The sequence below is a fragment of the Lytechinus pictus genome, chromosome 1 (genome assembly GCF_037042905.1).
Source record: "Lytechinus pictus isolate F3 Inbred chromosome 1, Lp3.0, whole genome shotgun sequence".
NCBI lineage: Eukaryota > Metazoa > Echinodermata > Echinoidea > Temnopleuroida > Toxopneustidae > Lytechinus > Lytechinus pictus.
Window position 1 is genome coordinate 17668144 of NC_087245.1, and position 67272 is coordinate 17735415.

The 67272-nt window shown below is 36.8% G+C and overlaps 4 protein-coding genes across 4 annotated transcripts in view; all 4 read left to right on the top strand.

Annotated features, from left to right (window-relative positions):
- LOC135155616 (microfibril-associated glycoprotein 4-like) overlaps positions 1-11278 on the top strand; it is an 11935-nt gene extending 657 nt beyond the window's left edge. Inside the window, exons 3-6 of the mRNA XM_064105173.1 lie at positions 439-618; positions 3314-3693; positions 4028-4239; positions 9293-11278. Of these exons, the coding sequence (XP_063961243.1) occupies positions 439-618; positions 3314-3693; positions 4028-4239; positions 9293-9557 (1037 nt within the window). The 3' untranslated portion in view covers positions 9558-11278. The remainder of the gene's footprint in view (positions 1-438; positions 619-3313; positions 3694-4027; positions 4240-9292) is intronic.
- An 11843-nt stretch (positions 11279-23121) lies between these two features.
- LOC135155618 (angiopoietin-related protein 7-like) lies at positions 23122-35355 on the top strand. The gene is made up of 8 exons (XM_064105178.1): positions 23122-23253; positions 23669-23738; positions 24205-24384; positions 25923-26075; positions 26499-26660; positions 27660-28039; positions 28374-28585; positions 33352-35355. The coding sequence occupies exons 1-8, from the start codon at positions 23230-23232 to the stop codon at positions 33605-33607; spliced, it is 1437 nt and encodes a 478-aa protein (XP_063961248.1). The 5' UTR covers positions 23122-23229; the 3' UTR covers positions 33608-35355.
- Positions 35356-39757: 4402 nt separating this feature from the next.
- Positions 39758-51937, top strand: LOC135155619 (angiopoietin-related protein 7-like). Its single transcript, XM_064105185.1, has 8 exons — positions 39758-39889; positions 40464-40533; positions 41006-41185; positions 42122-42274; positions 42695-42856; positions 43280-43659; positions 43995-44206; positions 49932-51937. Exons 1-8 carry the CDS (start codon positions 39866-39868, stop codon positions 50194-50196), a joined length of 1446 nt encoding a protein of 481 aa, XP_063961255.1. The 5' UTR covers positions 39758-39865; the 3' UTR covers positions 50197-51937.
- Positions 51938-56092: 4155 nt separating this feature from the next.
- LOC135154051 (microfibril-associated glycoprotein 4-like) lies at positions 56093-65266 on the top strand. The gene is made up of 6 exons (XM_064099114.1): positions 56093-56108; positions 56934-56984; positions 58607-58759; positions 59183-59631; positions 59961-60172; positions 65002-65266. The coding sequence occupies exons 1-6, from the start codon at positions 56093-56095 to the stop codon at positions 65264-65266; spliced, it is 1146 nt and encodes a 381-aa protein (XP_063955184.1).
- Positions 65267-67272: the final 2006 nt, after the last annotated feature.

A 67272-nucleotide genomic window follows, 5' to 3' on the forward strand; every position in this document is an offset into this window, starting at 1 on the left:
TTTTTATTTGTATTGATTATCATGATTACAAACAAAACATCTCATAATTACTGTAGACAAAAAGAAAAACAACAGAAAAAATAACTAAAATAATAATCAGAATAACAATATCAATAAGAATATAAAGTGACCCGGTTTTTAATCATACACTTCTTATAATATTTTTGCGATACATAAATCGCGGTATAATCTGTGAAGAGAATGTAATGTTGGATTGTAACATAGCCAATCCTTACTATCTTTTCAACAGTAAAGTAAATTGTGGAGAAAACACTCGGAATGATCACGAATGTTTTATAGATCCCGTGATCCCACTTTTATTTTTTGTAACTTCCAGTTTAGTTCATACTTCAGTACTTTACATATTTAAAATAAATATTAGGGGAAACGCATAAACGATCAAAATTACCGTCTTGTCGATTTTTTTTTACAATACAGTTGCTGAATTAAAAGAGCTTTGCGACCCAGACCCTGTATTATGTAAGAACATCACTCTATCTGGAGGGAGATCGATTCAACTCATTCCAAGATTAGCATCACCATCAAACGATCCTGAACCAGTTCTGGTAAAACTCCCATCTTGGCGCCATTTTGTCTGTGTTTTACCGAAAAGAAATGGTGAGTGCATAAAAACGATCTTCTACAGATATTTTAGACATAATAGGCCTATGTCCCCTTATATCATAAGATTTCGCAAAAATATTTTCTAGGCTATTTGGATTACTGTTGCTCATTTCACCTTTCTTTAGATGGGTATTATGACCGGTTCCCTCGAGCCATTTGGCGCATCTACCTCCCGGATCTTCCTGTTCCTATAATATGCTAAAGAGATACTGTAACCGGCGTGTGGTCTATCGTGTTTAAATATTTCTGGAGGAGCTGCATCTGTTACAGGTGCTCTTCGAATTGTTATTTTTGTGTGACATTGTAGAGTTTTGCTTCTGACCAAATTGCTTTGTTGCACCAAATATGCAAAAGTCTATACATGTTATTCATTGGCAGCGGAACGGTTTTGAAAGGGGGTGGGGCTGAACATACATAAAATCGCAATCATGGTCATTTTTGCGTTTTTGTACAAAGTTTTAGGAAAAGTGGGGCTGAAGCCCCTAGCACCCCCCCCCCCCCCCCCCCCGTTCAGTGAGCCATGTTAATATGTAAATGTGGAAGGGTCTGGTTATTTACAGACTTCATTATTAAAGGAGAATGAAACTCTTGGAGCAAGTTAGCTTTTGTGAAAGCAGAAAAATCAAAGAATAAGATCAACAAAACTTTGAGTAAAATAGGACTAGCAATAAAAGGGTTATGAGCATTTGAATGTCGAGATCACTAATGCTATGGAGATCCTCCCATTGGCAATGCGACCAAGATCTGTGATGTCACACACGTACAACTCTCCCATTCGGACACTGAAAATATACCCCAAAACATCTCTTTTTGCTCATTCTAATCATATGACAAACGATTCATCAATGATATAATGTTGTAAAACCTCTGTACTTGTCATCTCATAAAGAAAACACCTAACCTTGTGATAGACTCTATAAAAGTGAGAATATAAGTGAAATAAGTACTAAAGTAATGTGGGAGTTGTACGTGTGTGATATCACAGATCTTGGTCGCATTGCCGATGGGAGGATCTACATGGCACTAGTGATCTCAATATTCAAATGCTCATAACTTTCTTATTATTCATTCAATCTTCCTCAAACTTTTAACAATATGTTTCTTTGATTTTTCTCTTTGATATGGATTCAGCTAGTTTCAAGGGTTTCATTCTCCTTTAACTTGTCCCCTTGTTTGTCCTTCATTTCGGATCGTGCTTTCCTACTATCTTTTGCAAAGAGCGATTTTGTACGATTCGTATTGACTGCATCCTATGCAGTCTGCTTCCTTTTCTTGAACCATGGACCGTGTTTATCAGTGTTTCGTAAATATCTTATCGAGAATAGTACTTCTATACAATGTGCCTTTACACTATCTTCTATAGGCCGGCCAGACCGGATTCGTTAATGTTTTTGTTCTCTTCCATCATCATGATCATGTGTCCATGTTTCTACTACAGGAAGTTCTGTCCCAACACAATCACCATCCGTAAATAGTTTTTTAATTAGCATTATTATATCGTCTTTGTATTATTATGTCAATATCGTAGAGAATCCTACGGATACATCACCACCACTAGAAACTCTCGATGGAGGAAGTTCGACAACCTCGCCAGAAATTTCATCCAGTGGATCAACTGAAGCTTCGTCAGAACAAGCAATGTCAGGCTCAGTAACTACTCCATCAGAACCTACGACCAATGGTAAAACAAGCCCCCAGCCCCCCTTCTCGGTTCCGTGCCCATAATAATCTGTAAAAGCTCCATGGTTAAAGTGATAGGGTCTGATAATACTTCCATAATGATTTTCCTCGTTTGTCCTTTATGTCGGATCATGCATTCCTCCTAACCTTTTTGCAGTTAGGTATCGCGATTTTGTACGATTCTTATTGACCCAATCCTGTGCAGTCTTCTTCCTTTTCTTGAACCATGGATCATGTTTTTCATTGTTCCTTTAATGTCTCATCGAGAATAGTACTGCTATCAATGTTTCTTCTAGACCAGACCGGTTTTGCTAATGTTTTTGCTCTCTTCCATTCATCTATGATCTTCCATGTTTCTCCTACACGAAGTTCTTTCCTAACACAATCACCATCGGTAATTGGTTTTTATGTCAATATCGTATAGATACTCCCATGGATGCATCACCGCCCCAAGAAACTCCTGGTGGAGGAAGTTCGACAACTTCACCAGAACTTTCTTCCAGTGGATCAACTGAAGCTTCGTCAGAACAAGCAATGACCCCAATGACAGGCTCTTCAACTACTCCATCAGAACCTACGACCAATGGTAAATCAAGCCCCCAGCCCCCCTTCTCGGTTCCGTGCCCATAATAATCTGTAATAGCTCCATGGTTAAAGTGATAGGGTCTGATAACACTTCCATAATGATTTTCCTCGTTTGTCCTTTATGTCGGATCATGCATTCCTCCTAACCTTTTTGCAGTTAGGTATCGCGATTTTGCACGATTCTTATTGACCCAATCCTGTGCAGTCTTCTTCCTTTTCTTGAACCATGGATCATGTTTTTCATTGTTCCTTTAATGTCTCATCGAGAATAGTACTGCTATCAATGTTTCTTCTAGACCAGACCGGTTTTGCTATTGTTTTTGCTCTCTTCCTTTCATCTATGATCTTCCATGTTTCTCCTACACGAAGTTCTGTCCTAACACAATCACCATCGGTAATTGTTTTTTATGTCAATATCGTATAGATACTCCCATGGATGCATCACCACCCCAAAAGACTCCTGGTGGAGGAAGTTCGACAACTTCACCAGAACTTTCATCCAGTGGATCAACTGAAGCTTCGTCAGAACAAGCAATGACCCCAATGACAGGCTCTTCAACTACTCCATCAGAACATACGACAGACGATGCAGCGACAACTTTGTCACACCCTACAACAATTCCTTCTACGGAGGCTTTACCTGAAACCACAACAAAAGGAACCTCAGGTGTGAATTCGTGTAAGACGCTCTATTCAATGGGGCATCAAACAAGTGGTGTCTATGCCATCTCTCCTAGCGGTGTGGGTCTGACCGATGTCTACTGCGATATGACCACCGATAGCGGAGGGTGGACAATCTTCCAGGTACGTTCCGCCAGGTTCTCGGTGTGAAATGAATCTATCCGATGTTTATGTTTTATTAAGATGGTCAATATTTTTGCTTAATCGCATCTTTTTTTCGTTTCTCTTTTCTTTTCTTTTTTTAAAAGAACTTTTGCTCTATCCACCATTTCATTCTGGCCTCTTCATCATGTTAATATAGGCCAAATAAGTAGAATTTTGTAGACTTGCTCGCTTCGCCCGCTCACAATTTTTCTGAAATATTCCAACGTATCTAAACTCAACCTTCTCTTGCACGCTCACTATTCGATAATTTTTTTCACATATCACATCCTTCACAATAATAATATGCATACAGAAACGTTATGACGGATCTGTGGATTTTTACCGCAATTATACCGAGTATGTTCGTGGATTTGGTGACGTCGAGGGCGAATACTGGTTGGGATTAGACCAACTCTACTTACTTGCTAAAGATGGAGTCGAACTCAGAATCGATATGGTTGATTACGATAACAATCCATTCTACGCTCATTATGGCAGTTTTAGCATTGGAAGTACCAACACCAAGTAAGGTTCTTACAATTTTCCTTCGCTATAATTATAGAGAGAGCGTATGGAAAACGTTACATTTTGGAAAAGCTGTCAAAATTACGCTTATTAATGAAGTATCATTGTGTAATATCTCTAAAATCTTCTCTATTAGATGACACCACGAGATATTTTGTACATGCTTGAGCGCAAAACGACATGTTTTATCAGGGTGACGAGAATGGCTTGCACCATAATGAAGGAATGGGCAGTCAAATCAAATGATTTGCTCGAGTTATTAAGATCTTTTCACATACTATTTATTCTTGATTAGTACAGGATAGAAGAGGCATAACCTTGTTTTTACATATATATTATATTTTTTGATGGTTTCTTGTCAATTTTAGAGTGCTGATTACGAATCTGAATGATGCCACTCGTGTAACCTTGAGCATTTCCCGCAAATTGGCAAAATCCAATATGGCCGCCAAAATATGCAAATTACCCATGAAAATCATAAAAATTGCCTGCACATTGGCAACAAAATGCATGAAATTGTGTGGCAGGAGTGAAATACTCGCTGAATAAATAATTTTTGACAAAATATATATTTTCTGGATCATAATGGCCGCCATAGGCCTCTGTATACTCTATTATGTACACCATGAATAGGGAAAACTAATTTTCACAAAAAATGAGCGCTAAACTGCAAGAAATCGTGATCTATGAACGAAGTTCTGTATGCAAATCGTCATTACTAACGAGATATATCATTTATTATATCATGTATGGGAACATTTCTGTATTTTGATATTTAAAATAGCCGCCACTGGCCAAAACAGTATTATGTACAATGGCAAAGGGGGCCAAAAGAATCACAAGAGTGAGCACTAAAATGCATATTATTAAGATAAACGAGTGGAATACTGACTAAAAACATAATTGTTAGCGAAATTTATCATTTAATATGCCATGTATGTGATAAATGTTGTATTTTGATATTCAAAATTGCTGCCTAAGACCCTAACAGTATTATGTACAATGAGAAAGAGGACCAAAGAAATTACAAGAGGTGGCACTAAAATGCATATGTATGTGATAAAGTTACGTAATACTGTCTAAAAAAACCATAATGAATATTCGTAGTACACGTAAATGGAGTAGATCTCCAACGAAATATAGTTTGTGTTAAATACTATATTTTGACTTTCAAAATGGCCGCCATAGACATTGACTGTATTATGTATAATGCGAACTGGGAAACTAATATTCACAGGAGTGAGCACCATAAATGTACGTTATAGTGATCCGTGAGTAAAATATTGCCTGAAAGCATAATTTCTAACAAGATATATCATTTATTCTGCCAGTTAGGTGACAAATACTGTATTTTAAAAGTAAAAATGGCTACTACAGGCCCTTACGGTATATTATGTACCATGTAAATGGAAAAAAATGATTTCAACATAATTTGGCTTTGCTTGACTAAATGGTGTTGTATGAGTGAAATATTGTCTGAAAACATCATTTATAACAAAAATATATCATATCTTGTGTAATTTAGGTGATAAATATTGTATTTAAACATTCAAAATGGCCGTCATATGCCCTTTTGTGAAAATTATCTGTCGTCATTCAAATTGACGATAAGGGCCTATGATAGCTATTTTCAATTTCAAAATGCAGCATTTTCAACTTAATTACACAAGATATGATATATCTCGGCAGAAACCATGGTTTTAGGCAATATTTCACCCTTACATCACAATTATATGCAATATCTATAGTCAAGCAAAGCCAAATTCTGTCAAAATTATATGTCACATGTTCCTATGTACATAATACTTTTAGGACCTATGGCAGCCATTTTGGATTTCAAAGTATACAGCATTTATTACCTCCATGACCAATATGTGATGTATGTAGTTAGAAATCATGTTTAAGACAATATTTTTAATCGTACATAACAGTTACATGCATTTTATGATTCTCACTCTTGTGAAAATTAGTTTGGTTAGGGCTTGTAGCGGCTATTTTGAATGTCAAAATACAGTATTTATCACCTACATGGCAGAAGAAATGCTATAATTCCTTCAAAATTATGTTTTCAAATAATATTTTACTCATACAACAGGATTATATGGATTTCATAGTCAAGCAAACCCAAATTCTTACAAAATTATATGTCCCCATTTACATTCTAGATAATACTGTTAGGGCCTTTATGGGCCAATTTTGAATTTCACAATACAGCATTTATCTCATGCATGACAAAAGAAATGATATGCCTCGCTAGAAAACATGTTTTCAGACAAAATTTTACTCGTAGATCACAATTACATGTATTTTATGTTTCTTACTCTTGTGAAAAATAGTTTCTCCATTTGCATTGTACATAATGAATATAGGGCCCATGGCGGCCATTTTGAATGTCAAATTATAGCATTTATCACATACATGGCATGATGAATAATATCTTTTGTTAACAATTATGTTTTTAGTCAGTATTCCACACGTTTATCTTAATAATATGCATTTTAGTGCTCACTCTTGTGATTTTTTTGGCCCCCATTGCCATTGTACATACTACTGTTTGGGCCAGTGGCAGCTATTTTAAATAATAAAATACAGCAATTTTCCCATACATGACATAATATATATATCTCGTTAGTAATGGTGATTTGCATACTGTACTTCGTTCATATATCACGATTTCTTGCGGTTTAGTGCTCATTTTTGTGAAAATGAGTTTTCCCTATTCATGTTGTACATAATAGAGTTTACAAAGGGCTATGGCGGCCATTTTGAATATCCAGAAAATAGATATTTTGTCGAAAATTATTTTTTCAGAGAGTATTTCACTCCTGCCACAAAATGTCATGCATTTATCGCCAATAAGCGGGCAATTTTGTGACTTTTATGGGTAATTCAAATATTTTGGCGGCCATATTGGATTTTGCCAATTTGTGGAAAATGCTCAAGGTTACGCGAGTGACATCATTCAGATTCATAATCAGCACCCTCGAATTGACAAGCAACCATAAAAAAATATTGTATATATGAAAAAACAAGGTTCGTCAATTTTCTATGGGGCCAATCCTGGACTAAATCATGCTTAAAACAGTGGACAATAGAAATTTAAAAAATCTATTTTGGGTATTCACGTACGTGATTTTGACAGCTTTTTCAAAATGAAACGTTTATCGTTCATCAAATTTTGATTTTTGTTTATATTGCTTATATAATTCTACATTACACATTACTACCGAACCAACAGCAACGGTAATTATCATTTCCCTAATCATCCCCGGGTAATTTGTGCCTTTTCACTCCCGGTTCACCCCCCCCCCCCCCCCCCCCCTCCGCTCGTAATCGCGATATCTGCGCGATGGCGGAAAATGACGGTTGCATCTTAGCAAACTTTCACTAAATCTATATTATCTTGTCCCATACACAAATTAACTATCTTTATTTGTGCTATGGAAGTAGAATTTGGGGGTAAATCTATCGATAAAGCCATCGAAAAACTTTTTTTTCAGAGACTCTTTGTATCTAGGATTGTTATAAATATGCATACACATAAAATGTTTTCTTAAGTGGGTCTTTTTATCGTTGTGTTTTTCCTGTTTATTTATTTTTTTTAACTATGTTTTTTCATGGAATTTTTCGTCGATACTTGAAAGTGCTATTTAAATCGAATGTTACAAGGGCCGCGAAACCGAAGGGGGGGGCGGGTGGCGCTTCATCTCTCCCAGTATTTAACCATTTTCACAAAGAGTGAAAATGACCAACGATTTTATGCATGCCCCCCCCCCCTCGCTTTCCATATCGTTCTGCAGCCCCTCTGTTAAAAGATACAGTTACTAATTTTGACTAGAAACAGAGTTTACATTGGATTTGTGCATGAAATTACCTTTTTTAAGCAAATTTGGGCCTAACAATAACCATGAGCAGATGACCAATAAACCGTGAATTACGATAATTTAAGGGGTACTCCAGGCTGAAAATGATATGATTTGAAAAAGATAAAGAAAAAATAGACAAACAAAACACTGAAGAATTGTTTGAAAATGGACAAGGAATAACAAAGTTATGACATTATATAGATTTGCATTATTTATTTCATATTTTCATACATGTGTGTGTGATATATCTTTATCATGATAAAATAAGTTGCAGCCATGAATATCTCATATATTATATCAATTGTCTATCCTTTTATATTTTGTTCTTAAAGAAAAAAATGAATAAACATACTTTCATGTAAAAAAATACAAATGAACAAGTGGGGATATGATATTATCGGTCTACTCATGAAGACATGTTTAGAACTGTTTATTACGGTGAAACAGTTCTAAACATGTCTTCATGAGTAGACCGATAATATCATATCCCCACTTGTTCTTTTGTATTTTTTTACATGAAAGTATGTTTATTCATTTTTTTCTTTAAGAACAAAATATAAAAGGATAGACAATTGATATAATATATGAGATATTCATGACTGAAACGTATTTTATCATGATAAAGATATATCACACACACATGTATGAAAATATGAAATAAATATGATTTCATGTAACAACATAAAAAGGTAAAGTGGGGAGGTGACATCATCAGCCCACCTACTGAATATTCATGCAACGTTCATATAACTGTTTCACAATATTGCTGAATTTTACTATAGGCAAATATACTTAGATATAATAATTTTCAACCCGGAGTAACCCTTTATTCTGATGTTGATTACATTTTCAATGTAATGCTTGTTTAAATTTATTTTAAAGTAAATGAATAGAGATATTAATGAATTAATTGAAAAAAAATAGATAAAATATAATGACGTGACAAAAAATTTATGAATTACAAAATAATATTTATGCACGGAGCATTTTTCAACTTAGGGGCCCTACGAAAATAAGAAGTAAAAATGAAAGTGCTGATACTTAGATCCTCGGGTGCGATACGTCAGACATATTTTCATTATATTTTCTCTTCAATCGCAATCTTGAATTTACATGACTGTTTTAAGGTTCTATATAGTCTTAGACTAAATTCAATTTAATGTATGTATTTACTATCTTCAACAAAGCTACCGAATCGGGTTTTCATCATATACCGGTACTGCAGGAGAAGGGCTAGATGCAGCCAACGGACAGGACTTCTCAACCTATGACAATGACCATGATGACACCAGGGCTAATTGTGCTTCTCTGTACAAAGGGGGGTGGTGGTATAACGACTGTTATACAGCCAACTTGAATGGGATACACGGACTCCAAACTGGTTTGACAGCGATTATTTGGGATTTCTCTGACTCAAAATACATGAGAGCTACAGAAATGAAGTTAAGATGATCGGATTGATCCATGTTGTTGTCATTCCTTTCTACCTAATTTTTTAAGTTCTTATACAATAGTTATTTTAAAGCACAATGTAGTCCAAGTGATTGTGTATATTAGAGAATCACTTGAAAAACAGGAATAAGCAATTTAAACATATTTCATGTAATGATCTATATCTATAATGGATTTCATGTCAACATGGTAACACGAACATGGGCCTCATGTTTCGGAGGGGGGGGGGATGGGCTGCTCACGTATAATGGTAGAACCGGTACGTGGCTCTTAAGACCCCTTTTCACTCATTGACCAACCCGTTCTCCCTCGCTCCTTCATATCCTAACTAAGCCCTTTATTTTATTCGTCAGTTCTCGATGACCACATTTCATTGTAAATTCCACCCACCCCCCCCCAAAAAAAAAAATGCAGAACTTCAGTTCTTAAGAGTATGGCATCTGATTTTCTGGCCAAACATCCGTATCCTTTCCAATCCGAGTGGGGGGGGGTGCCTCTCACTGAAAAACCAGTCCAGAATGATAGTCCTTTCTCAAGAGCTTTCAAGACACTGGACCCTGGTTCCTTTCACACCTTAAGGGCGCCACCTATTGCTGTCCTTTACCAGGAAACGAAACAAAACTGTTTATTCATATTTATTTATCAAAACCTAATAGACAATCATTATTCGGAGTTGTTAAAACTCATATTAGTGAAAAGTGCGTAAGTTTCAATATTTTACATCAATTCCAGACAATAACAGACTGTCATGAAAATTGCATTTTTCTCGTGACAATTTTATTTTCACTTTACAAAATCCCAGCCATGGCGTAATTTCCTTCAGCAAGAAATGTATCCACATTGTGCTGCACTCAACCCAGGTGAGGTGAATGGGTACCCGGTAGGAAGAAATTCCTTGAATGCTTGAGCAGCCCAGCTAAAGCCAGGGTAATAATAATAGCAGGGCCCGCTGGGAGAACAGTTTTCAGAACTGAAGTGGCTTCCCTGGGTCAATATACCTATATAACTATATTATTATAAAATACGTACCTTTTGAATTTATCTTTGATACAACCGATGTAGAAGAGGCTTGGCTATTATAGTATGACGTATAAATTTATATGTCTCTCTCTCACTTACACACCCTCCCTGCATGATTTTCTATTATTCATGCCATGTAAGTAGACTTAAGTTTTTGACGAAATACTGTTATGTTTTTGTTTATCTGCTTATATTCCTCAGATTGTATATTTGTTTTGCATTACCTAGTATTTTTGTTTTGAACAAAATATTGGCGAATGCCAGTGATGCTCTAATAGTAAATTCAGTTCAATTCATGTTAGCAGTAAACAAACATACTCCAAGGAAGAACAAAACGAGTTCGGTCTAAAGTCTGTCCTTGGATGAACGGCGAGTTAATTAGTGAGATGAATAGACGAAATAAGTTTCATAAAATGATATTAAAGTATAAGTGCTCAGAATATACTGACAATGGACAAAACATCGAGAATTACCGTTTACCCTTTCAAGCCACTTTAAATTTTAATGTGGAAGTGTGTGGACAATTGTAAAATGTTGATTTAAAACTTGTCAAATTTTGAGGATTTTCACATTTTTGAACTGTCTTACTGTTATACCATATTTTGCCCAATTTCTGGATATATTAATGTTTTGATATATATTTCTTCATGTGTTAATTTAATATCCACATTTTGTGATCAAATAAAATTGGAAATATTCGCAATTATCTATTTTCAACAAAACTCACTTTCTAGTTTTCCCATGAAACTGGCGGCATCACAGGTCGCCAACAAAGGCTACATTGCACCTGTGTATTCTTTTGTACTTCTTTAGAAATCGAAAGGTACATGAATTAATTTGCATTTCGTTGACACTCCATCTTTTTTACCTCCATGGAATTATCGACCAATTTCTCTCCTTAGTTATAATTTTTATCGAAGATTCAAGAGAGAGCTGTAGTTGCGTAACTATGGGGGGGGCAGAGATAACGGAGGAAAAAGAAGAGAATTGAGGAAGGAAGAAAGAGAGACATTGTGACAGACATTGTGGGAAATGAAAGAAGGGGAATGTAAATAATATTATTTTGATAATTTGATGAAAAATAATGTGCATAGGGTCTATGTGCTCATCACTCCTGGTGCTAATATTTACGGAAGCTTAAAAGTGCCACCGAGATGACGAGATAATTCCTCGTCTTCTCGACTTTTTGGGTCCGATAAAGCGAGACGGTGAAATTCCAAATCTCGTCTTCTCGACTTCTCGGATACGAGAAGATGAGAAAGCGAGATTCCAAATCTCGTCTTCTCGACTTCTCGGGTATGTGAAGATGAGAAAGCGAGATTCCAAATCTCGTCTTCCCGTCTTCTCGTGTATGTGAAGGTGAGAAAGTGAGATTCCGAATCTTGTCTTCTCGACTTCTCGGGTATGTGAAGGTGAGAAAGCGAGATTCCAAATCTCGTCTTCCCGTCTTCTCGGGTATGTGAAGGTGAGAAAGCGAGATTCCGAATCTCGTCTTCTCGACTTCTAGGGTATGAGAAGGTGAGAAAGCGAGATTCTAAATCTCGTCTTCTCCACTTCTCGGGTATGTGAAGATGAGAAAGCGAGATTCCGAATCTCGTCTTCTCGACTTCTAGGGTATGAGAAGGTGAGAAAGCGAGATTCTAAATCTCGTATTCTCGACTTCTCGGGTATGAGAAGATGTGAAAGCGAGATTTCAAATGTCGTCTTCTCGACTTCTCGGGTATGAGAAGGTGAGAAGGCGAGATTCCAAATGTCGTCTTCTCGACTTCTAGGGTATGAGAAGGTGAGAAAGCGAGATTCTAAATCTCGTATTCTCGACTTCTCGGGTATGAGAAGATGAGAAAGCGAGATTTCAAATGTCGTCTTCTCGACTTCTCGGGTATGAGAAGGTGAGAAGGCGAGATTCCAAATCTCGTCTTCTCGACTTTTTCGGTATTAAAATGTACGGAAGCTTGAGAGTGCCACAATGGTAGTCTGTCGTCATCCTGAGCCATTGTTTGTCTATATATAGGCACAGAACACGGGTTAAAGCCCGATAGACCGCGGGTCCGATAGACCGCGGGTCCGATAGTCCGCGGGTCTGATAGACCGCGGGTCCGATAGACCGTGGGTCCGATAGTCCGCGGGTCCGATAGACCGCGGTTCGATAGACTGCGGGTCCAATAGACCGCGGGTCCGATAGTCCGCGGGTCCGATAGACCGCGGGTCCGATAGTGCGCGGTGTGTGTAAAATTATGATCAGGATATAGTGAGATCCAATTAAGAGGTCAAAAGGCCAATGATACGAGTCCATGGGGTTCTATAACGATGACCCTAAGGACAATCTACTTCAAGGAAAATATTATCCCCATATTTTTATCGTCAGGGACTGCTACCCACCCCCCCCCCCCGGAAATTTACCCTCTATAGACGCCATACGGAGCCTCTAAAATGCCATCGACTAGACGACATGGCTAGATACTTTATCTTGCCATGTCGACTAAATAAGCTTATTATGTCCGCATGGCGCGATACGTTATTCTGCCACTTATAAAAAGTTATATGTCAACATGGCGAGATATTTTATCTTGCCAAGTCGACTTAAATAAGTTACATGTCAACATAGCGATATATCGGGATTCTCGCCGGGACTTGTACACTTCATATCTCGCCATGTGGACATATCGACTTGACAAGATAGAATATACCGCTATGTCGAAATAATAAGCGTATTAATGACTTAGGCGGCGGAAGCGGTGGGGGGGGGGACCTTTCCCCCCTAAATTTGAGGTGAGGGACGATCCCCCCTAGATTTTTAGTTGAGAACCTTTTTTTGCTTGTCAATTTGTTTTCTACGTCCCCTCCCCCCCCCCCTACATTGAGGTGGACCCCCCTAAAATCTTTTTGCCCCCCCCCCCTAATTTTGGTTGATAACCTTTTTTTTCTTGTCAAAAAATGTTGGTGGTCCTTCTTATAAATTTTGGTTGATTTGCTTGTCAAATTTGTTATCTGTGTCCATCCCAAAATTTCAGGTGGACCCCCCTAAATTGTTTTGCCTTCCGCCGCCAATGATTGATTAAGACATGGCAAGATAAAGTACCACGCCATGTCGTCACGTTGATGGCATTTTCAAGGATCCGTACTAGGGGTAATTATCCGGGGTAATTGTCTGGAGGGTAAATTTCCGGGGGGGGGGTATCAGTCCCCGGCGGTAAAAATATAAGGATAATATTTTCCTTGAAGTAGTTGTCAGGGGTTGATTGCCCTAATTGGGTTATTGTTATAGAACTCAGGCGCGGATCCAGGATTTCGTGGGGAGGGGTAGACGTCAAAGAAAATCTGAGATTTCATTCTTAAAAACAAATTGAGGTATCTCACAAGGCCTAAATAAATAATGAGAACGCGAAGCGCGATCTTTTTTTTTTTTTTTTTTAATAGATTTTTCATGTATTATATCCTGAAAGCCTAAGTCAGGGGCGGACCCAGCTTCCGCCAATAGGTTGAGGGGCCATTTTTTCACCCATATTTTCAAATCATATTATCAAAATTGATTTTTTTTCTTTCTTTGAAGGGGTTGTCCCAGTGCCGTAATGAGCCAACAATTTCGAGGGGGCTCGATATGGTGTATCGCATAAAATTAATAAGAAGTTGCCAGTGAGCGAAGCGAGCAATCAAATATGCTGAAATTTTTATCACAAAAATACAAGGTTGTGGTAGATTTTGACATAATATTTGGAAAATAATATTATAATTTATCCTAATTCCTTTCCTTTTCTCTCTATTTTTTCTCAGTTTTGATTCTGTCTTTTATTTATTTATTTTTTTTTTTTGGGGGGGGCAAAACGCCCTTTTCCTAACAGTCATTTCCTAGCTTTACTTTATAAGCAACATAAATGTGTAATAATCTCTTAAGCCCTATGTAATCTAAAAATGAAATTTCATGTATTTTGTCCTGAAAATTGAACATTTTGGGCAATGTTTGTGAACCTGAACAGGACGCGTATGTAACTAGATAATTACCACGAGCGCGAAGCGCGAGCAGAAATGTTAAATATTCGTTCTGGCCTGGTCAAATAGGGTCCTGTTAAGGATGTTTTGCAGTTAGCCATTAAGACGATACATATTTCAACGATTAAATAATGCAAGCGCGAAGCGCGAGCTGAACATTTTTTATATTCCAACCTAAAAAGATTAGATTTCAAATCCCCCAATGGGACATTCGATTCATGTTTGTCAATCATGAAAAAGGATGGATAATTTTTGGTATCTTCCTGCAATAATAATGCGAGCGCAAAGCGCGAGCAGAAAATTTTTGATATTCTGATTCCAAACTGGATAATTTTAGCACGTTTTGAATAAGATCAAGCTTTGTATCTCAAAAACATGCGCGCGCGTGTTTTAGAGTTAGACAGAATCCTGGCAATCTGAATACATTTCATTTTTCATCATAAAAATCAATAATGCAAGCGCAGAGCCCGAGCTGAAAATAATATTTGAAATTCCGATATTAAAAGGGTCAATTTAAGCATTGTTTACAGCACTGTGTATATAGGGAAATTTGATAGCACTATATAACTAATGCGAGCGCGAAGCGCGAGCTGATATTTTATTATTTATTTGACCCAGGATCGAGACATTTTAGGCCTAAGGACATTTTGTCATCATGAAGGATGACTATCTTCTATTTCTTTTCCTAAAACTTATTGATATTTATTTCTGAAAAAGGGACAATTATGAATTCATACAAATTTTATTTCATATTTATTAATCTGTTAGGCCTAATGAGTGTGTGAAATTTGTTGACAGTTCATGAGGCCTGAAAACTGGATATTTTAAGTATTTTTGTAATCATGAATAGGATTCATTAGTTGATATATTTTTAGCAAATAATGCGAGCGCAAATTGCGATCCGGATTTTTTTAATAGAATTAATATATAGGTATACATAACTCACCAATCAAAATGCGAGCGCACAGCGCTAGCTCATAGGCCTTTATTATTTTTTTTACAATCGAGACACCTGAAAAGGTATATTTAGAGAATCTTATATGAAATATAAAAAGACAATAGGTAGACCTACTTGGCAAATAGTGCGAGCGCACAAAATGTTGCAAATGTTGATTCAAACCATAAAACGGACATTTTCCAGAGCACTTAAAAACATAAATTGGTAAATAAAACAAAATAATGAAAGATCGATGTCCGAGCTGAATTATGTTTTGTACATTAATATCCAAACTTGATATTTTAAACTACATATCAGCCTATTGAGCAAGATATGTATCTCATCGAACAGGCAATGCGAGCGCGATGCGCGAGCGAAACTTTAATATAGTGACATTGAATATTAAAAACAAATTGTTTTCCAAGTCTTCTCCTGACCTTATTTTATTCACTCGTCTTCCTCCTTTTATGTTTCGTCTTCTTTTTTCTCCTTTCTTTCCCCCTTTTTTTTTCTTTCCCCGTTTTTCACAATTTATTTGCTCTGTCAATAGGGGGGAGGTTGCCCTCGGGCGGCCTCGATCCGCCTATGTTAGTAGTTGTTATGATGAACACGATGCATATCTATTAAGAAATGAATGCGACCGCGAAGCGCTAGCTGAAAACTTTTATAATGATGAAATGAAAAATACATTTTCAGTTGTCAGGTTAGAATATCAAATATTTTCAGCTTGTGCTGCTCGTTCGCATAAAAAACTGTAAGGTCGGGATGCGTATATGACTAAACAATTTATTGATGCCAGCGCGAAGCGCGAGCTCAATTTTGTATATACTGACTTAGGAAGGACTAAGGTATAATTCCTATTCTTGAAGCAGAGGATGCATACCTCATTAATCAATTATTGCGAGCGCGTAGCGCGAGCTGAATTTGATAATAACTTTTTTTTGTGACCCTGAACAGGGTATCTATCTCGCTAAACAGACTTAAAACTCGAAAACATTGTTTTTTCTGTGATCGTAAAAACGGGATATTTTAATTCAGCCGCATTAATTTAAGTTTTTTGGGCAGGACATATATTTTACTATAAACAGGCAATACGAGCAATGTTGCGCCCCCGGTCGAAAATTAATTTGCATGAAGCCCTCTAAGTTCAAGGTCAATTTGGCGCCCTCGGTTGAACATAAACTTGGCGCCCCCATGTGAAATATAACTTTGCCCTCCCTCCCCCTCTCTGAAACATGTATTTGTCGCATTATGGTCAAAATTCAAATTAGCGCTCCCCTAGTTCGAACATCAATTCGGTGCCCCGCTAGATCGAACATCAATTCGGCGCCCCATAGTTCGAACGTCATTTTGGCGCCATCAAATCGACGTCCAGGGGAGCGTTTCATTAAAGGACTTGTCGGACGTTTTATCTGACAAGTCCCCTTTTATCCGACAGTTACCATAGAAACAGTGACTCTCAAAATAAAAATTAAGGAAAGATATCAGATCTGACAATTTGTCGGACAAAAATGTTGATGAAACGCTCCCCAGGTCAACATCTCCCTCTTCCGTTTCGCATCTCCCTTTCTTTCTTTTTTCTTTCTCTTATCCTCATTCCCCTTCCTTCCTTTCTCTTTCTTTCTCTCTTTCGTTCCCCCTCTTCTTTCCCCCCTTTTCTTCTCTTTTCCCCCATCTTTTCTTTCCCCCTTTTCTTCTCTTTTTCTGTCTTTTCTTTCCCTCTTTTCCTCTCTCTTTTCTCGTTTTTCCTCTCTTCCTCCCTTACTCTCTCTTTTTTTCTTCTCTTTTCCTCTCTTCCTCTCTCTCTCTCTTTTCTTATCTTTCTTCCCATCTTCCTCTCTCTTTAAATATTATTCTCTTCCTTCCTCTTTTTTTCTTCTTCTTTTCCCCCTTTTCGTTATTCTTTTCTTTTTCTTTCCTTTCCCCCTTTTTTCTCTTTTAATTTTTTTCTTCTCTCCCTCCCCTTCCTCCCTCTCCCTCTTTCTTCTCTTTCTTTCCCCTCCTCCTCTCTCTCTCTCTCTCTTTTCTTATCTTTCTTCCCATCTTCCTCTATTTAAAAATTCTTCTCTTTCTTCTTTTTTTTTTCTTCCTTTTCCTCCTTTTCCTTTCTCCTTTCTTTTCTTCTCTTCTTTTTCCCTCCTCTTTTTTTCCTCTTCTTTCCCCTTTTCTTCTCCCTTTTTTCCTTTGTCTTTCCTTTCCCCTTTTTCTTCTCTTCTTCTCTTACTTTCTCCTTCTTACTCTCTCTTCTATTCTCTTCTTTTCCCATCTTCCTCTCTCTTTTTTTATTCTCTCTCTTTTCCCCTCTTCCCCCTCTTTTTTTGAGCTGGGGTGGGGGGGGGGGGGGTGAGGCAGTTCCCCCTCCGCCAACCATGGATCCGCACCTGATAGAACCCCATGGCCTCGTATCATTTGACATTTGGACCTCTCGATGACATTTGATATATCTGATCATAATTTTACACACACTGCGGACTATCGGACCCGCGGTCTATCGGACCCGCGGACTATCGGACCCGCGGTCTATAGGACCCGCGGTCTAACGGACCCGCGGTCTATCGGACCCGCGGTCTAACGGACCCGCGGTCTATCGGGATGTCCCCAGAACACGAGCCCTCTCGCCTCTGTAAAAAATGGCTCCTCGTTGACCGCGCTGTCCTGTCTTTTCGCCTTTTTACGGAAGCTTAAGAGTGCCACCGAGATGACGAGATAATTCATCGTCTTCTCGACTTTTTTGGTCCGAGAAGGCGAGAAGGCGTGATCCGGCATCTCGTCTTCTAAGCCTTTTTTGGTCCAATAAGGCGAGAAGGTGAAATTCCAAATCACGTTTTCCCGACTTCTCGGGTACGAGAAGGGGAAAAGGCGACATTTGGAATCTCGTCTTACCGACTTCTCGGGTACGAGAAGGGGAGAAGGCGACATTCCAATTCTCGTCTTCCCGACTTCTCGGGTACGAAAAGGGGAGAAGGCGACATTCCGAATATCGTCTTCCCGACTTCTCGGGTACGAGAAAATGAGAAGGCGAGATTTGGAATCTCGTCTTCCGACTTCTCGGGTACGAGAAGGTGAGAAGGCGAGATTTGGAATCTCGCTTTCTCATCTGCTCATACCCGAGAAGTCGAGAAGACGAGGTTTGGAATCTCGCTTTCTCACCTTCACATACCCGAGAAGTCGAGAAGACGAGATTTGGAATCTCGCTTTCTAATTTCCTCATACCCGAGAAGTCGAGAAGACGAGGTTTGGAATTTCGCTTTCTCACCTTCACATACCCGAGAAGTCGAGAAGACGATATTTGGAATCTCGCTTTCTCATCTTCACATACCCGAGAAGTCGAGAAGACGAGATTTAGAATCTCGCTTTCTCATCTTCGCATACCCGAGAAGTGGAGAAGACGAGATTCCAAATGTCGCCTTCTCATCTGCTCATACCCGATAAGTCGAGGAGACGAGATTTAGAATCTCGCTTTCTCATCTTCACATACCCGAGAAGTCGGGAAGACGAGATTTGGAATCTCGCTTTATCGCCTTCTCGTATCCGAGAAGTCGAGAAGACGAGATTTGGAATTTCACCGTCTCGCCTTATAGGACAAAAAAAGGCTGAGAAGACGAGATACCGGATCACGCCTTCTCGCTTTATCGGACCCAAAAAGTCGAGAAGACGAGGAATTATCTCGTCATCTCGGTGGCACTTTTAAACATCCGTAAATATTGCCTGATTAGATACATAATCCCGTTCAAGAGGATTAAATGGAGCCATGCATTTTCAAGTCATACACCAAATATTTTTCCTCGAGCGCTCGCCTGGCCTAATTCGCTTTGTGAATTAGGATATCCCTCGCTTCGCTCGGGAAGCAGCCGCCAGGGCCTCGACAAGCATGACAAGAGGCTACGTCAGTGGCTGTTCAGACAGCAGCATCAAATGCAGCACCATCAACCGGAAAAATTATACAGTAAAAATTATTTCTACAGGAGCACCTCAAGGCTCAGTCCTTGGGCCGCTGCTATTTACCATCTTTATTAACGATCTACCAATACAAGTCGAGACGTTTTCTCATGTACTGTTGTAATGTTTGGTCTAATCGATTTCTAAACAATAACGAAATACTTAATCAACTGCACAAGCGAGCAGCGTATAGGGCTATTATATCCGGTTTCTCTTGGATGACCCCATCAAAACAGGTATTTTATCAACTTACAACCAGCACAACAAAATGTTGATTTGATTTGAATAAAAAGAGAAAAATCCAAAAAGCATAACACTTAAAATTTCATCAGAATCGGTTGTAAAATGAGAAAGTTATGACATTTTAAAGTTTTGCTTAATTTCAAATTTTCTCCTCATCGTCAAGTGAAATAACGATTAATTCTTCCCTGAACCCGTGGAATTAACATCGTATAGATGTGCATGGACGTCATTGGACGAAGCGGGTATTGGACGAAACTGGGTCGACGGACGAACTGACTGACAATTTGGTCGAAATGATTATGTCGGGGCACTGTGGGCAATGGTAATGGACCTGAATCAGCAAAGCCCCCCCCCCCCCCAAAAAAAAAAAAAAAAAAAAAAAAAACGAAAGAAGGAAGGAAAGAAAAATGGGCTAAGGTAATCAATTTCAATGGGGTTTTATTGACCAAATGTCGTATATTCCCTGGAATATTTCTGTCATCTGACAGAAGAAAAAAAAAGACACCTTTGTTTCAAGACTCGTGAAATTTACAAACATTTTTAGGTGTAAGTCATGAATATTCATATATTCCCATGTCCCACTTTTTAAATACATTTTTTAGTTATTTATCTGCATCTTCACTTCGTTATTGCGTTGTTTTAAGTTATACTAATTCATAGGCGGATCCAGGGGGACCAAGGGGCCCAGGCCCTCCCAATTGGCGGAGCAACAAAAAAAGAAAAAAAAAGGAAAGAAAGAAAAAAGGGAAAAGAGAGGAGAAAAAAGGAGAGGAGGAAGACGAGTGAATGAAAAAAAAGATTAAAATGAGGGGAAGACTTGGAAAATAAAAAGAATATTTCATGTCACTAGGTCTATATAAAATTTTCGCTCGCGCTTCGCGGTCAAACTGTTAGGTGATTTACATAACTTGTTCAACGTGGAGCTTAAATATCAATTTCACCTCGGAAATCAAACTTTCATTATTTTGTGTGATTTACAAATTGATTTTTATAAAGTGCTCTGTACAAATATTTTGATTTATCAGGTACTTATTATTTTCGTGTATTCCATACAATTTTCAAAATATCCCTTTTCAGGTCTGATTGTCAAAACGTATCAGCTAGCGCTGCTCGATCGCCTTTTGATTGGCGAGTTATGTATGTGTCAATTTTGATTACGCAACAAACTACTTAAAATCCTTTGTTCATGACTGCATGAATTTCTACTCTTGATTTGCACTCACATTAATTCCGCGCCCTCATTATGCATTGATAAATAAGATATCAATTTAATAATTAAATTGTCCCTTTTGTTTCATCTCGCGCTTGGCAAGAGGAATAGAAAGATAGTCATCATTTTTGTATGATGACATGTCCTAAGGATGTCCCGGTCCTATGTCAAAACTCAAAATAATAATAATGAAAAATATCAGCTCTTTATTAAGTGCAATCTATATCCACCTCACAATTTTCCTACAAAGTGCTTGAAATAATGAGCTGAATTTGACCCTTTTTAGATCGGAATATCAAATATTTTATGCTCGCGCTTCGCGCTCGCTTTGATTTCCATGATAATATGTACTTTTAGAATGCCTAGATTGTAGGATTAAATCTGAAACAGGCGCGCGTGCATCTGCTCGCGCTTTGTCCTCGCATTATTAATGTAGGAAGATCCCCTTATTACTCATCCTTTTCATGACAATGCATAATAGAGTGTCCCGTTTTTAGGTCTAAATCTCGATTTTTTCCGCTCGCGCTTCGCGCTCGCATCAATTGTTTAGTTATCACGATTACAAATATTGATTAAAATTTTCCATTCTTTACGTACTAGAAATGTCAAAAATTTTCAGCTCGCGCTCGCATTATATTGATTGTTGAAATATTTAACGTCTTCATGGCTAAGTGCTAGCAGTCCTTAACAGGTAGGGCCTACCTTTTCGATCAGTTCAAAACTCTGCTCACGCTTTGCGCTCGCATTATTAATGTAAGGAAGATCCCCAATTACTCATCCTTTTCATTATTTAAAAAACATGAATAGAGTGTCTCGTTTTTAGGTCTAAATCTCGAAATTTTCGGCTTGCTCTTCACCCTCGCATCAATTGTTAAGTTATATACCTGTTCTGTTTAAATTACAAAAAGTGCATAGAATTTCCAATCTTTAGGTAAAAGTGTCAAAAAATTTCAGCTCGCGCCTGACGCTCGCATTATTTGATTGTTGAAAATTATGTAACGTCTTCATGGCTAACTGCAAGCAGTAGGTAGGGCGTAGGCCTACCTTTTCGATTAGTTCAAAACGTGTATTAAAAATTTCTGCTCGCGCTTCTCGTTCGTAGTAGAGTTGCATACACATCTTTTTCAGGATAACAAACATTGCCTACAATGTCCAAATTTTAGGGAAAAATACATAAAATAAAAAAGATTGCTCGCTTCGCGCTCGCATTATATAAATTATGATTATGATATTATATATTTATGTTGATTTATAAGAGTAATGCTAAGAAGCAACTATTAGAACCACCCCTTCAAAGAAACAAACAAAAATCATGTTCGAGCGGCCGATCGGGGAAAATATGGCTGAAAAAAAATTCCGCCCACCCCCCCCCCTATTGGCGAAGGCTGGATCCGCCCCTGCTAATTGTCTTGTTATTGTATTTGTATATCATAAAAGCCAAGTCCACCCCAGCAATCAAGAAGTGGATTTGGAGAAAATGGAGAAAAATCAAACTACTATAATTATAACGCTGCATCATGAGACGGCTATTCTGATTGGAGGTTTACTAGGCATTTAATTAATTAAAGTTCTCATCGAGGAAAAGTTTTTCATCACGGTCAAATGTTATTAATGCTTGATCGAGAGCTCGATAACTCTCTAAACTATTGTGGTGGCAGCATACTATTTTCAAAAGGTTATTTTGATAGGGTCTCGCATTACAATAGAGACGGGCACATTACCTCAATAGGCAAATCCTTGTTGGGCCTATTTAAAGCGACACATTTTGCAAATTGCATGTCTTTTCTCTAAACAACCTCTAAATGTAAACTGAAACTAATCAAACTAATTACTCTGTCAGAGTTGTATAAAGGGCTTATCCCATTCATCAAAATCTACGGCAATTTTTTTTTTCGCTTAAATCTGTATGCCAGAGTGCACATAATAATGACTCTAATCCTCGGTAAACTTGAGCAAAAGTTGCCATAATTAAGCGAACCTTTTAAATAAAATTCACAATTATCGATTATACCATCACGACAACTTGATACTTTATATATAATGTATACCAATTTGATGAGCATCAATAGCAAAGGCCAGATATTGCAGAATAAATATAATATTCATGAACTTCTTTGTGATAGCTAATTATGTCCTTCATACAAACGTCCTTGGCTCGATGGCGTTATTCTCCCATGCAGCGAATGGGAGGCCTCGGTATAAAATGTTGATATCATTACTGTAACAACGGCACATTCAGATGAACAAATTCTTAATTCTGAGAGAGGAACTATACCTCTTTCACATTTCACGAAACTATTTGAAGATTTCCTTCTGCTGCTCTCAGGACTCGGTGCATGAAAAAAACATCAGTAATCATGGTAAGCTCATACTTTCTATTATTATTATTATTACTATTATCATTATTACTATTATCATTATCGCAGATTTCACACCCGTCATGATTTATCATGGACATAATTACGGTTTCATGATGTTTACTTTTACTTCTTAGGCCAATTTTCCATTTCCTTTCTTGGTCAATTAAAAAAAAATGAACTAAAATAGTTGCCTGTTATGTACATGTTGCACTCCTGTATTTGTCCCCCCCCCCCTCATCTCTCTCTCTCTATATATATATATATATCTCTCTCTCCCTCCTTGAACAGTCTTGAAAACAAGTCCTTATTCTTTTTTAATGTTCGATTTATTTAGGGAAAATTGATTTTGTATTCAGTTACGTCCATCACAATCGTCATGGAATTCTTAATTGATATCTCTTTCTGCTTCTTTCAGTCTGTCGTATGCTCATCACAGAGTTTGCCTATTTTCCTGTTCCTCATTGCAGTGAGTTTCGTTCATGGTGGTAAGTTTGAATTTGATATTTTGACCCTTTTTTATTTGTATTGATTATCATGATTACAAACAAAACATCTCATAATTACTGTAGACAAAAAGAAAAACAACAGAAAAAATAACTAAAATAATAATCAGAATAACAATATCAATAAGAATATAAAGTGACCCGGTTTTTAATCATACACTTCTTATAATATTTTTGCGATACATAAATCGCGGTATAATCTGTGAAGAGAATGTAATGTTGGATTGTAACATAGCCAATCCTTACTATCTTTTCAACAGTAAAGTAAATTGTGGAGAAAACACTCGGAATGATCACGAATGTTTTATAGATCCCGTGATCCCACTTTTATTTTTTGTAACTTCCAGTTTAGTTCATACTTCAGTACTTTACATATTTAAAATAAATATTAGGGGAAACGCATAAACGATCAAAATTACCGTCTTGTCGATTTTTTTTTACAATACAGTTGCTGAATTAAAAGAGCTTTGCGACCCAGACCCTGTATTATGTAAGAACATCACTCTATCTGGAGGGAGATCGATTCAACTCATTCCAAGATTAGCATCACCATCAAACGATCCTGAACCAGTTCTGGTAAAACTCCCATCTTGGCGCCATTTTGTCTGTGTTTTACCGAAAAGAAATGGTGAGTGCATAAAAACGATCTTCTACAGATATTTTAGACATAATAGGCCTATGTCCCCTTATATCATAAGATTTCGCAAAAATATTTTCTAGGCTATTTGGATTACTGTTGCTCATTTCACCTTTCTTTAGATGGGTATTATGACCGGTTCCCTCGAGCCATTTGGCGCATCTACCTCCCGGATCTTCCTGTTCCTATAATATGCTAAAGAGATACTGTAACCGGCGTGTGGTCTATCGTGTTTAAATATTTCTGGAGGAGCTGCATCTGTTACAGGTGCTCTTCGAATTGTTATTTTTGTGTGACATTGTAGAGTTTTGCTTCTGACCAAATTGCTTTGTTGCACCAAATATGCAAAAGTCTATACATGTTATTCATTGGCAGCGGAACGGTTTTGAAAGGGGGTGGGGCTGAACATACATAAAATCGCAATCATGGTCATTTTTGCGTTTTTGTACAAAGTTTTAGGAAAAGTGGGGCTGAAGCCCCTAGCACCCCCCCCCCCCCCCCCCCCCCCCGTTCAGTGAGCCATGTTAATATGTAAATGTGGAAGGGTCTGGTTATTTACAGACTTCATTATTAAAGGAGAATGAAACTCTTGGAGCAAGTTAGCTTTTGTGAAAGCAGAAAAATCAAAGAATAAGATCAACAAAACTTTGAGTAAAATAGGACTAGCAATAAAAGGGTTATGAGCATTTGAATGTCGAGATCACTAATGCTATGGAGATCCTCCCATTGGCAATGCGACCAAGATCTGTGATGTCACACACGTACAACTCTCCCATTCGGACACTGAAAATATACCCCAAAACATCTCTTTTTGCTCATTCTAATCATATGACAAACGATTCATCAATGATATAATGTTGTAAAACCTCTGTACTTGTCATCTCATAAAGAAAACACCTAACCTTGTGATAGACTCTATAAAAGTGAGAATATAAGTGAAATAAGTACTAAAGTAATGTGGGAGTTGTACGTGTGTGATATCACAGATCTTGGTCGCATTGCCGATGGGAGGATCTACATGGCACTAGTGATCTCAATATTCAAATGCTCATAACTTTCTTATTATTCATTCAATCTTCCTCAAACTTTTAACAATATGTTTCTTTGATTTTTCTCTTTGATATGGATTCAGCTAGTTTCAAGGGTTTCATTCTCCTTTAACTTGTCCCCTTGTTTGTCCTTCATTTCGGATCGTGCTTTCCTACTATCTTTTGCAAAGAGCGATTTTGTACGATTCGTATTGACTGCATCCTATGCAGTCTGCTTCCTTTTCTTGAACCATGGACCGTGTTTATCAGTGTTTCGTAAATATCTTATCGAGAATAGTACTTCTATACAATGTGCCTTTACACTATCTTCTATAGGCCGGCCAGACCGGATTCGTTAATGTTTTTGTTCTCTTCCATCATCATGATCATGTGTCCATGTTTCTACTACAGGAAGTTCTGTCCCAACACAATCACCATCCGTAAATAGTTTTTTAATTAGCATTATTATATCGTCTTTGTATTATTATGTCAATATCGTAGAGAATCCTACGGATACATCACCACCACTAGAAACTCTCGATGGAGGAAGTTCGACAACCTCGCCAGAAATTTCATCCAGTGGATCAACTGAAGCTTCGTCAGAACAAGCAATGTCAGGCTCAGTAACTACTCCATCAGAACCTACGACCAATGGTAAAACAAGCCCCCAGCCCCCCTTCTCGGTTCCGTGCCCATAATAATCTGTAAAAGCTCCATGGTTAAAGTGATAGGGTCTGATAATACTTCCATAATGATTTTCCTCGTTTGTCCTTTATGTCGGATCATGCATTCCTCCTAACCTTTTTGCAGTTAGGTATCGCGATTTTGTACGATTCTTATTGACCCAATCCTGTGCAGTCTTCTTCCTTTTCTTGAACCATGGATCATGTTTTTCATTGTTCCTTTAATGTCTCATCGAGAATAGTACTGCTATCAATGTTTCTTCTAGACCAGACCGGTTTTGCTAATGTTTTTGCTCTCTTCCATTCATCTATGATCTTCCATGTTTCTCCTACACGAAGTTCTTTCCTAACACAATCACCATCGGTAATTGGTTTTTATGTCAATATCGTATAGATACTCCCATGGATGCATCACCGCCCCAAGAAACTCCTGGTGGAGGAAGTTCGACAACTTCACCAGAACTTTCTTCCAGTGGATCAACTGAAGCTTCGTCAGAACAAGCAATGACCCCAATGACAGGCTCTTCAACTACTCCATCAGAACCTACGACCAATGGTAAATCAAGCCCCCAGCCCCCCTTCTCGGTTCCGTGCCCATAATAATCTGTAATAGCTCCATGGTTAAAGTGATAGGGTCTGATAACACTTCCATAATGATTTTCCTCGTTTGTCCTTTATGTCGGATCATGCATTCCTCCTAACCTTTTTGCAGTTAGGTATCGCGATTTTGCACGATTCTTATTGACCCAATCCTGTGCAGTCTTCTTCCTTTTCTTGAACCATGGATCATGTTTTTCATTGTTCCTTTAATGTCTCATCGAGAATAGTACTGCTATCAATGTTTCTTCTAGACCAGACCGGTTTTGCTATTGTTTTTGCTCTCTTCCTTTCATCTATGATCTTCCATGTTTCTCCTACACGAAGTTCTGTCCTAACACAATCACCATCGGTAATTGTTTTTTATGTCAATATCGTATAGATACTCCCATGGATGCATCACCACCCCAAAAGACTCCTGGTGGAGGAAGTTCGACAACTTCACCAGAACTTTCATCCAGTGGATCAACTGAAGCTTCGTCAGAACAAGCAATGTCAGGCTCAGTAACTACTCCATCAGAACCTACGACCAATGGTGAAACAAGCCCCCAGCCCTCCTTCTCGGTTCCGTGCCCATAATAATCTGTAATAGCTCCATTGTTAAAGTGATAGGGTCTGATAACACTTCCATAATGATTTTCCTCGTTTGTCCTTTATGTCGGATCATGCATTCCTCCTAACTCTTTTGCAGTTAGGTATCGCGATTTTGCACGATTCTTATTGACCCAATCCTGTGCAGTCTTCTTCCTTTTCTTGAACCATGGATCATGTTTTTCAGTGTTCCTTTAATGTCTCATCGAGAATAGTACTGCTATCAATGTTTCTTCTAGACCAGACCGGTTTTGCTAATGTTTTTGCTCTCTTCCATTCATCTATGATCTTCCATGTTTCTCCTACACGAAGTTCTTTCCCAACACAATCACCATCGGTAATTGTTTTTTATGTCAATATCGTATAGATACTCCCATGGATGCATCACCACCCCAAGAAACTCCTGGTGGAGGAAGTTCGACAACTTCACCAGAACTTTCTTCCAGTGGATCAACTGAAGCTTCGTCAGAACAAGCAATGACCCCAATGACAGGCTCTTCAACTACTCCATCAGAACATACGACAGACGATGCAGCGACAACTTTGTCACACCCTACAACAATTCCTTCTACGGAGGCTTTACCTGAAACCACAACAAAAGGAACCTCAGGTGTGAATTCGTGTAAGACGCTCTATTCAATGGGGCATCAAACAAGTGGTGTCTATGCCATCTCTCCTAGCGGTGTGGGTCTGACCGATGTCTACTGCGGTATGACCACCGATAGCGGAGGGTGGACAATCTTCCAGGTACGTTCCGCCAGGTTCTCGGTGTGAAATGAATCTATCCGATGTTTATGTTTTATTAAGATGGTCAATATTTTTGCTTAATCGCATCTTTTTTTCGTTTCTCTTTTCTTTTCTTTTTTTAAAAGAACTTTTGCTCTATCCACCATTTCATTCTGGCCTCTTCATCATGTTAATATAGGCCAAATAAGTAGAATTTTGTAGACTTGCTCGCTTCGCCCGCTCACAATTTTTCTGAAATATTCCAACGTATCTAAACTCAACCTTCTCTTGCACGCTCACTATTCGATAATTTTTTTCACATATCACATCCTTCACAATAATAATATGCATACAGAAACGTTATGACGGATCTGTGGATTTTTACCGCAATTATACCGAGTATGTTCGTGGATTTGGTGACGTCGAGGGCGAATACTGGTTGGGATTAGACCAACTCTACTTACTTGCTAAAGATGGAGTCGAACTCAGAATCGATATGGTTGATTACGATAACAATCCATTCTACGCTCATTATGGCAGTTTTAGCATTGGAAGTACCAACACCAAGTAAGGTTCTTACAATTTTCCTTCGCTATAATTATAGAGAGAGCGTATGGAAAACGTTACATTTTGGAAAAGCTGTCAAAATTACGCTTATTAATGAAGTATCATTGTGTAATATCTCTAAAATCTTCTCTATTAGATGACACCACGAGATATTTTGTACATGCTTGAGCGCAAAACGACATGTTTTATCAGGGTGACGAGAATGGCTTGCACCATAATGAAGGAATGGGCAGTCAAATCAAATGATTTGCTCGAGTTATTAAGATCTTTTCACATACTATTTATTCTTGATTAGTACAGGATAGAAGAGGCATAACCTTGTTTTTACATATATATTATATTTTTTGATGGTTTCTTGTCAATTTTAGAGTGCTGATTACGAATCTGAATGATGCCACTCGTGTAACCTTGAGCATTTCCCGCAAATTGGCAAAATCCAATATGGCCGCCAAAATATGCAAATTACCCATGAAAATCATAAAAATTGCCTGCACATTGGCAACAAAATGCATGAAATTGTGTGGCAGGAGTGAAATACTCGCTGAATAAATAATTTTTGACAAAATATATATTTTCTGGATCATAATGGCCGCCATAGGCCTCTGTATACTCTATTATGTACACCATGAATAGGGAAAACTAATTTTCACAAAAAATGAGCGCTAAACTGCAAGAAATCGTGATCTATGAACGAAGTTCTGTATGCAAATCGTCATTACTAACGAGATATATCATTTATTATATCATGTATGGGAACATTTCTGTATTTTGATATTTAAAATAGCCGCCACTGGCCAAAACAGTATTATGTACAATGGCAAAGGGGGCCAAAAGAATCACAAGAGTGAGCACTAAAATGCATATTATTAAGATAAACGAGTGGAATACTGACTAAAAACATAATTGTTAGCGAAATTTATCATTTAATATGCCATGTATGTGATAAATGTTGTATTTTGATATTCAAAATTGCTGCCTAAGACCCTAACAGTATTATGTACAATGAGAAAGAGGACCAAAGAAATTACAAGAGGTGGCACTAAAATGCATATGTATGTGATGAAGTTACGTAATACTGTCTAAAAAAACCATAATGAATATTCGTAGTACACGTAAATGGAGTAGATCTCCAACGAAATATAGTTTGTGTTAAATACTATATTTTGACTTTCAAAATGGCCGCCATAGACATTGACTGTATTATGTATAATGCGAACTGGGAAACTAATATTCACAGGAGTGAGCACCATAAATGTACGTTATAGTGATCCGTGAGTAAAATATTGCCTGAAAGCATAATTTCTAACAAGATATATCATTTATTCTGCCAGTTAGGTGACAAATACTGTATTTTAAAAGTAAAATGGCTACTACATGCCCTTACGGTATATTATGTACCATGTAAATGGAAAAACATGATTTCAACAGTTTTGGCTTTGCTTGACTGAATGGTGTTGTATGAGTGAAATATTGTCTGAAAACATAATTTATAACAAAATATATCATATCTTGTGTAATTTAGCTGATAAATACTGTATTTAAACATTCAAAATGGCCGTCATATGCCCTTTTGTGAAAATTATCTGTCCACATTCAAATTGACGATAAGGGCCTATAATGGCTATTTTCAATTTCAAAATGCAGCATTTTCAACTTAATTACACAAGATATGATATATCTCGGCAGAAACCATGGTTTTAGACAACATTTCACCCTTACATCACAATTATATGCAATATTTATAGTCAAGCAAAGCCAAATTCTGTCAAAATTATATATCACATGTTCCTATGTACATAATACTTTTAGGACCTATGGCAGCCATTTTGGATTTCAAAGTATACAGCATGTATTACCTCCATGACCAATATGTGATGTGTGTAGTTAGAAATCATGTTTAAGACAATATTTTTAATCGTACATAACAGTTACATGCATTTTATGATTCTCACTCTTGTGAAAATTAGTTTGGTTAGGGCTTGTAGCGGCTATTTTGAATGTTAAAATACAGTATTTATCACCTACATGGCAGAAGAAATGCTATAATTCCTTCAAAATTATGTTTTCAAATAATATTTTACTCATACAACAGGATTATATGGATTTCATAGTCAAGCAAACCCAAATTCTTACAAAATTATATGTCCCCATTTACATTCTAGATAATACTGTTAGGGCCTTTATGGGCCAATTTTGAATTTCACAATACAGCATTTATCTCATGCATGACAAAAGAATTGATATGCCTCGCTAGAAAACATGTTTTCAGACAAAATTTTACTCGTAGATCACAATTACATGCATTTTATGTTTCTTACTCTTGTGAAAAATGGTTTCTCCATTTGCATTGTACATAATAAATATAGGGCCCATGGCGGCCATTTTGAATGTCAAATTATAGCATTTATCACATACATGGCATAATGAATAATATCTTTTGTTAACAATTATGTTTTTAGTCAGTATTCCACTCGTTTATCTTAATAATATGCATTTTAGTGCTCACTCTTGTGAATTTTTTGGCCCCCATTGCCATTGTACATAATACTGTTTGGGCCAGTGGCGACTATTTTAAATATCAAAATACAGCAATTTTCCCATACATGACATAATATATATATCTCGTTAGTAATGGTGATTTGCATACTGTACTTCGTTCATATATCACGATTTCTTGCGGTTTAGTGCTCATTTTTGTGAAAATGAGTTTTCCCTATTCATGTTATACATAATAGAGTTTACAGAGGCCTATGGCGGCCATTTTGAATATCCAGAAAATATAAATTTTGTCAAAAATTATTTTTTTCAGCGAGTATTTCACTCCTGCCACACAATTTCATGCATTTTGTTGCCAATGTGCGGGCAATTTTTTATGACTTTCATGGGTAATACACATATTTTGGCGGCCATATTTGATTTTGCCAATTTGTGGAAAATGCTCAAGGTTACACGAGTGACATCATTCAGATTCGTAATCAGCACCCTCGAATTGACTAGCAACCATCAAAAAATATTGTATATATGAAAAAACAAGGTTCGTCAATTTTCTATGGGGCCAATCCTGGACTAAATCATGCTTAAACCAGCGGACAATAGACATTTTAAAAATCTATTTTGGGTATTGACATACGTGGTTTTGACAGCTTTTTCAACATGAAACGTTTATCGTTCATCAAATTTTGATTTTTGTTTATATTGCTTATATAATTCTACATTACACATTACTACCGAACCAACAGCAACGGTAATTATCATTTCTCTAATCATCTTGTCCCATACACGGATTAACTATCTTTATTTGCGCATGGAAGTAGAATTTGGGGGTAAATCTATCGATAAAGCCATCGAAAAACTTTTTTTTCAGAGACTCTTTGTATCTAGGATTGTTACAAATATGCATACACATAAAATGTTGTCTTAAGTGGGTCTTTTTATCGTTGTGTTTTTCCTGTTTATTTATTTTTTTTAACTATGTTTTTTTAATGGAATTTTTCGTCGATACTTGAAAGTGCTATTTAAATCGAATGTTACAAGGACCGCGAAACCGAAGGGGGGGCGGGTGGCGCTTCATCTATCCCAGTATTTAACAATTTTCACAAAGAGTGAAAATGACCAACGATTTTATGCATGCCCCCCCCCCCCCTCGCTTTCCATATCGTTCTGCAGCCCCTCTGTAAAAAGATACAGTTACTAATTTTGACTACAAACATAGTTTACATTGGATTTGTGCATGAAATTACTTTTTTATAGCAAATTTGGGCCTAACAATAACCATGAGCAGATGACCAATAAACAAATTACGATAATTTAAGGGGTACTCCAGGCTGAAAATGATATGATTTGAAAAAGATAAAAAAAAAAATAGACAAACAAAACACTGAAGAATTGTTTGAAAATTGACAAGGAATAACAAAGTTATGACATTATATAGATTTGCATTATTTCGGTGAAACAGTTCTAAACATGTCTTCATGAGTAGACCGATAATATCATATCCCCACTTGTTCTTTTGTATTTTTTTACATGAAAGTATGTTTATTCATTTTTTTCTTTAAGAACAAAATATAATAGGATAGACAATTGATATAATATATGAGATATTCATGGCTGCAACTTATTTTATCATGATAAAGATATATCACACACACACATGTATGAAAATATGAAATAAATATGATTTCATGTAACGACATAAAAAGGGAAAGTGGGGAGGTGACATCATCAGCCCACCTACTGAATATTCATGCAACGTTCATATAACTGTTTCGCAATATTGCTGAATTTTAATATTCACTAACTTTGTTATTTGTAATTCGATTTTAATGAAATTTTCGTCGTTTTGCTCGGTGAATTTTACTATAGGCAAATATACTTAGATATAATAATTTTCAACCCGGAGTAACCCTTTATTCTGATGTTGATTACATTTTCAATGTAATGCTTGTTTAAATTTATTTTAAAGTAAATGAATAAAGATATTAATGAATAAATTGAAAAAAATAGATAAAATATAATGACGTGACAACAAATTAATGAATTACAAAATAATATTTATGCACGGAGCATATTTCAACTTAGGGGCCCTACGAAAATAAGAAATAAAAATGAAAGTGCTGATACTTAGAACCTCGGGTGCGATACGTCAGACATATTTTCATTATATTTTCTCTTCAATCGCAATCTTGAATTTACATGACTGTTTTAAGGTTCTATATAGTCTAAGACTAAATTCAATTTAATGTATGTATTTACTATCTTCAACAAAGCTACCAAATCGGGTTTTCATCATATACCGGTACTGCAGGAGAAATGCTAGATGTAGCCAACGGACATGCCTTCTCAGCCTATGGCAATGACCATGATGATTGTGCTTCTACGTACAGAGGGGGGTGGTGGTATGACGACTACTGTTATACCACAGCCAACTTGAATGGGGAACACGGACTCCAATATGGTTTGACAGGGATTTTTTGGGATTTCCTTTCAAAATACATGAGAGCTACAGAAATGAAGTTAAGATGATCGGATTGATCCATGTTGTTGTCATTCCTTTCTACCTAATTTTTGAAGTTCTTATACATAGTTATTTTAAAGCACAATGTAGTCCAAGTGATTGTGTATATTAGAGAATCACTTGAAAAACAGGAATAAGGAATTTAAACATATTTCATGTAATGATCTATATCTATAATGGATTTCATGTCAACATGGTAACACGAACATGGGCCTCATGTTTCGGAGGGGGGGGGGTGGGCTGCTCTCGTATAATGGTAGAACCGGTACGTGGCTCTTAAGACCCCTTTTCACTCATTGACCAACCCGTTCTCCCTCGCTCCTTCATGTCCTAACTAAGCCCTTTATTTTATCCGTCAGTTCTCGATGACCACATTTCATTGTAAATTCCACCCGCCCCCCCCCCCAAAAAAAAATGCAGAACTTCAGTTATTAAGAGTATGGCATCTGATTTTCTGGCCAAACATCCGTATCCTTTCCAATCCGAGTGGGGGGGGGTGCCTCTCACTGAAAAACCAGTCCAGAATGATAGTCCTTTCTCAAGAGCTTTCAAGACACTGGACCCTGGTTCCTTTCACACCTTAAGGGCGCCACCTATTGCTGTCCTTTACCAGGAAACGAAACAAAACTGTTTATTCATATTTATTTATCAAAACCTAATAGACAATCATTATTCGGAGTTATTAAAACTCATATTAGTGAAAAGTGCGTAAGTTTCAATATTTTACATCAAATCCAGACAATAACAGACTGTCATGAAAATTGCATTTTTCTCGTGACAATTTTATTTTCACTTTACAAAATCCCAGCCATGGCGTAATTTCCTTCAGCAAGAAAATTATCCACATTGTGCTGCACTCAACCCAGTTGAGGTGAATGGGTACCCGGTAGGAAGAAATTCCTTGAATGCTTGAGCAGCCCAGCTAAAGCCAGGGTAATAATAATAGCAGGGCCCGCTGGGAGAACAGTTTTCAGAACTGAAGTGGCTTCCCTGGGTAAATATACCTATATAACTATATTATTATAAAATACGTACCTTTTAAATTTATCTTTGATACAACCGATGTAGAAGAAGTTTGGCGATTATAGTATGACGTATAAATTTGTATGTCTCTCTCTCTCACTTATACACTCTCCCTTTCTACCCTGTATGATTTTCTATTATTCATGCCATGTAAGTAGACTTAAGTTTTTGACGAAATACTGCTATGTTTTTGTTTATCTGCTTATATTCCTCAAATTGTATATTTGTTTTGCATTACCTAGTATTTTTGTTTTGAACAAAATATTGGCCAATGCCAGTGATGCTCTAATAATAAATTCAGTTCAATTCATGTTAGCAGTAAACAAACATACTCCAAGGAAGAAAAAAAACGAGTTCGGTCTAAAGTCTGTCCTTGGATGAACGGCGAGTTAATTAGTGAGATGAATAGACGAAATAAGTTTCATAAAATGATATTAAAGTATAAGTGCTCAGAATATACTGACAATGGACAAAACATCGAGAATTACCGTTTACCCTTTCAAGCCACTTTAAATGTTAATGTGGAAGTGTGTGGACAATTGTAAAATGTTGATTTAAAACTTGTCAAATTTTGAGGATTTTCACATTTTTGAACTGTCTTACTGTTATACCATATTTTGCCCAATTTCTGGATATATTAATGTTTTGATATATATTTCGTCATGTGCTAATTTAATATCCACATTTTGTGATCAAATAAAATTGGAAATATTCGCATCTATTATCTATTTTCAACAAAACTCACTTTCTAGTTTTCCCATGAAACTGGTGGCATCACACTTCGCCAACAAAGGCTACATTGCACCTGTGTATTCTTTTGTATTTCTTTAGAAATCGAAAGCTACATGAATTAATTTGCATTTCGTTGACACTCCATCTTTTTTACCTCCATGGAATTATCGACCAATTTCTCTCCTTAGTTATAATTTTTATCGAAGATTCAAGAGAGAGCTGTAGTTGCGTAACTATGGGGGGCAGAGATAACGGAGGAAAAAGAAGAGAATTGAGGAAGGAAGAAAGAGAGACATTGTGACAGACATTGTGGGAAATGAAAGAAAGGGAATGTAAGAAATATTATTTTGATAATTTGATGAAAAATAATGTGTATAGGGTCTATGTGCTCATCACTCCTGGTGCTAATATTGCCTGATTAGATACATAATCCCGTTCAAGAGGATTAAATGGAGCCATGCATTTTCAAGTCATACACCAAATATTTTTCCTCGAGCGCTCGCCTGGCCTAATTCGCTTTGTGGATTAGGATATCCCTCGCTTCGCTCGGGAAGCAGCCGCCAGGGCCTCGACAAGCATGACAAGAGGCTACGTCAGTGGCTGTTCAGACAGCAGCATCAAATGCAGCACCATCAACAGGAAAAATTATGCAGTAAAAATTATTTCTACAGGAGCACCTCAAGGCTCAGTCCTTGGGCCGCTGCTATTTACCATCTTTATTAAGGATCTACCAATACAAGTCGAGACGTTTTCTCATGTACTGTTGTAATGTTTGGTCTAATCGATTTCTAAACAATAACGAAATACTTAATCAACTGCACAAGCGTGCAGCGTATAGGGCTATTATATCCGGTTTCTCTTGGATGACCCCATCAAAACAGGTATTTTATCAACTTACAACCAGCACAACAAAATGTTGATTTGATTTGAATAAAAAGAGAAAAATCCAACAAGCATAACACTGAAAATTTCATCAGAATCGGTTGTAAAATGAGAAAGTTATGACATTTTAAAGTTTTGCTTAATTTCACAAAACAGTTATTCAAATACTGGTCGGTATGCAAATGAGGAGACTGGTGATGCCATCTACTCACAGTTCTTTGTATTTTAGTATATGAAATATGTAATATTCTAATTTTCTCCTCATCGTCAAGTGAAATAACGATTTCTCCCCTGAACCCGTGGAATTAACATTGTATAGATGTGGACGTCATTAGACGAAGCGGGTATTGGACGAAACTGGGTCGACGGACGAACTGACGGACAATTTGGTCGAAATGATTATGTCGGGGCACTGTGGGCAATGGTAATGGACCTGAATCAGCAAAGCCCCCCCCCCCCAAAAAAAAAAAAAAAAAAAAAGGGAAGAAGGAAGGAAAGAAAAATGGGCTAAGGTAATCAATTTCAATGGGGTTTTATTGACCAAATGTTGTATATTCCCTGGAATCTTTCCGTCATCTGACAGAAGAAAAAAAAAGACACCTTTGTTTCAAGACTCGTGAAATTTACAAACATTTTTAGGTGTAAGTCATGAATATTCATATATTTCCATGTCCCACTTTTTAAATACATTTTTTAGTTATTTATCTGCATCTTCACTTCGTGGTTGCGTTGTTTTAAGTTATACTAATTCATAGGCGGATCCAGGGGGGCCCAGGCCTTCCCTATTGGCAGAGCAACAAGAAAAGAAAAAAGGAAAGAAAGAAAAAAGGGAAAAAAGAGGAGAAAAAGGAGAGGAGGAAGACGAGTGAATGAAAAAAAGATTAAAATGAGGGGAAGACTTGGAAAATAAAAAGAATCTTTCATGTCACTAGGCCTATATAAAATTTTCGCTCGCGCTTCGCGGTCGCACTGTTAGGTGATTTACATAACTTGTTCAACGTGGAGCTTAAATATCAAGTTTGGAAGTCAATATACAAAACATATTTCACCTCGGAAATCAAACTTTCATTATGTTGTGTGATTTACAAATTGATTTTTATAAAGTGCTCTGTACAAATAGTTTGATTTATCAGGTACTTATTATTTTCGTGTATTCCATAAAATTTTCAAAATATCCCTTTTCAGGTCTGATTGTCAAAACGTATCAGCTAGCTTTGCACGATCGCCTTTTGATTGGCGAGTTATGTATGTGTCAGTATTGATTACGCAACAAACTACTTAAAATCCTTTGTTCATGACTGTATGATTTTCTGCTCGCGATGTGCACTCACATTAATTCCGCACCCTCATGCATTAATAAATAATATATCAATTTAATAATTAAATTGTCCCTTTTGTTTTATCTCGCGCTTGGCAAGAGAAATAGAAAGATAGTCATCATTTTCGTATGATGACATGTCCTAAGGATGTCCCGGTCCTATGTCAAAACTCAAAGTAATAATGATGAAAAATATCAGCTCTTTATTAAGTGCAATCTATATCCACCTCACAATTTTCCTACAAAGTGCTTGAAATAATGAGCTGAATTTGACCCTTTTTAGATCGGAATATCAAATATTTTATGCTCGCGCTTCGCGCTCGCTTTGATTTCCATGATAATATGTACTTTTAGAATGCCTAGATTGTAAGATTAAATCTGAAACAGGCGCGCGTGCATCTGCTCGCGCTTTGTCCTCGCATTATTAATGTAGGTCCTTTTCATGACAATACATAATAGAGCGTCCTGTTTTTAGGTCTAAATCTCGATTTTTTCCGCTCGCGCTTCGCGCTCGCATCAATTGTTTAGTTATCACGATTACAAATATTGATTAAAATTTTCCATTCTTTACGTACTAGAAATGTCAAAAATTTTCAGCTCGCGCTCGCATTATATTGATTGTTGAAATATTTAACGTCTTCATGGCTAAGTGCTAGCAGTCCTTAACAGGTAGGGCCTACCTTTTCGATCAGTTCAAAACTCTGCTCTCGCTTTGCGCTCGCATTATTAATGTAAGGAAGATCCCCAATTACTCATCCTTTTCATTATTTAAAAAACATGAATAGAGTGTCTCGTTTTTAGGTCTAAATCTCGAAATTTTCGGCTTGCACTTCGCCCTCGCATCAATTGTTAAGTTATATACCTGTTCTGTTAAAGTTACAAAAAGTGCATAGAATTTCCAATCTTCAGGTAAAAGTGTCAACAAATTTCAGCTCGCGCCTGACGCTCGCATTATTTGATTGTTGAAAATTATGTAACGTCTTCATGGCTAACTGCAAGCAGTAGGTAGGCCGTAGGCCTACCTTTTCGATCAGTTCAAAACGTGTATTAAAAATTTCTGCTCGCGCTTCTCGTTCGTAGTATAGTTGCATACACATCTTTTTCAGGATAACAAACATTGCCTAAAATGTCCAAATTTTAGGGAAAAATACATAAAATGAAAAAGATTGCTCGCTTCGCGCTCGCATTATATAAATTATGATTATGATATTATATATTTATGTTGATTTATAAGAGTAATGCTAAGAAGCAACTATTAGAACCACCCCTTCAAAGAAACAAACAAAAATCATGTTCGAGCGGCCGATCGGGGAAAATATGGCTGAAAATTTCCCCCCCCCCCCCTATTGGTGAAGGCTGGATCCGCCCCTGCTAACTGTCTTGTTATTGTATTTGTATATCATAAAATCCAAGTCCACCCCAACAATCAAGAAGTGGATTTTGAGAAAATGGAGAAAAATCAAACTACTATAATTATAACGCTGCATCATGAGACGGCTATTCTGATTGGAGGTTTACTAGACATTTAATTAATTAAAGTTCTCATCGAGGAAAAGTTCTTCATCACGGTCAAGTGTTAAATAATGCTTGATCGAGAGCTCGATAACTCTCTAAACTATTTTGGTGGCAGCATACCATTTTTAAAAGGTTATTTTGATAGGGTCTCGCGTTACAATAGAGACGGGCACATTACCTCAAAAGGCAAATCCTTGTTGGGCCTATTTAAAAGCGACACATTTTGCAAATTGCATGTCTTTTCTCTAAACAACCTCTAAATGTAAACTGAAACTAATCAAACTAATTACTCTGTCACAGTTGTATAAAGGGCTTATCCCATTCATCAAAATCTACGGCAATTTTTTTTTATTTCGCTTAAATCTGTTTGCCAGAGTGCACATAATAATGACTCTAATCCTCGGTAAACTTGGGCAAAAGTTGCCATAATTAAGCGAACCTTTAAATACAATTCACAATTATCGTTTATACCATCACGACAACTTGATACTTTATATATAATGTATACCAATTTGATGAGCATCAATAGCAAAGGCCAGATATTGCAGAATAAATATAATATTCATGAACTTCTTTGTGATAGCTAATTATGTCCTTCATACAAACGTCCTTGGCTCGATGGCGTTATTCTCCCATGCAGCGGATGGGAGGCCTCGGTATAAAATGTTGATATCATTACTGTAACAACGGCACATTCAGATGAACAAATTCTTAATTCTGAGAGAGGAACTATACCTCTTTCACATTTCACGAAACTATTTGAAGATTTCCTTCTGCTGCTCTCAGGACTCGGTGCATGAAAAAAACATCAGTAATCATGGTAAGCTCATACTTTCTAGTATCATTATTATTACTACACTGTAAAAAATGAAGTGCTAATTAAGCACTTACAGTGCTTGCATAGTGACTGCACTACGAGTGCTGATTTTTTAGTTCAAATTTAAACTAGAAAATCAATACTCGTATAGTGCAGTCACTATACATGCACTTTAAGTGCTAAAATAGCACTTTATTTTTTACAGTGTATTATCATTATTATTATTATCATTATCGCAGATTTCATATCCGTCATGATTTATCATGGACATAATTACGGTTTCATGATGTTTACTTTTACTTCTTAGGCCAATTTTCCATTTCCTTTCTTGGTCAATAAAAAAAATGAACTAAAATAGTTGCCTGTTATTTACATGTTGCACTCCTGTATTTGTCCCCCCCCCCCCTCATCTCTCTCTATATATATATCTCTCTCTCCCTCCTTGAACAGTCTTGAAAACAAGTCCTTGTTCTTTTTTAATGTTCGATTTATTTAGGGAAAATTGATTTTGTATTCAGTTACGTCCATCACAATCGTCATGGAATTCTTAATTGATATCTCTTTCTGCTTCTTTCAGTCTGTCGTATGCTCATCACAGAGTTTGCCTATTTTCCTGTTCCTCATTCCAGTGAGTTTCGTTCATGGTGGTAAGTTTGAATTTGATATTTTGACCCTTTTTTATTTGTATTGATTATCATGATTACAAACAAAACATCTCATAATTACTGTAGACAAAAAGAAAAACAACATAGAAAAAATAACTAAAATAATAATCAGAATAACAATATCAATAAGAATATAAAGTGACCCTGTTTTTAATCATACACTTTCTTCTTATAATATTTTTGCGATACATAAATCGCGGTATAATCTGTGAAGAGAATGTAATGTTGGATTGTAACATAGCCAATCCTTACTATCTTTTCAACAGTAAAGTAAATCGTGGAGAAAACACTCGGAATGATCACGAATGTATCGTAGATCCCGTGATCCCACTTTTATTTTTTGTAACTTCCAGTTTAGTTCATACTTCAGTACTTTACATATTTAACAGAAATATTCGGGGAAACGCATAAACGATCAAAATTACCGTCTTGTCGATTTTTTTTTACAATACAGTTGCTGAATTAAAAGAGCTTTGCGACCCAGACCCTTTATCATGTAAGAACATCAATCTATCTGGAGGGAGATCGATTCAACTAATTCCAAGATTAGCATCAACATCAAACGATCCTGAACCAGTTCTGGGAAAACTCCCATCTTGGCGCCATTTTGTCTGTGTTTTACCGAAAAGAAATGGTGAGTGCATAAAAACAATCTTCTACAGATATTTTGGACATGATAGGCCTATGTCCCCTTATATCATGAGATTTCGCAAAAATATTTTCTAGGCTATTTGGATTACAGTTGCTCATTTCACCTTTCTTTAGATGGGTATTATGACCGGTTCTCTCGAGCCATTTGGCGCATCTTCCTCCCGGATCTTCCTGTTCCTATAATATGCTAATATGTCGTCTATCGTGTTTAAGTATTTCTGGAGGAGCCGCATCTGTTACAGGTGCTCTTCGAATTGTCATTTTTGTGTGACATTGTAGAGTTTTGCTTCTGACCAAATTGCTTTGTTGCACCAAATATGCAAAAGTCTATACATGTTATTCATTGGCAGCGGAACGGTTTTGAAAGGGGGAGGGGCTGAACATACACAAAATCGCAATCATGGTCATTTTTGCGTTTTTGTACAAAGTTTTGGGAAAAGTGGGGCTGAAGCCCCTAGCCCCCCCCCCCCCCCCCCCCGGTTCAGTGAGCCATGTTAATCTGTAAATGTGGAAGGGTCTGGTTAATTAAAGAATTCATTATTAACTTTTCCCCTTGTTTGTCCTTTATTTCGGATCGTGCTTTCCTACTATCTTTTGCAAAGAGCGATTTTGTACGATTCGTATTGACTATTGACTGCATTCTATGCAGTCTGCTTCCTCTTCTTGAACCATGGACCGTGTTTTAAAGTGTTTCGTAAATATCTTATCGAGAATAGTACTTCTATACAATGTGCCTTTACACTATCTTCTATAGGCCGGCCAGACCGGATTCGTTAATGTTTTTGCTCTCTTCCATCATCATGATCATGTGTCCATGTTTCTACTACAGGAAGTTCTGTCCCAACACAATCACCATCCGTAAATAGTTTTTTAATTAGCATTATTATATCGTCTTTGTATTATTATGTCAATATCGTAGAGACTCCTACGGATACATCACCACCACTAGAAACTCTCGATGGAGGAAGTTCGATAACCTCGCCAGAAATTTCATCCAGTGGATCAACTGAAGCTTCGTCAGAACAAGCAATGTCAGGCTCAGTAACTACTCCATCAGAACCTACGACCAATGGTAAAACAAGCCCCCAGCCCCCCTTCTCGGTTCCGTGCCCATAATAATCTGTAATAGCTCCATGGTTAAAGTGATAGGGTCTGATAACACTTCCATAATGATTTTCCTCGTTTGTCCTTTATGTCGGATCATGCATTTCTCCTAACCTTTTTGCAGTTAGGTATTGCGATTTTGCACGATTCTTATTGACCCAATCCTGTGCAGTCTTCTTCCTTTTCTTGAACCATGGATCATGTTTTTCATTGTTCCTTTAATGTCTCATCGAGAATGGTACTACTATCAATGTTTCTTCTAGACCAGACCGGTTTTGCTAATGTTTTTGCTCTCTTCCATTCATCTATGATCTTCCATGTTCCTACACGAAGTTCTGTCCTAACACAATCACCATCGGTAATTGTTTTTTATGTCAATATCGTATAGATACTCCCATGGATGCATCACCACCCCAAAAGACTCCTGGTGGAGGAAGTTCGACAACTTCACCAGAACTTTCATCCAGTGGATCAACTGAAGCTTCGTCAGAACAAGCATTGACCCCAATGACAGGCTCTTCAACTACTCCATCAGAACCTACGACCAATGGTGAAACAAGCCCCCAGCCCTCCTTCTCGGTTCCGTGCCCATAATAATCTGTAATAGCTCCATGGTTAAAGTGATAGGGTCTGATAACACTTCCATAATGATTTTCCTCGTTTGTCCTTTATGTCGGATCATGCATTCCTCCTAACTCTTTTGCAGTTAGGTATCGCGATTTTGTACGATTCTTATTGACCCAATCCTGTGCAGTCTTCTTCCTTTTCTTGAACCATGGATCATGTTTTTCAGTGTTCCTTTAATGTCTCATCGAGAATAGTACTGCTATCAATGTTTCTTCTAGACCAGACCGGTTTTGCTAATGTTTTTGCTGTCTTCCATTCATCTATGATCTTCCATGTTTCTCCTACACGAAGTTCTGTCCTAACACAATCACCATCGGTAATTGTTTTTTATGTCAATATCGTATAGATACTCCCATGGATGCATCACCACCCCAAGAAACTCCTGGTGGAGGAAGTTCGACAACTTCACCAGAACTTTCTTCCAGTGGATCAACTGAAGCTTCGTCAGAACAAGCAATGACCCCAATGACAGGCTCTTCAACTACTCCATCAGAACATACGACAGACGATGCAGCGACAACTTTGTCACACCCTACAACAATTCCTTCTACGGAGGCTTTACCTGAAACCACAACAAAAGGAACCTCAGGTGTGAATTCGTGTAAGACGCTCTATTCAATGGGGCATCAAACAAGTGGTGTCTATGCCATATCTCCTAGCGGTGTGGGTCTGACCGATGTCTACTGCGATATGACCACCGATAGCGGAGGGTGGACAATCTTCCAGGTACGTTCCGCCAGGTTCTCGGTGTGAAATGAATCTATCCGATGTTTATGTTTTATTAAGATGGTCAATATTTTTGCTTAATCGCATCTTTTTTTTCGTTTCTCTTTTCTTTTCTTTTTATAAAAGAACTTTTGCTCTATCCACCATTTCATTCTGGCCTCTTCATCATGTTAATATAGGCCAAATAAGTAGAATTTTGTAGACTTGCTCGCTTCGCCCGCTCACAATTTTTCTGAAATATTCCAACGTATCTAAACTCAACCTTCTCTTGCACGCTCACTATTCGATAATTTTGTTCACATATCACATCCTTCACAATAATAATATGCATACAGAAACGTTATGACGGATCTGTGGATTTTTACCGCAATTATACCGAGTATGTTCGTGGATTTGGTGACGTCGAGGGCGAATACTGGTTGGGATTAGACCAACTCTACTTACTTGCTAAAGATGGAGTCGAACTCAGAATCGATATGGTTGATTACGATAACAATCCATTCTACGCTCATTATGGCAGTTTTAGCATTGGAAGTACCAACACCAAGTAAGGTTCTTACAATTTTCCTTCGCTATAATTATAGAGAGAGCGTATGGAAAACGTTACATTTTGGAAAAGCTGTCAAAATTACGCTTATTAATGAAGTATCATTGTGTAATATCTCTAAAATCTTCTCTATTAGATGACACCACGAGATATTTTGTACATGCTTGAGCGCAAAACGACATGTTTTATCAGGGTGACGAGAATGGCTTGCACCATAATGAAGGAATGGGCAGTCAAATCAAATGATTTGCTCGAGTTATTAAGATCTTTTCACATACTATTTATTCTTGATTAGTACAGGATAGAAGAGGCATAACCTTGTTTTTACATATATATTATATTTTTTGATGGTTTCTTGTCAATTTTAGAGTGCTGATTACGAATCTGAATGATGCCACTCGTGTAACCTTGAGCATTTCCCGCAAATTGGCAAAATCCAATATGGCCGCCAAAATATGCAAATTACCCATGAAAATCATAAAAATTGCCCGCACATTGGCAACAAAATGCATGAAATTGTGTGGCAGGAGTGAAATACTCGCTGAATAAATAATTTTTGACAAAATATCTATTTTCTGGATCATAATGGCCGCCATAGGCCTCTGTATACTCTATTATGTACAACATGAATAGGGAAAACTAATTTTCACAAAAAATGAGCGCTAAACTGCAAGAAATCGTGATCTATGAACGAAGTTCTGTATGCAAATCGTCATTACTAACGAGATATATCATTTATTATATCAAGTATGGGAACATTTCTGTATTTTGATATTTAAAATAGCCGCCACTGGCCAAAACAGTATTATGTACAATGGCAAAGGGGGCCAAAAGAATCACAAGAGTGAGCACTAAAATGCATATTATTAAGATAAACGAGTGGAATACTGACTAAAAACATAATTGTTAGCGAAATTTATCATTTAATATGCCATGTATGTGATAAATGTTGTATTTTGATATTCAAAATTGCTGCCTAAGACCCTAACAGTATTATGTACAATGAGAAAGAGGACCAAAGAAATTACAAGAGGTGGCACTAAAATGCATATGTATGTGATAAAGTTACGTAATACTGTCTAAAAAAACCATAATGAATATTCGTAGTACACGTAAATGGAGTAGATCTCCAACGAAATATAGTTTGTGTTAAATACTATATTTTGACTTTCAAAATGGCCGCCATAGACATTGACTGTATTATGTATAATGCGAACTGGGAAACTAATATTCACAGGAGTGAGCACCATAAATGTACGTTATAGTGATCCATGAGTATAATATTAGCAACAGTAAGGAAAGACTATCCCCCAGCAAAGCACAATCATATCATCTTCCTTATCTTTTCTTTTAACTACCCTTTTCCCAACAACTTCGCCGGTTAAAAATAATCAGCAGTGCGCTGCCTGCATATAACCGGCGCCGATCAAGGATAATCAGCGCCACCTAAATCTAAATCGGGGCCGGACAAGAATAATCAGCGCCATCTGGTTATAAATCGGCGCTGCCAGAGTCTTAACCGGCGCCGATCAAGAATAGGCCTAATCAGCTCCACCTAAATCTAAATCGGCGCCAGGCAAGAATAAACGGCGCCATCTGGTTATAAATCGGCGCCGGTATAGAAAAATCGGCGAGGCCTGAGTTCGTAACCGGCGCCGATCAAGGATAATCAGCTCCACCTATATCTAAATCGGGGCTGGTCAAGAATAATCAGCGCCATCTGGTTATAAATCGGCGCTGCCTGAATCTTAACCGGCGCCGATCAAGAATAATCAGCTCCACCTAAATCTAAATCGGCGCCGGGCAAGAATAAATGGCGCCATCTGGTTATAAATCGGTGCCGGTAAAGAAAAATCGGCGCTGCCTGAGTTCGTAACCGGCGCCGATCTAGGATAATCAGCGCCACCTATATCTAAATCGGGGCTGGTCAAGAATAATCAACGCCATCTGGTTATAAATCGGCGCTGCCTGAGTCTTAACCGGCGCCGATCAAGAATAATCAGCTCCACTTAAATCTATATCTGTTTTAGAAAGATTATATGTTTAAATTGATGTATATTTCTGTTATAATGAAATAATTTAAGTGGACTTCAGGGAATGGTCGTACGCAGCAAGGGGGAAGGGGGGGGGGCACATTCGCGATCTGCTGTTGTGAAAAACATTTTTTTTCCTTAACATTTCATGAAAACTATGAAAAATGTGCAAATGTGAGATGTGCACCAAATTTTCGAGTCTTGCCCCCCCCCCCCCCCCGGAAACATTATCTGCGTGTGGTCATGCAAAATGGCATGACTGGAAATCCTAAATTTTGAAAAGAGCATTTGACAGGGTCAGACTTTACTCCTTTTTCAACATTTTCTTTTATGTCGCCGGTGAAGTGCAAAAATATGTGCGCCGCTCGGCAGTGCGCCCCCCCCCCCCCTTTCGCCAAAAGCTGGATCCGCCTATGCAATTATATGCAATATTTATAGTCAAGCAAAGCCAAATTCTGTCAAAATTATATGTCACATGTTCCTATGTACATAATACTTTTAGGACATATGGCAGCCATTTTGGATTTGAAAGTATACAGCATTTATTACCTCCATGACCAATATGTGATGTATGTAGTTAGAAATCATGGTTAAGACAATATTTTTAATCGTACATAACAGTTACATGCATTTTATGATTCTCACTCTTGTGAAAATTAGTTTGGTTAGGGCTTGTAGCGGCTATTTTGAATGTCAAAATACAGTATTTATCACCTACATGGCAGAAGAAATGCTATAATTCCTTCAAAATTATGTTTTCAAATAATATTTTACTCATACAACAGGATTATATGGATTTCATAGTCAAGCAAACCCAAATTCTTACAAAATTATATGTCCCCATTTACATTCTCGATAATAATGTTAGGGCCTTTATGGGCCAATTTTGAATTTCACAATACAGCATTTATCTCATGCATGACAAAAGAAATGATATGCCTCGCTAGAAAACATGTTTTCAGACAAAATTTTACTCGTAGATCACAATTACATGCATTTTATGTTTCTTACTCTTGTGAAAAATAGTTTCTCCATTTGCATTGTACATAATAAATATAGGGCCCATGGCGGCCATTTTGAATGTCAAATTATAGCATTTATCACATACATGGCATAATGAATAATATCTTTTGTTAACAATTATGTTTTTAGTCAGTATTCCACTCGTTTATCTTAATAATATGCATTTTAGTGCTCACTCTTGTGATTTTTTTGGCCCCCATTGCCATTGTACATACTACTGTTTGGGCCAGTGGCGGCTATTTTAAATATCAAAATACAGCAATTTTCCCATACATGACATAATATATATATCTCGTTAGTAATGGTGATTTGCATACTGTACTTCGTTCATATATCACGATTTCTTGCGGTTTAGTGCTCATTTTTGTGAAAATGAGTTTTCCCTATTCATGTTGTACATAATAGAGTTTACAGAGGCCTATGGCGGCTATTTTGAATATCCAGAAAACAGATATTTTGTCAAAAATTATTTTTTCAGAGAGTATTTCACTCCTGCCACAAAATTTCATGCATTTATTGCCAATGTGCGGGCAATTTTGTGACTTTTATGGGTAATTCACATATTTTGGCGGCCATATTGGATTTTGCCAATTTGTGGAAAATGCTCAAGGTTACACGAGTGACATCATTCAGATTCGTAATCAGCACCCTCGAATTGACAAGCAACCATAAAAAAAATATTGTATATATGAAAAAACAAGGTTCGTCAATTTTCTATGGGGCCAATCCTGGACTAAATCATGCTTAAAACAGTGGACAATAGACATTTTTTAAAAATCTATTTTGGGTATTCACATACGTGATTTTGACAGCTTTTTCAAAATGAAACGTTTATCGTTCGTCAAATTTTGATTTTTGTTTATATTGCTTATATAATTCTACATTACACATTACTACCGAACCAACAGCAACGGTTGCATCTTAGCAAACTTTCACTAAATCTATATTATCTTGTCCCATACACGAATTAACTATCTTCATTTGCGCTATGGAAGTAGAATTTGGGGGTAAATCTATCGATAAAGCCATCGAAAAACTTTTTTTTTCAAAGACTCTTTGTATCTAGGATTGTTATAAATATGCATACACTTAAAAAATTTTCTTTAGTGGGTCTTTTTATCGTCGTGTTTTTCCTGTTTATTTATTTTTTTAACTATATTTTTTTATGTAATTTTTCGTCGATACTTGAAAGTGCTATTTAAATCGAATGTTACAAGGGTCACGAAACCGAAGGGGGGCGGGTGGCGCTTCAGCTCTCCCAGTATTTAACCATTTTCACAAAGAGTGAAAATGACCAACGATTTTATGCATGCCCCCCCCCCCCCTCGCTTTCCATATCGTTCTGCAGCCCCTCTGTAAAAAGATACAGTTACTAATTTTGACTAGAAACAGAGTTTACATTGGATTTTTGCATGAAATTACTTTTTTAGCAAATTTGGGCCTAACAATAACCATGAGCAGATGACCAATAAACAAATTACGATAATTTAAGGGGTACTCCAGGCTGAAAATGATATGATTTGAAAAAGATAAAGAAAAAATAGACAAACAAAACACTGAAGAATTGTTTGAAAATGGACAAGGAATAACAAAGTTATGACATTATATAGATTTGCATTATATATTTCATATTTCCATACATGTGTGTGTGATATATCTTTATCATGATAAAATAAGTTGCAGCCATGAATATCTCATATATTATATCAATTGTCTATCCTTTTGTATTTTGTTCTTAAAGAAAAAAATGAATAAACATACTTTCATGTAAAAAAATACAAAAGAACAAGTGGGGATATGATATTATCGGTCTACTCATGAAGACATTATATAGATTTGCATTATTTCGGTGAAACAGTTCTAAACATGTCTTCATGAGTAGACCGATAATATCATTTCCCCACTTGTTCTTTTGTATTTTTTTTACATGAAAGTATGTTTATTCATTTTTTTCTTTAAGAACAAAATATAAAAGGATAGACAATTGATATAATATATGAGATATTCATGGCTGCAACTTATTTTATCATGATAAAGATATATCACACACACATGTATGAAAATATGAAATAAATATGATTTCATGTAACAACATAAAAAGGTAAAGTGGGGAGGTGACATCATCAGTCCACCTACTGAATATTCATGCAGCGTTCAAATAACTGTTTCACAATATTGCTGAATTTTAATATTCAATAACTTTGTTATTTGTAATTCGATTTTAATGAAATTTTCGTCGTTTGGCTCGGTGAATTTTACTCTAGACAAATATACTTAGATATAATCATTTTCAACCCGGAGTAACCCTTTATTCTGATGTTGATTACATTTTCAATGTAATGCTTGTTTAAATTTATTTTAAAGTAAATGAATAAAGATATTAATGAATTAATTGAAAAAAAATAGATAAAATATAATGACGTGACAAAAAATTAATGAATTACAAAATAATATTTATGCACGGAGCATTTTTCAACTTAGGGGCCCTACGAAAAAAAGAAGTAAAAATTAAAGTGCTGATACTTAGATCCTCGGGTGCGATACGTCAGACATATTTTCATTATATTTTCTCTTCAATCGCAATCTTGAATTTACATGACTGTTTTAAGGTTCTATATAGTCTTAGACTAAATTCAATTTAATGTATGTATTTACTATCTTCAACAAAGCTACAGAATCGGGTTTTCATCATATACCGGTACTGCAGGAGAAGGGCTAGATGCAGCCAACGGACAGGACTTCTCAACCTATGACAATGACCATGATGACAACTGGTCTAATTGTGCTTCTTGGTGCAAAGGGGGGTGGTGGTATAACGACTGTTATACATCCAACTTGAATGGGGTACACGGACTCCAAACTGGTGTGACAGCGATTATTTGGGATTACTCTAACTCAAAATACATGAGAGCTACAGAAATGAAGTTAAGATGATCGGATTGATCCATGTTGTTGTCATTCCTTTCTACCTAATTTTTGAAGTTATTATACAATAGTTATTTTAAAGCACAATGTAGTCCAAGTGATTGTGTATATTAGAGAATCACTTCAAAAACAGGAATAAGCAATTTAAACATATTTCATGTAATGATCTATATCTATAATGGATTTCATGTCAACATGGTAACACGAACATGGGCCTCATGTTTCGGAGGGGGGGGGGTGGGCTGCTCACGTATAATGGTAGAACCGGTACGTGGCTCTTAAGACCCCTTTTCACTCATTGACCAACCCGTTCTCCCTCGCTCCTTCATGTCCTAACTAAGCCCTTTATTTTATTCGTCAGTTCTCGATGACCACATTTCATTGTAAATTCCACCCACCCCCCCCCAAAAAAAAAAATGCAGAACTTCAGTTCTTAAGAGTATGGCATCTGATTTTCTGGCCAAACATCCGTATCCTTTCCAATCCGAGTAGGGGGGGGTGCCTCTCACTGAAAAACCAGTCCAGAATGATAGTCCTTTCTCAAGAGCTTTCAAGACACTGGACCCTGGTTCATTTCACACCTTAAGGGCTCCACCTATTGATGTCCTTTACCAGGGAACGAAACAAAACTGTTTATTCATATTTATTTATCAAAACCTAATGAACAATCATTATTCGGAGTTGTTAAAACTCATATTAGTGAAAAGTGCGTAATTTTCAATATTTTACATCAAATCCAGACAATAACAGACTGTCATGAAAATTGCATTTTTCTCGTGACAATTTTATTTCCACTCTACAAAATCCCAGCCATGGCGTAATTTCCTTCAGCAAGAAATTTATCCACATTGTGCTGCACTCAACCCAGGTGAGGTGAATGGGTACCCGGTAGGAAGAAATTCCTTGAATGCTTGAGCAGCCCAGCTAAAGCCAGGGTAATAATAATAGCAGGGCCCGCTGGCAGAACAGTTTTCAGAACTGAAGTGGCTTCCCTGGGTAAATATACCTATATAACTATATTATTATAAAATACGTACCTTTTAAATTTATATTTGATACAACCGATGTAGAAGAAGCTTGGCTATTATAGTGTGACTTATAAATTTATATGTCTCTCTCTCACTTACACACTCTCCCTTTCTCCCTTGCAAGATTATCCCTCTTTTCTATTATTCATGCCATGTAAGTAGACTTAAGTTTTTGACGAAATACTGTTATGTTTTTGTTTATCTGCTTATATTCCTCAAATTGTATATTTGTTTTCATAACCTTGTATTTTTTGTTTTGAACAAAATACTGGCGAATGCCAGTGATGCTCTAATATTAAATTCAGTTCAATTCATGTTAGCAGTAAACAAACATACTCCAAGGAAGAAAAAACGAGTTAGGTCTAAAGTCTGTCCTTGGATGAACGGTAAGTTAATTAGTGAGATGAATAGACGAAATAAGTTTCATAAAATGATATTAAAGTATAATTGCTCAGAATATACTGACAATGGACAAAACATCGAAAATTATCGTTTACCCTTTCAAGCCACTTTAAATTTTAATGTGGAAGTGTGTGGACATTTATAAAATGTTGATTTAAAACTTGTCAAATTTTGAGGAATTTCACATTTTTTAACTGTCTTACTGTTATCATACCATATTTCGCCCAATTTCTGGATATATTAATGTTTTGATATATATTTCGTCATGTGTTAATTTAATATCCACATTTTGTGATCAAATAAAATTGGAAATATTCGCAATTATCTATTTTCAACAAAACTCGCTTTCTAGTTTTCCCATGAAACTGGCGGCATCACAGGTCGCCAACAAAGGCTACATTGCATGCACCTGTGTATTCTTTTGTACTTCTTTAGAAATCGAAAGCTACACGAATTAATTTGCATTTCGTTGACACTCCATCTTTTTTACCTTCATGGAATTATCGACCAATTTCTCTCCTTAGTTATAATTTTTATCGAAGATTCAAGAGAGAGCTGTAGTTGCGTAACTATGGGGGGCAAAGATAACTGAGGAAAAATAAGAGAATTGAGGAAGGAAGAAAGAGAGACATTGTGGCAGACATTGTGGGAAATGAAAGAAGGGGAATGTAAGTAATATTATTTTGATAATTTGATGAAAAATAATGTGCATAGGGTCTATGTGCTCATCACTCCTGGTGCTCATATTGTCTGATTAGATACATAATCCCGTCCAAGAGGATTAAATGGAGCCATGCATTTTCAAGTCATACACCAAATATTTTTCCTCGAGCGCTCGCCAGGCCTAGTTCGCTTTGTGAATTAGGATATCCCTCGCTTTGCTCGGGAAGCAGCCGCCAGGGCCTCGACAAGAGGCTACGTCAGTGGCTGTTCAGACAGCAGCATCAAATGCAGCACCATCAACCGGAAAAATTATGCAGTAAAAATGATTTCTACAGGAGCACCTCACGGCTCAGTCCTTGGGCCGCTGCTATTTACCATCTTTATTAACGATCTACCAATACAAGTCGAGACGTTTTCTCATGTACTGTTGTAATGTTTGGTCTAATCTATTTCTAAACAATAACGAAATACTCAATCAACTGCACAAGCGTGCAGCGTATAGGGCTATTAGCCTATATCCGGTTTCTCTTGGATGACCCCATCAAAACACGTATTTTATCAACTTACAACCAGCACAAAAAAATGTTGATTTGATTTGAATAAAAAGAGAAAATCAAACAAGCATAACACTTAAAATTTCATCAGAATCGGTTGTAAAATGAGAAAGTTATGACATTTTATAGTTTTGCTTAATTTCACAAAACAGTTATACAAATACTGGTCGGTATGCAAATGAGGAGACTGGTGATGACATCCACTCATTATTTCTTTGTATTTTAGTATATGAAATATGTAATATTCTAATTTTCTCCTCATCGTCAAGTGAAATAACGATTAATTCCTCCCTGAACCCGTGGAATTAACATTGTGTAGATGTGGACGTCATTGGACGAAGCGGGTATTGGACGAACTGGGTCGACGGACGAACTGACGGACAATTTGGTCGAAATGATTATGTCGGGGCACTGTGGGCAATGGTAATGGACCTGAATCAGCAAAGCCCCCCCCCCCCCCCCAAAAAAAAAAAAAAAAAAAAAAAGGAAAGAAGAAAGGAAAGATAAATGGGCTAAGGTAATCAATTTCAATGGGGTTTTATTGACCAAATGTCGTATATTCCCTGGAATCTTTCCGTCATCTGACAAAAAAAAAAGACACCTTTGTTTCAAGACTCGTGAAATTTATAAACATTTTTAGGTGTAAGTCATGAATATTCATATATTCCCATGTCCCACTTTTTAAATACATTTTTTAGTTATTTATCTGCATCTTCACTTCGTTATTGCGTTGTTTTAAGTTATACTAATTCATAGGCTGAACCAGGGGGACCGAGGGGCCCAGGCCCTCCCAATTGGCGGAGCAACAAAAAAAGAAAAAAAAGGAAAGAAAGAAAAAAGGGAAAAGAGAGAAGAAAAAAGGAGAGGAGGAAAACGAGTGAATGAAAAAAAGATTAAAATGAGGGGAAGACTTGGAAAATAAAAAGAATCTTTCATGTCACTAGGCCTATATAAAATTTTCGCTCGCACTTCGCGGTCGCAATGTTATGTGATTTACATAACTTGTTCAACGTGGAGCTGAAATATCAAGTTTGGAAGTCAATATACAAAACATATTTCACCTCGGAAATCAAACTTTCATTATTTTGTGTGATTTACAAATTGATTTTTATAAAGTTCTCTGTACAAATATTTTAATTTATCAGGTACTTATTATTTTCGTGTATTCCATAAAATTTTCAAAATATCCCTTTTCAGGTCTGATTGTCAAAACGTATCAGCTAGCGTTGCACGATTGCCTTTTGATTGGCGAGTTATGTATGTGTCAATATTGATTACGCAACAAACTACTTAAAATCCTTTGTTCATGACTGCATGAATTTCTACTCGCGATTTGCACTCACATTAATTCCGCGCCCTCATTATGCATTAATAAATAAGATATCAATTTAATAATTAAATTGTCCATTTTGTTTCATCTCGCGCTTAGCAAGAGGAATAGAAAGATAGTCATCATTTTTGTATGATGACATGTCCTAAGGATGTCCCGGTCCTATGTCAAAACTCAAAGTAATAATAATGAAAAATATCAGCTCTTTATTAAGTGCAATCTATATCCACCTCACAATTTTCCTACAAAGTGCTTGAAATAAAGAGCTGAATTTGACCCTTTTTAGATCGGAATATCAAATATTTTATGCTCGCGCTTCGCGCTCGCTTTGATTTCCATGATAATGTACTTTTAGAATGCCTAGATTGTAGGATTAAATCTGAAACAGGCGCGCGTGCATCTGCTCGCGCTTTGTCCTCGCATTATTAATGTAGGAAGATCCCCTTATTACTCATCCTTTTCATGACAATACATAATAGAGTGTCCCGTTTTTAGGTCTAAATCTCGATTTTTTCCGCTCGCGCTTCGCGCTCGCATCATTTGTTTAGTTATCACGATTACAAATATTGATTAAAATTTTCCATTCTTTACGTACTAGAAATGTCAAAAATTTTCAGCTCGCGCTCGCATTATATTGATTGTTGAAATATTTAACGTCTTCATGGCTAAGTGCTAGCAGTCCTTAACAGGTAGGGCCTACCTTTTCGATCAGTTCAAAACTCTGCTCACGCTTTGCGCTCGCATTATTAATGTAAGGAAGATCCCCAATTACTCATCCTTTTCATTATTTAAAAAAACATGAATAGAGTGTCTCGTTTTTAGGTCTAAATCTCGAAATTTTCGGCTTGCGCTTCGCCCTCGCATCAATTGTTAAGTTATATACCTGTTCTGTTTAAGTTACAAAAAGTGCATAGAATTTCCAATCTTTAGGTAAAAGTGTCAAAAAATTTCAGCTCGCGCCTGACGCTCGCATTATTTGATTGTTGAAAATTATGTAACGTCTTCATGGCTAACTGCAAGCAGTAAGTAGGCCGTAGGCCTACCTTGTCGATCAGTTCAAAACGTGTATTAAAAATTTCTGCTCGCGCTTCTCGTTCGTATTATAGTTGCATACACATCTTTTTCAGAATAACAAACATTGCCTACAATGTCCACATTTTAGGGAAAAATACATAAAAATAAAAAAGATTGCTCGCGCTTCGTGCTCGCATTATATAAATTATGATTATGATATTATATATATGTTGATTTATAAGAGTAATGCTAAGAAGCAACTATTAGAACCACCCCTTCAAAGAAACAAACAAAAATCATGTTCGAGCGGCCGATCGGGGAAAATATGGCTGAAAAAAAATTCCGGGCCCCCCCCCCTATTGGCGAAGGCTGGATCCACCCCTGCTAATTGTCTTGTTATTGTATTTGTATATCATAAAATCCAAGTCCACCCCAACAATCAAGAAGTGGATTTGGAGAAAATGGAGAAAAATCAAACTACGATAATTATAACGCTGCATCATGAGACGGCTATTCTGATTGGAGGTTTACTAGGCATTTAATCAATTAAAGTTCTCATCGAGGAAAAGTTCTTCATCACGGTCAAGTGTTAAATAATGCTTGATCGAGAGTTCAATAACTCTCTAAACTATTGTGGTGGCAGCATACTATTTTTAAAAGGTTATTTTGATAGGGTCTCGCGTTACAATAGAGACGGGCACATTACCTCAAAAGGCAAATCCTTGTTGGGCCTATTTAAAGCGACACATTTTGCAAATTGCATGCCTTTTCTCTAAACAACCTCTAAATGTAAACTGAAACTAATCAAACTAATTACTCTGTCAGAGTTGTATAAAGGGCTTATCCCATTCATCAAAATCTACGGCAATTTTTTTTTATTTCGCTTAAATCTGTTTGCCAGAGTGCACATAATAATGACTCTAATCCTCGGTAAACTTGAGCAAAAGTTGCCATAATTAAGCGAACCTTTAAATAAAATTCACAATTATCGTTTATACCATCACGACAACTTGATACTTTATATATAATGTATACCAATTTGATGAGCATCAATAGCAAAGGCCAGATATTGCAGAATAAATATAATATTCATGAACTTCTTTGTGATAGCTAATTATGTCCTTCATACGAACGTCCTTGGCTCGATGGCGTTATTCTCCCATGCAGCGGATGGGAGGCCTCGGTATAAAATGTTGATATCATTACTGTAACAACGGCACATTCAGATGAACAAATTCTTAATTCTGAGAGAGGAACTATACCTCTTTCACATTTCACGAAACTATTTGAAGATTTCCTTCTGCTGCTCTCAAGACTCGGTGCATGAAAAAAACATCAGTAATCATGGTAAGCTCATACTTTCTATTATTATTATTATTACTATTATCATTATTATTATTATCATTATCGCAGATTTCATATCCGTCATGATTTATCGTGGACATAATTACGGTTTCATGATGTTTACTTTTACTTCTTAGGCCAATTTTCCATTTCATTTCTTGGTCAATAAAAAAAATGAACTAAAATAGTTGCCTGTTATGTACATGTTGCACACCTGTATTTGTCCCCCCCCCCCCCCTCATCTCTCTCTCTCTATATATATCTCTCTCTCCCTCCTTGAACAGTTTTGAAAACAAGTCCTTATTCTTTTTTAATGTTCGATTTATTTAGGGAAAATTGATTTTGTATTCAGTTACGTCCATCACAATCGTCATGGAATTCTTAATTGATATCTCTTTATGCTTCTTTCAGTCTGTCGTATGCTCATCACAGAGTTTGCCTATTTTACTGTTCCTCATTCCAGTGAGTTTCGTTCATGGTGGTAAGTTTGAATTTGATATTTTGACCCTTTTTTATTTGTATTGATTATCATGATTATAAACAAAACATCTCATAATTACTGTAGACAAAAAGAAAAACAACATAGAAAAAATAACTAAAATAATAATCAGAATAACAATATCAATAAGAATATAAAGTGACCCTGTTTGTAATCATACACTTTCTTCTTATAATATTTTTGCGATTTATAAATCGCGGTATAATCTGTGGAGAGAATGCAATGTTGGATTGTAACATAGCCAATCCTTACTATCTTTTCAACAGTAAAGTAAATTGTGGAGAAAACACTCGGAATGATCACGAATGTATCACAGATCCCGTGATCCCACTTTAATTTTTTGTAACTTCTAGTTTAGTTCATACTTCAGTACTTTACATATTTAAAAGAAATATTCGGGGAAACGCATAAACGATCAAAATTACCGTCTTGTCGATTTTTTTTTTACAATACAGTTGCTGAATTTAAAGAGCTTTGCGACCCAGACCCTTTATCATGTAAGAACATCACTCTATCTGGAGGGAGATCGATTCAATTCATTCGAAGATTAGCATCAACATCAAACGATTCTGAACCAGTTCTGGTAAAACTCCCATCTTGGCGCCAATTTGTCTGTGTTTTACCGAAAAGAAATGGTGAGTGTATAAAAACAATCTTCTACAGATATTTTGGACATGATAGGCCTATGTCCCCTTACATCATAAGATTTCGCAAAAATATTTTCTAGGCTATTTGGATTACAGTTGCTCATTTCACCTTTCTTTAGATGGGTATTATGACCGGTTCCCTCGAGCCATTTGGCGCATCTTCCTCCCGGATCTTCCTGTTCCTATAATCATGATAATATGCTAAAGAGATACTGTAACCGGCGTGTGGTCTATCGTGTTTAAGTATTTCTTGAGGAGCCACATCTGTTACAGGTGCTCTTCGAATTGTCATTTTTGTGTGACATTGTAGAGTTTTGCTTCTGACCAAATTGCTTTGTTGCACCAAATATGCAAAAGTCTATACATGTTATTCATTGGCAGCGGAACGGTTTTGAAAGGGGGAGGGGCTGAACATACACAAAATCGCAATCATGGTCATTTTTGCGTTTTTGTACAAAGTTTTGGGAAAAGTGGGGCTGAAGCCCCTAGCCCCCCCCCCCCCGGTTCAGTGAGCCATGTTAATCTGTAAATGTGGAAGGGTCTGGTTAATTAAAGAATTCATTATTAACTTTTCCCCTTGTTTGTCCTTTATTTCGGATCGTGCTTTCCTACTATCTTTTGCAAAGAGCGATTTTGTACGATTCGTATTGACTGCATCCTATGCAGTCTGCTTCCTCTTCTTGAACCATGGACCGTGTTTTAAAGTGTTTCGTAAATATCTTATCGAGAATAGTATTTCTATATACAATGTGCCTTTACACTATCATCTATAGGCCGGCCAGACCGGATTCGTTAATGTTTTTGCTCTCTTCCATCATCATGATCATGTGTCCATGTTTCTACTACAAGAAGTTCTGTCCCAACACAATCACCATCCGTAAATAGTTTTTTAATTAGCATTATTATATCGTCTTTGTATTATTATGTCAATATCGTAGAGACTCCTACGGATGCATCACCACCACTAGAAACTCTCGATGGAGGAAGTTCGACAACTTCGCCAGAAATTTCATCCAGTGGATCAACTGAAGCTTCGTCAGAACAAGCAATGTCAGGCTCAGTAACTACTCCATCAGAACATACGACCAATGGTAAAACAAGCCCCCAGTCCCCCTTCTCGGTTCCGTGCCCATAATAATCTGTAATAGCTCAATGGTTAAAGTGATATGGTCTGATAACACTTCCATAATGATTTTCCTCGTTTGTCCTTTATGTCGGATCATGCATTCCTCCTAACTCTTTTGCAGTTAGGTATCGCGATTTTGGACGATTCTTATTGACCCAATCCTGTGCAGTCTTCTTCCTTTTCTTGAACCATGGATCATGTTTTTCATTGTTCCTTTAATGTCTCATCGAGAATAGTACTGCTATCAATGTTTCTTCTAGACCAGACCGGTTTTGCTAATGTTTTTGCTCTCTTCCATTCATCTATGATCTTCCATGTTTCTCCTACACGAAGTTCTGTCCTAACACAATCACCATCGGTAATTGTTTTTTATGTCAATATCGTATAGATACTCCCATGGATGCATCACCACCCCAAGAAACTCCTGGTGGAGGAAGTTCGACAACTTCACCAGAACTTTCATCCAGTGGATCAACTGAAGCTTCGTCAGAACAAGCAATGACCCCAATGACAGGCTCTTCAACTACTCCATCAGAACCTGCGACCAATGGTACAACGATATATTCGCAGGAACATACGTCAGGTTATTCGACAACTCCATCAGAACATACGACAGACGATGCGGCTACAACTTTGTCACACCCTACAACAATTCCTTCTACGGAGGCTTTACCTGAAACCACAACTAAAGGAAATTTAGATGTGAATTCGTGTAAGATGCTCTATTCAATGGGGCATAAAACAAGTGGTGTCTATGCCATCTCTCCTAGCGGTGTGGGACTGACCGATGTCTACTGCGATATGACCACCGATAGCGGAGGGTGGACAATCTTCCAGGTACGTTCCGCTAGGTTCTCGGTGTGAAATGAATCTATCCGATGTTTATGTTTTATTAAGATGGTCAATATTTTTGCTTAATCGCATCTTTTTTTTCCTTTTTTTTTTTTTTTTTTAAAGAACTTTTGCTCTATCCACCATTTCATTCTGGCCTCTTCATCATGTTAATATAGGCCAAATAAATAGAATTTTGTAGACTTCCTCGGTTCGCCCGCTCACAATTTTTCTAAAATATTCCAACGTATCTAAACTCAACCTTTTCTTGCACGCTCACTATTCGATAATTTTTTTCACATATCACATCCTTCACAATAATAATATGCATACAGAAACGTTATGACGGATCTGTGGATTTTTACCTCAATTATACCGAGTATGTTCGTGGATTTGGTGACGTCGAGGGCGAATACTGGTTGGGATTAGACCAACTCTACTTACTTGCTAAAGATGGAGTCGAACTCAGAATCGATATGGTTGATTACGATAACAATCCATTCTACGCTCATTATGGCAGTTTTAGCATTGGAAGTACCAACACCAAGTAAGGTTCTTACAATTTTCCTTCGCTATAATTATAGAGAGAGCGTATGGAAAACGTTACATTTTGGAAAAGCTGTCAAAATTACGCTTATTAATGAAGTATCATTGTGTAATATCTCTAAAATCTTCTCTATTAGATGACATCACGATATATTTTGTTCATGCTTGAGCGCAAAACGACATGTTTTATCAGAGTGACGAGAATGGCTTGCGCCATAATGAAGGAAATGGGCAGTCAAATCAAATGATTTGCTCGAGTTATTAAGATCTTTTCACATACTATTTATTCTTAATTAGTACAGGATAGAAGAAGCATAACCTTGTTTTTACATATATATTATATTTTTTTATGGTTTCTTGTCAATTTGAGGGTGCTGATTACGAATCTGAATGATGCCACTTGTGTAACCTTGAGCATTTTCCGCAAATTGGCAAAATCCAATATGGCCGCCAAAATATGCAAATTACCCATGAAAATCATAAAATTGCCCGCACATTGGCAACAAAATACATGAAATTGTGTGGCAGGAGTGAAATACTCGCTGAAAAAATAATTTTTGACAAAATATCTATTTTCTGGATCATAATGGCCGCCATAGGCCTCTGTATACTCTATTATGTGCAACATGAATAGGGAAAACTAATTTTCACAAAAAATGAGCACTAAACTGCAAGAAATCGTGATCTATGAACGAAGTTCTGTATGCAAATCGTCATTACTAACGAGATATATCATTTATTATATCATGTATGGGAACATTTCTGTATTTTGATATTTAAAATAGCCGCCACTGGCCAAAACAGTATTATGTACAATGGCAAAGGGGGCCAAAAAATCACAAGAGTGAGCACTAAAATGCATATTATTAAGATAAACGAGTGGAATACTGACTAAAAACATAATTGTTAGCGAAATTTATCATTTAATATACCATGTATGTGATAAATGTTGTATTTTGATATTCAAAATTGCTGCCTAAAACCCTAACAGTATTATGTACAATGAGAAAGAGGACCAAAGAAATTACAAGAGGTGGCACTAAAATGCATATGTATGTGATAAAGTTACGTAATACTGTCTAAAAAAACCATAATGAATATTCGTAGTACACGTAAATGGAGTAGATCTCCAACGAAATATAGTTTGTGTTAAATACTGTATTTTGACTTTCAAAATGGCCGCCATAGACATTGACTGTATTATATATAATGCGAACTGGGAAACTAATATTCACAGGAGTGAGCACCATAAATGTACGTTATAGTGATCCATGAGTAAAATATTGCCTGAAAGCATAATTTCTAACAAGATATATCATTTATTCTGCCAGTTAGGTGACAAATACTGTATTTTAAAAGTAAAAATGGCTACTACAGGCCCTTACGGTATATTATGTACCATGTAAATGGAAAAAAATGATTTCAACAGATTTTGGCTTTGCTTGACTAAATGGTGTTGTATGAGTGAAATATTGTCTGAAAACATCATTTATAACAAAATATATCATATCTTGTGTAATTTAGGTGATAAATTCTGTATTTAAACATTCAAAATGGCCGTCATATGCCCTTTTGTGAAAATTATCTGTCCACATTCAAATTGACGATAAGGGCCTATGATGGCTATTCTCAATTTCAAAATGCAGCATTTTCAACTTAATTACACAAGATATGATATATCTCGGCAGAAACCATGGTTTTAGGCAATATTTCACCCTTACATCACAATTATATGCAATATCTATAGTCAAGCAAAGCCAAATTCTGTCAAAATTATATGTCACATGTTCCTATGTACATAATACTTTTAGGACCTATGGCAGCCATTTTGGATTTCAAAGTATACAGCATTTATTACCTCCATGACCAATATGTGATGTAGTTAGAAATCATGTTTAAGACAATATTTTTAATCGTACATAACAGTTACATGCATTTTATGATTTTCACTCTTGTGAAAATTAGTTTGGTTAGGGCTTGTAGCGGCTATTTTGAATGTCAAAATACAGTATTTATCACCTACATGGCAGAAGGAATGCTATAATTCCTTCAAAATTATGTTTTCAAATAATATTTTACTCATACAACAGGATTATATGGATTTCATAGTCAAGCAAACCCAAATTCTTACAAAATTATATGTCCCCATTTACATTCTAGATAATACTGTTAGGGCCTTTAATGGGCCAATTTTGAATTTCACAATACAGCATTTATCTCATGCATGACAAAAGAAATGATATGCCTCGCTAGAAAACATGTTTTCAGACAAAATTTTACTCGTAGATCACAATTACATGTATTTTATGTTTCTTACTCTTGTGAAAAATAGTTTCTCCATTTGCATTGTACATAATAAATATAGGGCCCATTGCGGCCATTTTGAATGTCAAATTATAGCATTTATCACATACATGGCATAATGAATAATATCTTTAGTTAACAATTATGTTTTTAGTCAGTATTCCACTCGTTTATCTTAATAATATGCATTTTAGTGCTCACTCTTGTGAATTTTTTGGCCCCCATTGCCATTGTACATAATACTGTTTGGGCCAGTGGCGGCTATTTTAAATATCAAAATACAGCAATTTCCCCATACATGACATAATATATATATCTCGTTAGTAATGGTGATTTGCATACTGTACTTCGTTCATATATCACGATTTCTTGCGGTTTAGTGCTCATTTTTGTGAAAATGAGTTTTCCCTATTCATGTTATACATAATAGAGTTTACAGAGGTCTATGGCGGCCATTTTGAATATCCAGAAAACAGATATTTTGTCAAAAATTATTTTTTCAGAGAGTATTTCACTCCTGCCACAAAATTTCATGCATTTATTGCCAATGTGCGGGCAATTTAGTGACTTTCATGGGTAATTCACATATTTTGGCGGCCATATTGGATTTTGCCAATTTGTGGAAAATGCTCAAGGTTACACGAGTGACATCATTCAGATTCGTAATCAGCACCCTCGAATTGACAAGCAACCATCAAAAAATATTGTATATATGAAAAAACAAGGTTTGTCAATTTTCTATGGGGCCAATCCTGGACTAAATCATGCTTAAAACAGTGGACAATAGAAATTTTAAAAATCTATTTTGGGTATTCACATACGTGATTTTGACAGCTTTTTCAAAATGAAACGTTTATCGTTCATCAAATTTTGATTTTTGTTTATATTGCTTATATAATTCTACATTACACATTACTACCGAACCAACAGCAACGGTAATTATCATTTCCCTAAATCATCCCCGGGTAATATGTGCCTTGTCACTCCCGGGTCACCAAACCCCCCACCCCCCCCCCCCCCCCCCCCGCTCGTAATCGCGATATCTGCGCGATGGCAGAAATGACGGTTGCATCTTAGCAAACTTTCACTATATATTATCTTGTCCCATACACGGATTAACTATCTTTATTTGCGCATGAAAGTAGAATTTGGGGGTAAATCTATCGATAAAGCCATCGAAAAACTTTTTTTTTCAGAGACTCTTTGTATCTAGGATTGTTACAAATATGCATACACATAAAATGTTTTCTTAAGTGGGTCTATTTATCGTTGTGTTTTTCCTGTTTATTTATTTTTTTTAACTATGTTTTTTAATGGAATTTTTCGTCGATACTTGAAAGTGCTATTTAAATCGAATGTTACAAGGGCCGCGAAACCGAAGGGGGGGCGGGTGGCGCTTCATCTCTCCCAGTATTTAACCATTTTCACAAAGAGTGAAAATGACCAACGATTTTATGCATGCCCCCCCCCCCCCTCGCTTTCCATATCGTTCTGCAGCCCCTCTGTAAAAAGAAACAGTTACTAATTTTGACTAGAAACAGAGTTTACATTGGATTTGTGCATGAAATTACTTTTTTATAGCAAATTTGGGCCTAACAATAACCATGAGCAGATGACCAATAAACAAATTACGATAATTTAAGGGGTACTCCAGGCTGAAAATGATATGATTTGAAAAAGATAAAGAAAAAATAGACAAACAAAACACTGAAGAATTGTTTGAAAATGGACAAGGAATAACAAAGTTATGACATTATATAGATTTGCATTATTTCGGTGAAACAGTTCTAAACATGTCTTCATGAGTAGACCAATAATATCATATCCCCACTTGTTCTTTTGTATTTTTTTACATGAAAGTATGTTTATTCATTTTTTTTCTTTAAGAACAAAATATAAAAGGATAGACAATTGATATAATATATGAGATATTCATGGCTGCAACTTATTTTATCATGATAAAGATATATCACACACACATGTATGAAAATATGAAATAAATATGATTTCATGTAACAACATAAAAAGGTAAAGTGGGGAGGTGACATCATCAGCCCACCTACTGAATATTCATGCAACGTTCATATAACTGTTTCACAATATTGCTGAATTTTACTATAGGCAAATATACTTAGATATAATAATTTTCAACCCGGAGTAACCCTTTATTCTGATGTTGATTACATTTTCAATGTAATGCTTGTTTAAATTTATTTTAAAGTAAATGAATAAAGATATTAATGAATGAATTGAAAAAAAATAGATAAAATATAATGACGTGACCAAAAATTAATGAATTACAAAATAATATTTATGCACGGAGCATTTTTCAACTTAGGGGCCCTACGAAAATAAGAAGTAAAAATGAAAGTGCTGATACTTAGATCCTCGGGTGCGATACGTCAGACATATTTTCATTATATTTTCTCTTCAATCGCAATCTTGAATTTACATGACTGTTTTAAGGTTCTATATAGTCTTTGACTAAATTCAATTTAATGTATGTATTTACTATCTTCAACAAAGCTACCGAATCGGGTTTTCATCATATACCGGTACTGCAGGAGAAGGGCTAGATGTAGCCAACGGACAGGACTTCTCAGCCTATGACAATGACCATGATGACAACTGGGCTAATTGTGCTTCTCTGTGCAGAGGGGGGTGGTGGTATAACGACTGTTATACAGCCAACTTGAATGGGGTACACGGACTCCAAACTGGTTTGACAGGGATTATTTGGGATTGGCCTGACACAAAATACATGAGAGCTACAGAAATGAAGTTAAGATGATCGGATTGATCCATTGTTATTGTCATTCCTTTCTACCTAATTTTTGAGATTCTTATACATAGTTATTTTAAAGCACAATGTAGTCCAAGTGATTGTGTATATTAGAGAATCACTTGAAAAACAGGAATAAGCAATTTAAACATATTTCATGTAATGATCTATATCTATAATGGATTTCATGTCAACATGGTAACACGAACATTGGCCTCATGTTTCGGAGGGGGGGGGTGGGCTGCTCACGTATAATGGTAGAACCGGTATGTGGCTCTAAAGACCCCTTTTCACTCATTGACCAACCCGTTCTCCCTCGCTCCTTCATGTCCTAACTCCTAACTAAGCCCTTTATTTTATTCGTCAGTTCTCGATGACCACATTTCATTGTAAATTCCACCCACCCCCCCCCCAAAAAAAAAAAATGCAGAACTTCAGTTCTTAAGAGTATGGCATCTGATTTTCTGGCCAAACATCCGTATACTTTCCAATCCGAGTTGGGGGGGGGGGGGGTGCCTCTCACTGAAAAACCAGTCCAGAATGATAGTCCTTTCTCAAGAGCTTTCAAGACACTGGACCCTGGTTCCTTTCACACCTTAAGGGCGCCACCTATTGCTGTCCTTTACCAGGAAACGAAACAAAACTGTTTATTCATATTTATTCATCAAAACCTAATAGACAATCATTATTCGGAGTTGTTAAAACTCATATTAGTGAAAAGTGCGTAAGTTTCGGTATTTTACATCAAATCCAGACAATAACAGACTGTCATGAAAATAGCATTTTTCTCGTGACAATTTTATTTCCACTCTACAAAATCCCAGCCATGGCGTAATTTCTTTCAGCAAGAAATTTATCCACATTGTGCTGCACTCAACCCAGGTGAGGTGAATGGGTACCCGGTAGGAAGAAATTCCTTGAAGGCTTGAGCAGCCCAGCTAAAGCCAGGGTTATAATAATAGCAGGGCCCGCTGGGAGAACAGTTTCAGAACTGAAGTGGCTTCCTGGGTAAATATACCTATATAACTATATTATTATAAAATACGTACCTTTTAAATTTATCTTTGATACAACCGATGTAGAAGCTTGGCTATTATAGTATGACGTATAAATTTATATGTCTCTCTCTCACTTACACACTCCGATTCATAGAAAACATTAAACAGTTCAAACGGGAAATGGCTAAATGGGAAAAAACCTTTAATATGTAATAGGGACTAATGGTGGAATCTATTTTATTCTTTCTCCTCATTTTGTACATATTTTATCTCTTTTCATGTGTATATAATGTTTTCGTTTAGTTTTAGGTAACATCTGTACAGTATCATATTTTATTTGTTCTGTTATTTCCCATAGTTAATTATGCTTATTTCATTTCATTTTTTTGTTTCAATATTAGTATTTATGCTCTATTCTTTGTTTATATTTGAATATGTTACCATGTTTTATATTTGTGTTTGTTCACGAAGGGCCTCAACGAAAACCAGCTTGTTGCTGATTGAGCTACCCTTCTTTTAAATATTTGAAATAAATAAATAAATAAATGTGCTCATCACTCCTGGTGCTCATATTGTCTGATTAGATACATAATCCCGTTCAAGAGGATTAAATGGAGCCATGCATTTTCAAGTCATACACCAAATATTTTTCCTCGAGCGCTCGCCAGGCCTAATTCGCTTTGTGAATTAGGATATCCCTCGCTTCGCTCGGGAAGCAGCCGCCAGTGCCTCGACAAGAGGCTACGTCAGTGGCTGTTCAGACGGTGACCCGACAATTGCTCCGCCGACATCTGCTCCGCCGACAATTGCTACGCAAAATACGACAACTGCTCCGCCGACAATTGCTCCGGACAGTTGCTCCGCCGACAGTTGCTCCGTCGACACTTGCTCCGCCGATATTTGCTCCGTCGACACTTGCTCCACCGATATTTGCTCCGTCGACATCTGCTCTGCCGATATTTGCTCCGCCGACAATTGCTCCTCCGATAATTGCTCCGCCGACATTTGCTCCGATTA

Excerpts from the sequence above, each read along its gene's own strand:
- LOC135155618 (XM_064105178.1), top strand. The coding sequence starts at position 23,230 with ATGAAAAAAACATCAGTAATCATG. Across the intron at positions 23,254-23,668 it reads AAAAAACATCAGTAATCATG|TCTGTCGTATGCTCATCACA; the intron begins GTAAGCTCATAC and ends TGCTTCTTTCAG. Across the intron at positions 28,040-28,373 it reads GAGGGTGGACAATCTTCCAG|AAACGTTATGACGGATCTGT; the intron begins GTACGTTCCGCC and ends ATATGCATACAG.
- LOC135155619 (XM_064105185.1), top strand. The coding sequence starts at position 39,866 with ATGAAAAAAACATCAGTAATCATG. Across the intron at positions 39,890-40,463 it reads AAAAAACATCAGTAATCATG|TCTGTCGTATGCTCATCACA; the intron begins GTAAGCTCATAC and ends TGCTTCTTTCAG. Across the intron at positions 43,660-43,994 it reads GAGGGTGGACAATCTTCCAG|AAACGTTATGACGGATCTGT; the intron begins GTACGTTCCGCC and ends ATATGCATACAG.
- LOC135154051 (XM_064099114.1), top strand. Across the intron at positions 58,760-59,182 it reads ATCAGAACATACGACCAATG|ATACTCCCATGGATGCATCA; the intron begins GTAAAACAAGCC and ends AATATCGTATAG. Across the intron at positions 60,173-65,001 it reads ATTGGAAGTACCAACACCAA|CTACCGAATCGGGTTTTCAT; the intron begins GTAAGGTTCTTA and ends TCTTCAACAAAG.